Source organism: Labeo rohita, chromosome 7 (genome assembly GCF_022985175.1).
Source record: "Labeo rohita strain BAU-BD-2019 chromosome 7, IGBB_LRoh.1.0, whole genome shotgun sequence".
Taxonomy (NCBI): domain Eukaryota; kingdom Metazoa; phylum Chordata; class Actinopteri; order Cypriniformes; family Cyprinidae; genus Labeo; species Labeo rohita.
This window is the reverse complement of record NC_066875.1, coordinates 15728978-15801066: the sequence shown is the minus strand read 5'-3', so window position 1 is coordinate 15801066 and position 72089 is coordinate 15728978. Positions and strand designations below refer to the sequence as shown.

The window sequence follows — 72089 nt, the reverse complement described above, 5'->3', positions numbered from 1 at the left end:
CTGGGTGTCCCGAGAGGATGTACTCGACCCTACCTTACTGCTGGAATTCCATCACAGCCACCCGGATCGCCCTGCCCCTCGCAGTTGCGGTCGTCCTCGGCGTCGTGTTAGGGCATCAGGAGCCGCCTCTGGAGGTAGGGGTAATGTCAGGCATTTACCACAGCCACCTCCACCTGCCACCTCACCAGTAGCCCCACCCACCCATTCCTCATCACTAGAGTATATATTATGTCCACCTGTATACAATCTAGCCACGCCCTATATAAGACTCTCTCCCTCAGTCCTTCATTGTCTGGTCTACCGTTCACATCCCCTACGCTAGCTCCAGACCCCATGCTGTTCGTTATTGGACTCAATGGTGCTACTGGCTACTACACTGCTCACCCCTTTGACTTTACTCATCTACTCAAGGACAGTCAGATAAGATTCCGTAGACATCGTTACATATTGCCTTCTGTTGTTAATCAATCTGTTAATAAAGATCCCACTTGTTTGCACTTAGCACTGCTTCTGGTCTCATCCCTGTTTGTGCGTGACAATAAAATCCCATGTTGGTTTTGATCTGGATGAAATCATCAGTTTGTTTTCTTCAAAACTTTTTAGTAGGATTTGGATACTTTTGTTCCAAAAAAAAAGATTATACTGATCCCAGTTGAAGGGTCGATTTCAGGAACGAAAATGTTAAAAAAAACTTTAAAACTGGTCCAAAAATGCAACATTTGTAATATGTAATATACACACCCCCACCCCCCTCTCTCTCTCTCTCTCTCTCTCTCTCTCTCTATATATATATATATATATATATATATATATATTAGTGGTGTCACAGGTGTTAATTTTTTTTTTTTTTTTTTTTTTTCATTTTAACACGTTTAAAATATGTAATGCAATTAACGCAGGGGCGGGGCTAGGTTCCATCCCACCTACGACCACTAAAGAATTGCATTTATTTAGACGCAGAACGTAAGTAAACTTTTTTTCAGACACGCGCTTCAACATCACTTCAGCACCAGGTGCGAGTCAAATGAGCTTGGAAACAGTACCGGTGACAAGGAGCTTCAGTAGAACATCAGTGAACCGCGGTCAGATGAGATGTTGTTAGTCAGGTCATATGTCAGTAAAAACAAATCTTCTTCTCCTGTCAGCTGCTATACTGTGCTCGTAGCGAGTGTTCTTCAAGTGCACACACAAATATAAATGTAGCCTATTAAAGCACTGTATCATATTCAAACCAACCAACATGAAACTATAAGTATGTAGTTAGTCGTAGTTATGCGTCAGTTAAGTCATGAAGCTATTAAAGCTTAAAGCTCATGAAGCTATTAAAGGTGAATAAAGCTGCCCTAAAACTGTGCATGTAAGTGTTTATTATTTGAAGGGGTCATCGGATACTGAGTTCACTTTTTCATGTTGTTCGAACACTAATGTGTGTTGGCAGTGTATGTACAAATCTACCCTATAATGATAAAAATCCATGCAGTGGTGCCGTCACACCAACAGAGGCCGCTCCCACGATAGTTGACTGACATGAGCGTCTTACCTTAGACCAGCTGTCCCAGTCCAGTAACTTTCCTTGTTTTGATGCCAGAGCAGGGATGTAAGTTAGACAAGAATATCTCAGATTGAGCGATTGAGGTGTTGTGTTGCTGGATGTAATAATGAACATAGTGGTCATCATTTACTCCCGACATCTGAGCCGCTGAAGATGCAGTAGATTACGTTTGTTTGTGAATGGAATGCGCCTCCCGATCAACATATATCCATCTATGTTTGCGCGAATCATTCATGATCCAGCTTCACTTACAGCAGAAGTGTGTATAAGCGTTTTTTTATGAATCTTTGTGATCGCCTTTCCTTATAACGTGGTAGTTAGGAAGTTTAGCGGCTAAACGCGGCTAAATGCGGCTAAAGTAAACAAGATCGTCTTTCCACAGAGAGAAGAGAGGGGCGGGGTGAGCAGAGCTCATTTGCATTTAAAGGAACAACCCCTTAGAATGAGATGATTTTTGCAGAGCTCATTTTGACAAGGTAAAAAGGGTGTTGTTTTACAGAACCATTGAGAATTTTTAATCAAAGTATGTTAGAGACTTTTCATTAAGACCCTAAAGAATCATATCAATTTGTGGAAAATGGGCATCCGATGACCCCTTTAAGAGTCACATTTAAAGCAGTATCAGATCCGCCTCAAGCTCAGCAGCGGCAGCTTTTAAAGTAACAGCAGCCGAAATATCCTAATTACCAGCTGCTGTGATGTGTTAATCGCTTAAAGGCACAGGTTATTATAATGGGTTTATGTGAAGATTGTTTTAAGTTCACTTAAATTGCTAGTCTAGTAAATGTAAAAGTCTAATAAATGTTAAATTAAAAGCTCTCAATTATACTGTAATGTTGAATGGCTATAGACAATGGTTAAATATTAGGAAAAAATTCATAGACATCAGTTGGTATCAGTGATACTTGCCTTCTGTCATAAAAAAAGATGGCATTAAACAAATATCAAAAATATACTTCCTTTATGTTGTTTCTACATCAATTTGAAGATTGAAGTGAAATTATTGCATTATAAAAGCATAATTAAAAACTGTAATGTTAGGTGGAATTAATCACGATTAATTTAGGAAAAAATGTGCGATTAATTAGTTTTTTTTTTTTTTTTGGCACCACTTTACAATAGGGAACACTTATACACTATTAACTACAACTTTTCTCTTAATAAATTTCTAATTTGCTGCTTATTAATAGTTAGTAAGGTAGTCGTTAAGTTTACGTATTGGGTAGGATTAGGGATGTAGAATAAGGTCATGTAGAATAAGGCATTAATATGTGCTTAATTAGTACTAATAAATGGCTTATATTCTAGTAATATGGGTGCTAATAAGCAACTAGTTAAGAAACCGTAAAATAAAGTGTAACCTTTTTTTTAATCGATTGACACCACTAATAGAGAGAGAGAGAGAGAGAGAGAGAGAGAGAGACATCAGACCAATATTAGTAAATTGGTTTAAAAAAAAAAAGAGAGAGAGAGAGAGAGAGATTTTGATGCTATAAATCCCCCAAAAGCACAATCATCAGAGATAAACCAGTCCAAAGTAGTTATTTGTTAATCACTGAGAGAATGCAAAAGTATTAACAACTGGCCCCTGGAGACCAGACTTCAGTGATTACACACTGTTTTTGATTCACTAAAGCAAATCTACTCAGAACAGTCACTCACTCAAGAAAAAAGCTGAAATGGACTTCACTCTGTGTTGTTAGTAATTCACTAAAAATAACTAGCTCACTAGAGTCATTTGCTTTAGATTCAGACTTCACTCGTCACACAGTATGGTTTTTGTTCTGTAAAAGTAATCAGCTCAGAAATAATTAGCTCAGGACCACACTTCTCTGGTTGCGCTGTATTTTTTTTGATGCACTAAAAAAACAACTCACAAGAGTCATTAGGACAGGAATATGACTTTTATGGTTGCACTGTATGTTTGGTGCTGCATGGTAATGAACTTGTATTCCCGCATAGGTAGAGGAATGCAATTAACATCTGTTAATAATCATTATTTTCTTTTTAATTAACAAAAAAATCTAGTTAAAATTCTAACATATCACATTAAAAGGCTGTGCATTACAAAATTAAAGCCTGTGCAAAATGCAGTAGTCTAGTTTTATTCAAAAAGTTGTGGTGCAGTAGTAGCACATGTTTGCAACATATTACTGATGTAGTGCTCCTGGGGATTCAGGTTCAAGGCTTAAAGGTGCTGTCTCTCACCAAAACTTCATGTCTCTCTATACAAAACAAGTCCATGAATAAATAATACATAAATAAAGTTCATACAAGTGTGAATAATACAGTGGGATGAATGAGGCCCAAACACAGACTTAATTATTTATTACCTTGGAGGTGCATTTATTTTTAAATAGAAAAAGGTGCAAGTGAAAGTGCGCAATGGCAAGGGTGGCATTTATTGCAGGGTTATGAGTACCGTGCAGCAAGCTGTAAAGTCACATTGCGGCCTGGTCTAGTGTGGAAGAGAAAGGAGAAGCAGATGTTAGAATCGTCCTTCGCTCGTTCCTCAGCTGATTGGGATGCCAAAACTTCTTTTGTGCTCAGTGCTGATGAGCTTAAGGTGACTCTCATGCAGCTTATTTGTGCTGCTAATCGTGGAGCTGTAGACCAAGTGACAAGGGACATATTCACAGAGGATTCGTTCGGAAGCACACGCAGAAATAAAACCGAATGTCCTCGATTGTTCACTAATGAATAATACACCTCAGTCTAGTTTACTTTTTCCGACTACCTCTATTTCTCTCACGCAAACGTATGCAAACGGCATCCTCATATCTGGGGCAGCTTGTTTAGCAGAGTGGAGTGTTGTGGCTCATTTCTTGTGAGGCTTTATCTCTCTGACAAACACATGCCGCAACATTTCACTGATGAAATAAAGCGTATCAGAATAAACAACAAAGAATAAACGTCTCTACCCAGGTTTGTTCTATAGCGCACTCAGTCAAGCCAAAGAAATGCAGACGTACATTTGTGTAGATGAATAGTGTGGTTTGACAAAGAAGAGCAGTGAAAGAATAAATAAATGAATGAGGGGAAAACAGGAAGATGAGAGAAGCGGCTGGCAGCAGAGCTCGATGTTTTCAGATTGTGCACGTATTGAAAATAAACCCCACAGTCTAATTTCCACACAGGCTTCATTCTTTTAGCCACAATGAAACATGTGAAAAGCTTCCACTAGGCCATTGAAATTAAGAGGTTAAGATTTCTATTTGTTTAATTTAGAGCGCATGAATTAATTCCCATTAACTACACTTCCTAGTCTCATCATGCCCACCATTGTGGTGACCAGAGATATCAGCTTGGCCTCCGCTGTCTAACACAGCGCTGTGTCATCAAGAGATTGCCCAGGTGTTCTGAGGTCTCTATAGTATATGCTGACAGTGACAGATCAGCTCTGGGTCTTTGCACGGCCTTCCTCCCTCAGCTAGCTGGTTCCCAACCCCAATAGAGAACATATTTCATCCGTTTGCATTCAAACCTATCTAGGTCACAGGCATATTCTGCATATGGGCCTGATGAATGGGCTGTGTCTAGGGCATTTATGCAAGTAACACATCACACCCACTTTTCCATATTGGAGCAAACCTCCATTACCGTTTACAGGTTTTAATTTTTCTCCTCCGTAATTGTGAACATACATATTTTGCATGTTAGAGGTCACGGGGGCAGTTTAGAATTAATTACTATAATGTGTTTGTGTAGAACAGTAACTGGTAAAATGCAAAGGACAGTGAGTTGTACATGTGTTCCAGAGGGTCCTTCCCTTCCACTTCCGTCTCAGAAACCCCAAGGTCACGTTCTTACTCCCAACTCATCACATATTGAAGCTTGGTCAGGATCCTATTTGATGCTTTTTGATGCTCAAGGTACCCCCTTTAGCGTCACTTTTATACGTGCAGGGTCCTCCGTTGATTTCAGTTGTTTGCCTTAATTGAATGGTTTGCATGCAAACTTACCCATTTCTGAACAATATAAAACACGTAACAGGCAAATATAAGTACAGTCACAGGTATTTATTTACAGTAGACATGGTGAATGGTAACAGGGATTTGGCAACTGCCATATTCCAGTTAGTTTTTATTGTATTTTAGTTTATTTTCCCTTTTAGTAATTAGTATAAATCCAGTGTGTTCAGTGCATTCCACTGTGTCCACTAATTTAATGTGTCTAAAAGTTATATTTTGTGATATTTGATTCAGTGTCATATTCAAAGTTACTGTGCACCATGTGTAACTGGTAACACCTTTCTATAGAAGTCGGTTTCCGCCACTGAAAAAACAAAAAAAACAATTCTGACTTTTTTTCTCAGAATTGTGAAAAAAAGTTATATTTGCGAGTTTATATCTCACAATTCTAAGAAAAAATTAGAAACTCACAATTGCCAGACAGAAAGCAACTTTATATCTTACAATTCTTGACTTTAGTAATAAAAAAATATTTAGTTTAGTTAGAGAACAGACAGTACAATTATAACAGAACACAGCTGCTCACTGCAGTGTGATGAACGACAGTCGCATTACTGATCATATTTCATTTATCACCTGAAGAGAGTGAGTCGAGCTGACTGACAAGAAGAGAGAGGTGAGAAAGACAAGACTATGGCGGAAATGTTTTAAAACGAAATGCAAAAGCGCCTGTTTTAAAAATATTTGGATTTGGAAAGCATGTTACATTCTGCCATGTATCTAAGGTGATAGTGAAGTTTTTATATTAATTTGGTTTCACAGGGTTTGCTGATTTTTATTTATTTAAACTGTGTAATTTTTTATTTATTTATTTTTTTAGTATATATTACATTAAGGTGTTGTAATGCCAAGCCAGCAGAGGGAGCCATCACCCGAATACTGACTGCACGCTCCCTCTGCTGCTTCTACACTCACTTCCTGTTTGGGACTACTTAAGCGGTGACCATGTGCTCGTTCACTGCGAAGTATTGCCAGTTTACCTGCCTTACCAAGCGTTTTCTGATTATTCTGATTTGTTTGCACGTGTATGATTCTGCCTCGTATTCTGACTACCGATTTCTTGGATTTCCCTATTTGGATTGTTTGCCTGTGTGGACTGTTATCAAGGTTTGACCTTATTGCCTGGTTTCTCACTACGATTTACGGATTACCCTTGGACTGTCGAAAGAGCGGACTGCTTTCTGGTTATCGACCCACTGCCTGGTTACACGTGTATGTTTTCTGTTGTTTGCAATAAACTTCCGCATATGGATTCTAACGCCGCCTCAGCGTCCTCATTACAGAATACTTCGCCTACCTTGAATCCAGCGGAGGTTTCCAACTTGCAAGCAGCATTCGCTTACCAGAGCGAACTACTAAAGAGTTATCAAGAACAGCTCACGAAGTTACAATCAGTCAATGAACACCTGACGCACTACGTACGATCTCTTCCTCCTCCCATGCCTTCAACGGTAAGCTTCGCTCTTCCTAACAAGTTTGACGGTACGGCTGAGCAATGCAAAGGGTTTGTTCGTCAGGTAAAGCTTTATTTTGAGTACCAGCAAGACCGATTTGAATCGGAGGAGAAGAGGTGTGTGTTTCTCATGACTCTGCTCACAGGGAGGGCTCTCGATTGGGCTTCAGCCGTATGGGACGCTGACCCTCAACTCAAAAAATCTGTTGAATATTTTCTGCTACAAATTCACGAAGTGTTCGAATATCCCGCAGGGGGCAGGGATATTTCGACTCAAATTATTCACGCCAAACAAGGTAACCGTACAGCAGCGGAGTACGTGATTGAGTTCCGTACTCTGGCAGCCCAGAGTGGATGGAATGATGTTTCTCTTAAAGCTATATTCTACAACAGTTTAAACATCGATCTGCAAACTAAGCTTGCCTGCCGACGAGAGAATTCATCATTTTCTGAACTCATTAACCTCACTATCAAGATCGACAATCTCATGAGGCAGTCACCCAAGCAACGCACAAGCAAAGGCAATCGTCACATTTCCCCAATCTGTGATCCAGCAACAGAACAAACACAGGCCGAACCTATGCAACTTAACGCTTCACGATTGACTGAGGAAGAATGGGTTAGACGTCGTCTAAACCATCTGTGTTTTTACTGCGGTGGACCAGGCCACCGTAGCATCGGATGTCCACTCAAGTCCAAGACTTCCTCAGGGGTAAATATCCAAAACTTCTCAATACTACAGTACAAATCTCTGACATTGCCGGTTACCATAAGAACTGATACTCCCTCTCTTGACCTTACAGCGATGACTGACTCCGGGGCCGCATTGAATCTCATCAATAAAGACATCGTCAAGAAATATAACATCCCCACTCAACCATGCATACCTCCCATCCAGATCAAAGCTATCAACGACACTCTCATCGACCACGGCATCCATTATCAAACCAAAACAGTGACACTACAGATCGGTCTGCTTCACCAAGAGAGCATTACCTTGTATGTGGTCGATTCACCAAGTACGAAGTAATCCTCGGATTTCCCTGGCTCTCCATCCATGATCCTGCCATCTCTTGGTTTCAAGGGGAATTGACTCACTGGTCACAATTCTGCATGGAGAACTGTCTCCTCGTTCAGCCACAACCATGTCTCACCACAAGCATTGAGAGTCCGGACACTAAGGTAAAGATTACCATTCCCAGTCCCTATCAAGATTTATCTGAAGTTTTCAGTAAGACAAAAGCCACACAACTCCCCCCACACCGCCCCTGGGACTGTGCCATTGATTTACTGCCCAACGCCATGCCACCCAAGAGTAAAGTTTACCCGTTCTTACCAGTCCTTCATAAATGAGATCCTCAAGGACTTCATGAACAAGTTTGTAATCGCCTATATCGACAACATTTTGATCTATTCCAAGACAGAAGCAGAACATGTTGCTCATGTACATGCAGTATTGTCTCGTCTACTGGACCACCAATTGTATGTCAAGGCAGAAAAGTGTGAGTTTCACGTCCACCAGACATCCTTCCTAGGATATCAAGTCAGCCACCAGGGGGTCAAGATGGACTCCAGTAAAATCCAGGCAGTCACGGAGTGGCCTCAACCGTCAACCATCAAGGAGCTCCAAAGATTCCTGGGCTTCGCTAACTTCTACCGCCGATTCATCCGTAACTATAGTACCATTGCTGCTCCATTGACCTCACTGCTTAAGAACAAACCCAAGAAACTCTGTTGGACCGAAGACGCAGATCGAGCATTCACCACACTCAAGGCAAGTTTTACCTCAGCCCCTATTCTGAAACACCCCAATCCTGAATTACCATTTGTTGTGGAGGTGGATGCATCGGACTGTGGAATCGGAGCTATCCTGTCGCAACGTCACGGTCAGCCAGGCAAACTTCATCCATGCGCCTTTTACTCCAGAAAACTCACCAGTGCTGAACGAAATTACAACGTGGGAAATAAAGAATTATCCATGAAAGCCACTATTGAGGAGTGGCAACACTGGTTAGAGGGCGCCCGACATCCGTTTCAAGTTATCACTGACCACAAGAATCTTGAATACATTAAAGGTGCTAAGAGGCTAAATCCTCGCCAGGCTCGTTGGGCCCTCTTCTTCACTCGCTTTAACTTTACAGTCACTTATCGACCTGGAAGCAAGAACAGTAAGCCAGACGCTCTCTCCCGGCAACATGATCCTCACATGGATCTTCTCCCACCGGAACCCATCCTTCCACCCACTGTCATTCTGGCTCCCATTTCATGGGACATCATGGATGAGATTCAGCGCAGGCACGAGCAAGACCCCCCACCGCCACAATGTCCACTCAATAAACACTATGTACCTCAAGACATGCGTCAACAAGTGCTCCAATGGGTCCACACATCTCTCAGTGCAGGACATCCAGGTATATCACGCACCTTACATCTATTGAAGAATTCATTCTGGTGGCCATCAATGACTGCTGACACCTCTACATTTGTCAAATCATGTCAGACCTGTGCCCAGTCTAAGACCCCCAAGGAACTGCCTTCAGGCCTACTTCAACCATTACCCATTCCACAACGACCCTGGTCTCATCTGTCCATAGATTTCGTCACAGATCTGCCACCCTCCCATGAGTTCACAACCATTCTGGTAATCATTGACCGTTTCTCCAAATCCTGCCGTCTCATCCCATTGAAAGGTCTACCCACTGCCATGGAAACAGCCCTAGCCCTTTTCAACCATGTCTTCCGTGTCTATGGTTTACCTGAGGATATCGTAAGTGACAGAGGAACTCAATTCACTTCTCAAGTCTGGAAAGCCTTCTGCAAGCAGCTAGACATCAATGTCAGCCTCACCTCAGGTTACCATCCGCAAAGTAATGGGCAGGTGGAGAGATTGAATCAGGAAATCGGTCGATACCTGCGTACTTACTGCAGCAGAGAACAGCACAGATGGTCAGAGTTTCTCCCCTGGGCCGAATATGCCCAAAACTCACTCAACCATTCCTCTACAGGCCTCACCCCCTTTCAGTGTGTCCTGGGGTTTCAGCCCCCCATGTTCCCGTGGTCTGGTGAACCTTCCTCGGTACCGGCTGTTGATGATTGGATTAAGCGTAGTGAGAGGGTGTGAGACAGTGCCCATGTGCGTCTCCAGCGGGCTGTAAGGAATCAGGAGATCCAGGCCAACAGATGCCGCCTTCCACACCCTCCCTACCAACCTGGACAGCGGGTCTGGCTCTCTACAAGGGACATCAAGCTGCGGCTGCCCAGCAGGAAGCTCAGCCCAAGGTATGTAGGTCCATTTAAAATTCTCAAAAGAATTAATGAAGTAACCTACCAGCTTGAGCTTCCTCCTAACTACCGTATCTCTCCCTCCTTCCATGTGTCTCTTCTCAAACCGGTCCACCCGGAGGCTGACCCCGGCCAGATGGCCCCAGAACCGCCGCCACCCCTGGAAGTGGACGGCTTGCCCGCCTATCAGGTGAGGGAGTTGCTGGACTCTCGGCGTAGAGGGGGTCAGCTCCAATATTTGGTGGACTGGGAGGGCTATGGGCCTGAGGAGAGGTCATGGGTAGCATGTGACATTCTGGATCCGTCCCTCACGGAGGAGTTCCACTGAGCCAGACCCGACCGTCCAGCACCACGACCACGGGGACGTCCTCGCCGAGCTCCAGGAGTCGCTCCTAGAGGGAGGGGTTCTGTAATGCCAAGCCAGCAGAGGGAGCCATCACCCGAATACTGACTGCACGCTCCCTCTGCTGCTTCTACACTCACTTCCTGTTTGGGACTACTTAAGCGGTGACCATGTGCTCGTTCACTGCGAAGTATTGCCAGTTTACCTGCATTACCAAGCGTTTTCTGATTATTCTGATTTGTTTGCACGTGTATGATTCTGCCTCGTATTCTGACTACCGATTTCTTGGATTTCCCTATTTGGATAGTTTGCCTGTGTGGACTGTTATCAAGGTTTGACCTTATTGCCTGGTTTCTCACTACGATTTACGGATTACCCTTGGACTGTCGAAAGAGTGGACTGCTTTCTGGTTATCAACCCACTGCCTGGTTACACGTGTATGTTTTCTGTTGTTTGCAATAAACTTCCGCATATGGATTCTAACGCCGCCTCAGCGTCCTCGTTACAGGTGTATGCTGTGCTTCCAAGATTTCTTTTTTGTTTTGCTAATAAACATTCTACATTTCTTATTTATTTGGTTACACAGTGTTTATTGATTTTCAGTTTTGTATACCCATTTAATTTTTATTTGTTTTGTTAATAAAAGTTTATGGTAATGCTGCTAATTTAAAAGTGAAAGTAAAATGTGCACGACGTTTTTACAAGCTCCGTAAAACCGAAGGAAAGTGAAGAAGAGAAAACTCAAACTAACTAAAAACACACAACTGCCTCACACCGAATTGCTGCTAATTTGAAAGTGAAAGTAAAACTCGAACTATACTTAAAGATCATATTGCTATATTGTTTTCCTTAGATTTATTTTTTTCCTTTTTTCTTTAAAAAGGTCTTTTAAAAAGTCTTAAATTTACCCTCATAAAACCTGCAGAAACTCTGTCATAGTTCACCGGTTACACAAATAAGCTGATAGTTATTATGATGTTAAGTCCAAAAACTGATTCTGTATTATCTGTACTAAAAACACTAGAAATCAAATGTTACAAGTAAAACTGTGCATCAAAATACATTATAAAAATAGATTTTTACTGTGAAATTTGGTAAAGCTTACATTTAATAGTGTGTTTTTTCTTTTTTTCTAAATGAAAAAAAAAAAAAAAATGTTGGAAATGAGTGTGAAATGTATGGAAGCCCATTTCTGTCACTGAATAAAAAACGTAAAAAGTTAGTTGTGACTTTTTATCTCACAGTTCTGACTTTTTCTTATAATTCTGACTTTTTTCTCAGAACTGTGAGAGATAAACTCAATTCTGAGAAATAAAGTCAGAATTGTGAGCACATATCAGTCTTTTTCCCCTCAACATTGGACGTTATAACTTGCAACTGCAAGTTAATATCTCACAATTCTGAGAAAAAATAAATAAATAAAAAAATTCCAGCAATTCTGACTTTATTTCTTGCAATTGTGAGTTTATATCACACAATTCTGAGAAAAAAATACCAATCAGGCCAATACTGATTTATAAAAAAATCTTTATCTGAACTTTATCTGACCCTCTGTTAATGTCAAAAGCATCAATATAACCACTACACGGCTTTTAGCTGAGCAATAGCAAATTGTTAAAGCACAGAGAACCTTATCTGAGTTTTTCCACAACAATACAGCCATTTTACAGCTGTCAAGTTCAAAGTAACATCCAGACGCTTTTTTGAGAATTGTTACTGACAGGTGACAACAGCGTTCTCATAACTAGTGTTTTTTTTTTTTTTTCCATTTGTCTTTTCTTGAGAGAGATTTTCACCTCCAGTGTCACCTTTTAACTGCCATACAAACCTCCGGCACCTCTACTGCGCCTCTTTAAAACACACAAAAGTCAGTAAACATTTGTCTGTCTGTGTGAAGGCATTCTGACTGAAAAAGTATACACTATTCAGGGTGCCTTGGGGGGAAACATGCTGAGCTTGATTGGCAAATAAGAAAAGCTTTTTCTACTCGCAAACAAGAATGCAATAGAATCGTGTTTATGAGAACCCCATCTGTTTAATGTCCCCTCGTGTGTATTTCGTGGTTGCAATGGAAGGAGGGAATGTTTGGTAAACCACGTTCGCTTATCATTTTGGCAAAGCATTTTGAGTGATTTGCAGTGTGGCCTTACACCGCTTTGTGTAAATGTTTTCACAAAGTTATAAAGAAACTTTATTCCAATGACCTTGCTTTACTAATTCATTCTCCCTAACATTTAAGCTAATCTGGATCCGTTTTTCCACGCTGTTAACTCGTTTATGTGGTTCATTTGCTTTGTTTAATTTGATTCAAAAAGGAGGAGACTTAACTCTTCGAACAACTGTGCAGGCAGTTATGTAACTGCAGGGAGCATTTGTTGTTTACGTCTGGCTCAATTTCAGTTTCTCGATAGCAGTATCCCATTTTCTGACAAAAACACTACAACCAAACATTGTAACATAGAAATAAAACCCCTGCTTCTCTAGTAAACAACAACATTTCATAATTAGAGTCATGCTAGGCTCTAGGCCTACTTATTTTGTGGAGGTCAGTTCGCAAAACAGAAACTGTGGTACGTCTGGGGAGAATATCAGATTAATAGTGCTAATCAGTGTGATCTCACCTAATATGTTGTCTGTGTTGCTAGATAAAATCATACCATGCAAACCAGAGTTCTCACACTTAAACAAATCATGGCCCTCTAAAAATGCTGCCAACCCCCACTGAGACTGAGACCAGCAGTAGCATATTATCTTTAATCATATTAATCATTTCCCTTAATAAATGCGGGTCATTGGGAATTTTAATGCTGTACATATTAAACTTTAAATGTTAAAATTTAAATGTCCATCATTTTCATGCAGCTGCTATAATAGACCAAGCAGAAACTGAGAGCAGTCGAGCAGGCAGAAAAAAAATGTCACAGTAGCACATATACAGCTTCAAAAGGCATTACTTTGGTTAAAAACAAAGAACATTTTTAAATATGTCAGTTTTAATCTATGTATCAGTATGTTCCTTTATTTTATGGAATATGAATGAAGATATTTTGAGAAATGGCTCAGTGTTTTACTGTTTTGACAATTTAGTTACCAACATTATTCAAAATATCTTCTTTTGTGTTCTGCAGAGGAAAGTCAGTCATACAGGTTTGAAACGACATGATGGTGAGTAAATGATGACAGATTTTTTCATTTGGAGGTGAACTGTCTCTAAGGCGAGACACTGCAGGTAAATAAGGTAAAAAAACAAACAAACAAAGAAAAACTAATAGTTATCACTTTACTCACCCAGCTGATTGATTACATCAGGGGTGCCCAACCCTGTTCCTGGAGATGTACCTTCCTGCAGAGTTTAGTTCCAACCCTGATCAAACACACCTGTATGTAATTATCAAGTGCTCCTTCGGGTCCCAATTAGTTGGTTCAGGTGTGTTTGATCAGGGTTGGAGCTGAACTCCGCAGGATGGTAGATCTCCAGGAGCAGGGTTGAACACCCCTGGATTACACTGATAATTGTAAAAATGTTTTGTTTTACGAGTTTTCTAAAATGTTAAGTTTAAATATGCAAATGAAGCATTATTTAATGAAATACGTGGTAATGCATTCTTGATTAATTTTTTGACATATTAGAGTCAAAAGTTTTTACAGAGGGAGTTTTGGGTATCTCATTTTTGTCACTCCATAATTCAGAAAATACTTATAACAGACAGAAAACACTATATTTTAACAATTTTGGGGGGAATAAAATGTTGTATATAATCAAGCAAATTATATATCCCTCTGCAAAAACCTTCAGGATATAGAAAGGAATAAAAATGTAAAGTTTGGTGTGTGTAAGTGCTACTGAAGTGGAGATTTATGGCTCAGTGCAGAAGAATAAACTCATTTTGAGAAAGCAGCCTTTAAAATATGTATTGTAATTGAAATCTATTGACACAAATAGATGAAGTGCTATAAAAGAATCACTTTTATACAACAGTGTATTTTGGATGTTTTCTTTCCACTAGTCTAAAAAAAATAAAAACAAAAAAAACATATGAAAAACTTTTAAGTATTAAAAGTCTGTTTAAAAAGTTTAGAGGCAGATGTTGAAATTTTAATACAACACCAAAGTGAATACCTTATAATACACTTTACCAGTCAACATATCTGAGAACTGTCACAAATATAACATCATAATGTCTTGATTTGATCATACATCCCACAGCACATCATGAGGCCTAACCTAGCCCTTTACTTCATATTATATCCTGATGTAATGCATTGCTTTCTAATGATTACATACACTCTAGGATCAAAACATAATCTAAACATAGAGCGTTTGTATAAGAACACGGACATGCCGACAGTCACGTCAAAGCCACACAGATCTGCACATAAATTAAGAACATCTTCCCACTTCATATTTCTCCTTCATAATTAAAAACCAGTCATTTGTTGAAGATTTGAAGTTTATTAATTATTTATCATTTCAAAGACTTTTGATTCAAACGTTTTTCATTTCTCAGACATTACTGTGGCAAGTCATTTGAAAAAAACTAGACTTTCCAAATTTGTTTATTAAAGAAAAATATATTTGACAACTTTGAATAGTTTTCTTGGCAGAATAGATTGGCAGCAGTGGATGAAACGTTTTTCTACGTTCCTCTACAACATGCTCCTGTGAGAATGTCTGAAGTACTTGTAATAACAATGATACCCATATATGTATATGTAATAACCCCATATAGCATACCCCCTACAGGTGGAGCTGGGGAAGGTGGAGGGTTTCTGAAGCACACTGCAAACTGCTACAGCAAGCACTAGCCATATCTTTGACTGTTGAGCAGCAAGCTCAACTGGCTCCCGATAGAAGAGAGAACCAATCAGCAGTGCCATGTGATGATGTCGTTATGTCAGATTGAGGTAGACCTATCAGACTGCGCCATATAAAATTTCACGCCAGAACTTTGTTGTATAATTTAACAAAAAATGGACAGGCACAGACACACATTACAGATCATAGTATAACTTTATTTTTATCAGCTTCATTTGCTGCTCTGAAACATCATCATTATGATGAAAACAACAAATTTTCTGTCAGTGTATCACATTGTTTCTGAAGGCTGACATAGAATACTACATATTTGATTCAACATACATGTTAGATCGAAAATATTTGGTAAATATGAATATTTTAGATACTAAAAAGCTATTGTTTAGATGGCCACTTAAAATTAGACTATATACTTCTAATATAAAAATGTATAGTTTTAATAAAATGATATATAAAACAGGCACATAGAACGTGTTATTGATTTAACGGCTTTTGTATATTTTTAAGCACATTTCATTATCAGACATGCCTGTTTTCTTATGCCAAACTTCAAAAAATTCAATCACACAGCCAACCTAAATATTCCACTTCCTCTTCTGCCAGCAAATTATTGAGATAATGAATTTTGAACTCCAGGCATTTGCAACAAAGCAATTCTCATGCCCCCTCATGAAATCCTGCAATCCACTGTAGCAGGGGTCAGCCCACTCACAATCAAGTCCCATCATTATTCCTAGTTAGGCCTTTGGAAACCTCTTTGCGGTGGGCAGAGCAGCTGTGAATGTTTATGATATACGTGTATATTTTGCAGGTGCCTGCAATGTTTCACCCTGGCTACAAACAGGAGAAAGTGGGTTTAGAGTAAAAAGAGTGAAGGTTGTGCAGAAGAGAGCCTGATCCCTACTGCGAGGGGTCGTGGTGGACCTGTGAAGTTGTGAGGCTTTTTATCTTCCAAAGGCCCTGGTGATCTGGCAGGGATGCTGAGTACCACAGACATAGATTTAAGATCCAAATCAGTCTGTGTCTGCATGAAGGTTTAGATTTGGTTGTGACAGGACCATATCCAGTGCATACCTCCAAATCCTCCTATACAAATGCCTTACTGACCATAAAACCAAGATTTTGCCACATCTATTCCTGCTTTCTGACCTAAACCCCCTTGAAAATGTGTGCTGTGGGTTTAAATACCTATAAGTGAGAACCAAGGAGAGATTTTGTTTGGTCTGATGGTCTTAGATCCCTTAATAATTGTTCTCTCTTCTCATCCATTACACTATAATATAATAGAGACTGTAATCTCAGGAAAATGAAAGGTCTAAATTCAGGATGCCATCAACTGTGACAGCAAAGACTTTTTGGCTGTTTTACCTGATTCATTACGATTCCAATTTCATTTTGACTGAAATCTGAAAAAATGTGCCTTAACTATAACAGATCACCATGGCAACAAAACTGTTGTGAATTCTAGTTCTGCAAATGTCTAATTATATACTATGTGCCACTTTTGTGATCCGTTAGCATAGATTGGTTATTGATGAACAGTGAAGCGTGAAATTGGACTATAATTAGTGAAAAATAGAATGTATCCATTAATGAGACACAGTCATTAATGAAGATTTCAGGCTATCGTTCTTCTTTCTGTGTAATACCTCTTTGGAAATGCGTTCAGGCGGTGGGGGGGAGCATTACATAAAATGTAATCTAGTATAAGCTATTATTTTTCACGAGGTTCTCTGTGTGTTTATGCGCACGGTTTCTTATGTGCGAGCGGAAAAAGCACTGGACAGACAGGAAATGGATCTGTGACAAAATGCTGCAGCTTGGAGCTAAGATTAGAAATTCATCTGTCTTCAATGAAATATTCAAGCACACATGGCCCAGTCAGTGGCGTTACTGAAATGATGGCTGTCTGAACTACACTGAACAATATTGAGCCCATACATCCAAAAGTTTAGTCCAACCACAAGTCCTAGGTAACAGTACAACTTTGCTATTAAATCCGAGCCAAGGCTAGGAAGCCTTTGCACATGTAAAAAGCTTTCTAGTATTTATGAGGATCTGGCTTGGGTCAGCGCCTACTGCACATAACAAGTGATATATGAAGGCACATATAGCCTTTCCTGACAACCACAGGATATGTTCAGGAATCAGTGGCGTCCTTTCACAGCCCTCACAAACCTAAAGAGAAAAGCAGAAAGCTAGCAGACGCTTAAGGGTCAATTTTCCAAGGCTTTAAAATCAGACGAAGGGACAGTCCAATTTGCATGCTTTAAGATAATTTAGTAGTGACCTTCAAAGTGTAGAAAAACCCTGCGCAACAAATATGGAATGTGAAATGTCAGAGTGATTAGAGAAGATGGCTCCTTAGTTGCACACAAAGCTGGTGCTGTTCCCAAAAATTAGACCACTTTTAGCAGCTCCTGTGCTCTATAATGCCTGAAATCAGCTGCCATGGCCCCAGACTAAACAATAACTCTAGAGAAGGATGGAAATAAAAAGAAAAGAAGTCAACTTGAACTGTAGGAATGACTCCAAACTTTAAAAGTTTGAAATGTCACTGAGTTTTTTACAGGTTATGGAATATGCGGGGATGGAAGTTTAATAGCTGGGGTTGAACTTGTGGTGTAATATGTACACATCATTACATGGACAAAAGGCCAGCTACAGAGGCGATACCACAATATTATTATCCATGGGATTTAAAGGAGAACTCCACTTTCAGAACAGTCGTGAAGAAATTATGGTTTTTGAGGAAGGCATTTCAGTATTTTTCTCCATATAATGGACTTCATTGGTGCTCCGATTTTGTACTTCCAAAATGCAGCTTTAAAGGGCTCTAAATGATCCCAGCCGAGGAAGAAGGGTCTTATCAAGTGAAACGATATGTAATTTTTATTTTTTATTTTTTGGAAACTACTTTTTAAGCACAAAAGCTTGTGTAGTACAGGCTCTGGGATGCGCATTCATGACACTACATACTATTGAATCACGTCGAAAGATCACACAGACCTGCAGACCCAGTGTTTACAAAGTGAACGTGCAAAGACTACAAAGTGCAAGTAAGTCAAAGGCTGTTTACAAACAAAAAGGTACAACAATGTCAGATGGAGTTTTTTTGCAATACTCTACTTTTTGAGCTGGAGTACACAGACGATGAACTTGTGTCACAGACATGATTCGTAGTGTCGTGGATGCGCATACCAGAGCCTGTGCTATACGAGTTTTTGTGCTTAAAAAGTATACAATTTTTTATTTAAAAAAAAAAAAAAAAATGACTGATCGTTCCTTTAAAGAGAAGTACACTTCCAGAACAAAAATGTACAGATAATTTACTCACCTGTTTGTCATCCAAGATGTTTCGTATAGTGGACTTCTATGGTGCCCCCAAGTTTAAACTTCCAAAATGCAGTTTAAATGCAGATTCGAATGGCTCTAAATGATTCCAGCCAAGGAAGAAGGGTCATCTAGCAAATGATCATTTTCGAAACAAATTGACAATTTATATACTTTTTAAACTCAAATGCTCGTCTTGTCTCGTCTCTGCGATGCGCATGCGTAGTCTGTGTAATCTGGGTCAATACAGTTAGGGTATGTCGAAAAACTCCTGTCACAAACAAAAAAGAAAGACACAAACATCCTAGATGACAAAGGGGCGAGTAAATTATCTGTAAATGTTTATTCTGGAAGTAAACTTCTCCTTTAACATATTGTTATTTCTGTAAGAGAGCCTTTTAAAAAATGTTCGCATACTGTACATGTCATGTTCTAATTACAAGGGGGCTACAGGGAGCACATACTTCATTAGTTTTAGTCAAAGACCCACTGAAAATCAGGCCTAGGCAATGGGTGGCCACTTATCACACATTGGAGTGTTATTTAATTTTTTATTTTTTTTTACAGCTGGAGGTGATCTTGGACTGAAATTTAGCTAAAAGGAATATTAACATTGACTATCAAAACAGCCACTTGCAATGCTTTACACAGACAGCTGCTTTCGGTTAAAAAGAAGAGAAACCTCCAATAGAGTTGGGTATTGTTTTTATATAAAGAAAAACATTCCTAAAGATTGTTGTTTATACACACACATATATAAGAATGCTGTGAAATTGCAGTTCAGATTACAGGTAAAATAAAAGTCAATTCAATCTGATACTGTATAAACAGAAGCTGTTTTCTCTGTATTAAGTTTGAACACTGCAGCTGTCTTGAACACAGATTCTTTATTGATGCACACCTTCCATGCAAATCCCCCCTCACACCCCACCTCTACAGAAACACAACCCCACCACAGCAGAGAAAACACAACAGCATAACCCAATCACAGACTGCTTTCTGATCCAACTTTCACAGTAAATAACATTATTAAGGACTTTAAATAGACATTCGTGATCTTGTTAGAGTTAATTCACAGAGACAAATATGTCACAAACAGATTGGTTAGACCGTTAATTACTTTGATTTTAAGATGACACAATTTGACATAGCTGAAACTAACAAATGCCTTTTTTTCTTTTTACAAATTTGAGATGTCTATTTTTAAAACATCCTCTTTTGTCAGATTTTTTTTTTTTTCTTGCAATTAGTTTCTCTCACACACTGAAATAATGCAATTAGGGTTATTTGGTGTGATGGATCACATATATAGTTGTCAGGATGAACAATTATCTTAGTGTGATAAAGTGAGATAAATAAATTACAGCAGTCTAATTAGGAAGTTTGTATTTGAGCTAAGAAAGAAAGCAGTGAGTTTTGTGTTAGTTAGTTAGTTAGTTAGTTAGTTAGTTAGTTAGTTAGTTAGAGTCAGGTTATCTTGATTAAAACAAGGCAGGAGTTAAGATAAGGAAAGAGAAAAGAATTTTCATGTCACATAGTTCTCATCTTAACCATATCTTAGCTTTTTTGAGTTTAGTGTCAAGTTGTGCCCAAACTATAATGGCCAATGAAACAGGGCCGTAACCACCATAGAAATTGAGGCAGACAAGTCCTCCCCAATAATTAGAAATGGGTGGGGTAGGGTGTTTATAGAAACTAGTAGGGCTGGCAAACAATGAATTGCGATTAATCGCATACAAAATAAAAGTTTGAGTTTGCCTAATATATGTGTGTGTACTGTGTGTAATTATTATGTATATATAAATATAAGCACATTCATGTATATATTTAAGAAATATTTACAAGTATACATATTTATTATCATTTTTATAGAATTTATATTATATATAAATTAAAATATTTTGTACATAACATATTTCTCTTAAATATATACATGAATGTGCTTGTATTTATATATACATAATAATTACACATTATTACAATGCTAATTACATTATTTTGTATGCGATTAATCGCGATTAATCATTTGCCAGCCCTAGAAATGAGTTTTTTGCATTTTGTGCATTGAGTTGTATTCTTGCCGTAAGTGTTGCACTATTTCTGCCTGTAGAAAGCAGGTGGTAGACAGAATTTTGTGTATTTCTGTATTTTAAAGAGCTGATTCTAACGTCTGGAGTGCAGTGGGGTAGTGATGCTCTACAGTCCCAATAAAGTACGGCAAATCACAGTAGTCTGCTGTATTCTCCACAACCAAGCATTTAGAAATAGTCCACAAGTTAGGGAATTGTTAACTGCATTTAAACTGCGAATTCCCCATTCCATTATTTGCATAATCCCTTCAGTTGCTAAAACAATGCAAACAAAAAAGCGCTATCAGTGGGTGCCATTCATTTTTAGTGAACCTCCCTCAGTGACACATAAAACCAAAAACAAATAAAACTAAAATAAATGTGCTTCCGAACAATGTTAGCAAAAAAGCGCCACCTCTATCCAGCTCACAGCACGTCCAGCTGGGTATGAAGCGCTTCCATTTCATAAATCATAACACCGAACATATGCCCGAGCTGCGTGAGTGTGTGCTTTCATCTTCTTCAGCCACTTTTCTTCAACACTTCTTATCCAAAATAAACGCGTGGCAGAGAGAGGTAGTCACATCTCATACTTGTTCACTTCCAAACAGAGGGCTTAAGGTTGCATGGAGCCGGAGTCGGATGGGAAGTTGGCTAGCGGAACGATAACTGTGTGAGCGTGTTTACGCGTGTATCAGCGTGGGTGGGGGCAGGTCACTCGGTCACGTCCGAACTCAAAGGAAGTTGATCACTGCCGGCTTATCGCAGGCCGAGCCAGGCCACCCCTCGCGAATTAAAGGAGAAATAGTATCTTGCTCACTCATTTTTCAACCTCCCCGAGAAGCGGGAGAGCCCCGTATCCTTTCTTTCTCATCCGCTGCTGTTCAGCAGAGATAATCCAGGGCCCATTCTAGGCTGCTGAATCCATCTTACTCCAGGAGGTGGACCAGAGTCCTTGGCTCCAGCGAGGTCATTGCTTTTACGAACCTGCCTGAGCGCACACATACCGTACACACTTGCTTTCTTTCACATTTTTATTTTTTTAGACATTTAGGCTTGTTTTGTTTATTATCTTTGCATTATACATCAGAAAGTATGCACTGATTGCTTTGAGTTAATAAAAAATGAAATACCAAGAGGCAAAAGTGTGTGCACTACTCATCCTCGCCACACATACTATACTTTGATCTGCACATGGAAGACAAATACCAGGTGTTGTTAGGTTGCAGGGTATCTCATTTGATTGTGTTCCTCACAGTGCCGGGTGTTCATTTAGGGATCTTTCTCGGGAATAAACTCCAGTGTCTCATTATAGAGCTTTGAATCATAGAACATGACGCTCACAGAAAATGAAAAAGTGTAATGTCTAAGCTGTCTCAGCTGTCTCAGTCTCAGCTGCATATATATGAAACATGAATATTATATCCGTGTCTGCATGCATACATTGAACAATATATAGTTTTAAAAAAAAGACTAATGAAAAATACATGGGAACATTCAATATGAAAAATAATTATTTGAATTCAATAATTAGAAAGAGCACTTTTTGTACACAATGATAAGATTTTGCAACTTCTTTAATTACCAGAGATTTGGCATTTGTATATAATAATTATTGGAAAAGAAATGGAAATTATCTACTTGATTATCAGATAGGTTAAATATAAACTGGAAGTAAACATAAAAATACTCTTTTGTGTACACGTGGCTTTTCTATTTAAGCATGACTTGCTCATCTTGACCAAAAAAAAAAAATAAAAAATCTAGAACAAAACTACCTAGCACAAAGCTGTGCTGAAAAGACCAATGCAAAGACTACAGATGTAATACTTGTAGCTAACATGTGTAACTTTTATTTCATTTTATGTATTACTGTATATTTATTTATCCTAAACTTTGCTGTAAAATCGATCACACTTAATTTTAAGGTCCAATTGTTACTATTAACAAACAATTAACCATGACTTTTGCATCAATAAACTCCTGATTCGCTGCTTATTAATAGTAAGTAAGCTAGTTGTTAAGTTTATGTATTGGATGTTTAGGGATATGTGCTTTACAAGTACTAATAAACAGCCAATATGTTATTAATAGGCATGCTAATAAGCAACTATTTTTTTTGTTTTTATTATTGACCAAAGTGAAACACATAGATTGACAGCAACATCTTGACAGTGACTTATACATAGGATGAAATCAGTCACAAATATATACACACACGTATACACAAATGAGACAGAAAAAAAAACAAAAGGAGAGCAAAGAAAGGAAAAAACAAACAAACAAAAAAACAACAACAACAAAGACCAAGCTGTAAATGTATGGATGTGGTAGTTTAAATAGGTACAGAGATAAGTTAAATCTATAGTTTCATGATTTTTAATAGTAGTTATTATTAATTCAATTTCTGTGTGTTATTTGGTGAGGAAAAAATAGAAAATAAAAAAGAGAGATTATAGCTATAACTGCACTAAGTATTAAATATACATCTATACGATTTACAATAACAATAACAACAACATTATAACATAATATAATACTAGACAGCAGAAAGAGCCACAGATATAATCATCAATATAATGAGCATTTAAGTATATCCTGTTAAAGCTTATTCACTTCTTGGTTGAGTGACTTCAAAACATTGCGCCATGTACAATCACTAATGCAGGAACAAATCTTTCATAGTCAATATATAGATGGAGACAAATCAAATGACACTGACAGATGATAGCCTACTTTTAAAACATACACACATACATAACAGATACATATACATACACATTAACACATACATCCACACACATATACATACATATAAACATACACACATGGATATACACACACACACACACACACACACACACACACACACATCAATACTACAACGACCACCACCTCCACCTCTATTAATAATAATAGTAATAATAATAATAATAATAGAAATAATAGTAATAATAGTATTGAAAATAGTAATAATATGCAGAATTTATAAGTATTGTACAAAAAGAAATAGGACATCATCATAGTCAGTTATCATATAGCTATCATATAATTACAGTATAAACATACCGTCAATTACATACACATATATACACATACATACACAATGTATTCATCTAGAAGCAATTGTTGAACAGTATAGTAAATAACACTCATGTTTTATTCTTCTATTGTAAAGGCATTTTGTTTTTATATATCATGAGACTTAATTAGGACATCAGCTCACCAGCTAAATTTATTCAATATTTAATGGTCGGAACAGAGGGCTGAAGGTTGCATTGAATTTGAATAACTGGTTTTGTGTTTTTGATGTATGTTGTTCTTGAATGATAGGTACCCTTAACGGATGTAGCCACTGTGTAACTGATATTTGGCATTTATTTTTCCAGTTAAGCAATATTGTTTTCTTTGGCGATAGCTAGAGACATGAGTAAAGGTATGAGATGTTTAAAATACGGGTTAATTTGAGAGGTATCGCCGAGGAGGTAGAGCACGGGGAGCGTTGGGATTATAGTTTTGAAAATTTCTGTAAATTTGTTTGTAACATCTGTCCAGAATTGAAGAACTGGTGGGCATAACCAAAATGCATGAAGGCAGGAGTCTTGTGTATTTTAATTGCAGTTCCTAAGCCCATTTTGAACATCTTTTGTCGTGTAATGTGTATTCTATGTACAACTTTATATTGAATTAATTGGATATTTGTGTTTGTGCTAAAAATGAAAGTATTTCTACAAACTGTTTTCTGTAGTTCCACATCTGTGTTGATATTGAGGTCTTTCTTCCATTGTTTAACTGGTGCTGCAGTGTTTGTGTCTATAGATGATATTAAAGTATATAATTTTGTATGCGTCTATGCTGAATTGCTAATTGTGCTAATATGCTTTAAAATTGGAGGAGTTTGTGCAGTATCTTTGATTCCATTTGTAGTTTTAATGGAATTTCTAATTTGTAGATATGATGTTGTTGAGTGATGAGTGAGTGATGGGAGATCAGATATAATAATGTCTTTACATTCTGCTTGTTCTAACTCTAGCCACGGGTTTTGGATGGTGTCGTATCTTATCCATTTGCAAAGCTATTGTAGATGAGATGCTAAGTAATAGTGTAGAAAATCTGGTGCTGCTAAACCACCTTGAGCTTTATTTTTTTGTAGCTTTGTAAGCTTTTGTAAGGAACTAGTTATTAGTAAGAATTGGTCCCTATACTAAAGTGTTACCATAAATTCCCCACATTCATCAAGTTAAATTTATTTTGAAATCCACAGCTTTGTGTACATGTGGACAGCATTTGCCCTTCACAAGAAACCAATGTTCCAACCAGATTCGTGACAACCAAATGCTACAATATTTTGTACTTTTCAGATAATTAATCATCAGTTCTCAGGAAACATTGCAAGTCTGTTGATAGTGGAAGGCACAGTAGTGCAGTTTTAACAGCTCAGACCATTTAGTGTTTTAAGTAATTTTAAGTTAATTTAGAACGTGGTCATTGGAATGTGACAAAAAGTGATAATGGTGATGATGTCTGAGTGGCTGAGTTGTTTACTTTGTAATAAGTCCATCAGTTTCTACCGGTTTGATGCACTCAGGCCAATTTGCACACCTGTTTTGAACACAACTGTCTAACATTTTCGTAATAAAATGCTTAAAAATAAATGGAAGACGTTGATGAGGACTCGTCTAAAAATCATTTTCAACCACATTTGATTACCAAAATAAAGTCATGTACAAAATCTCAACAGAGGGGTAGGTTATAGGAACAGGACAGTTTAGGAATAATCAGTGCATTTCAAAACAAATCTAACTTGTAGCAGATAAATGTGGGGAATTTACAGGAAATTTTGTGATTAAAAGTTCAATGTGACAGACATTAAACCTAAGAGTGCTACATCTAGTCTTTTTATTGCTCTTTTTAGCACTATTTTTTAGGTGGTTAAAATAGATTGTTTTTGTCAATATAAGCTAGTCATGCTTAAACAGAAAAGCAGAAAACTAAAAGTAGAAGTGATAAGCTTTTTTTTTTTTTCTGGAGGGTGAAAAGCTGTGCTTAATTTTTCTTCAGAGACTCATGTACGTTTAAGTTGTTTAAGCATCTAAAACATTTGTACTCAGTAATTGATTGCATTTTAGCAAGTGAGCCACAGCATTTACTCATCAAAAGAACACTTTTTGTTCTTAATTTTGAACCTACTTGAGGATTTTGTAAGCTCTCTGTAGTGCTGTTAAAAGCTGCACGCAACTGAAATTAATTCCTTCAGTGCTCTACAAACACTTCAGTGTTGTGCAAAATAAAGTCCTCTAAAGCCGGAGCCAGAGTTTTTGCTTGGCTCGGTCCTGGCATCAGGCTGATTCTTGAACAGGACATCAATCCACACAATGTTCCACACAGCCTCCGTCTCATCACAGTGACAAATTAGGAGAGCTGCTAATATCAGACTCAGAGGAAGTGCTCTTGCCAAGCTCCATTGGGAGAGAGCCTGACCGATATTAACAGAGCATCTCCCTGTTCCCTTGCACCATGACGGATGAAAAGCATTCCAAGGGGTGGCACACCATGCGTGTCCCGTTCCATCCTGCCTTCTGGCAGCAAATATCACTTAACCAGGCATCCAGAAATCTCTGATGTCGGAGCATTACACCTTAGGCCAGGTTATGCATCTTTGTGTTGGCCTTGGATACGAATGGCTTGCGAGTGAAGGCCCTGTTGTTTCCAGCGTTTGTGAATCTGACGATATACAGAACTTGGTTAAGATTCTGATCATGGTCATTTTTCAGGCTATACAGCATTTAGGCTATCAAGCTCTCATTGTACGTTTGAGTCCAAACTGTTGTAGGTTTGCATCATCGGTGTATGCACCTCAATGAGCCAGTTGTTTCAGGAACAAGTCAGGAAGAGAAGAGGACATTACACTGTAGTATTAAAGTACTTGTCTCTTTTGTATTTAACAGGATTTTTTAAAATCATATTTAGGACTTTTTATGATCTTTTCAAAGGCCTCCACAAACAAAATAGGAGCATATGTCCAAACTGAATAACCTATACAATCTCAAAATAAAATCATAGATTGCAATTTTAAAATATTCAGAACATTTTATTCAATATATTGGTTTGTGTTGAAATTGGTTTGTGTAAAACAATATCAATACAATGCCAAAACTAGTAGTCTAGGGCATGGGTAATATACACTGACCAAAATTATAAACGCAACACTTTTGTTTTTGCCCCCATTTTCATGAGCTGAACTCAAAGATCTAAGACTTTTTCTATATACACAAAAGGCCTATTTCTCTCAAATATTGTTCACAAATCTGTCTAAATCTGTGTTAGTGAGCACTTCTCGTTTGCCGAGATAATCCATCCACCTCACAGGTGTGGTATATCAAGATGCTAATTAGACAGCATGATTATTGCACAGGTCTGCCTTAGGCTGGCCACAATAAAAGGCCACTCTATAGACCAATTTCGAGTGGACGTCACAGTGACGTCATCTGCAGCTGCGCACGCATAGTGGTTGCAGAAAAACACTGGTAGCAAGTGGAGGTAAACAGGTAAACTCCATGGAATAAGAGGGAAAAAAATATTTTTGTGCCTTTTGATGTCAAAATCGGAATGCAAATAATTTTTATACAATACTGTAGTCAAAGACGCCACTTGAAGCTAAACGCAGACGTTTAAACGGACATACTATGGATGAAAACTGCTATGATTACTCTACTTTTAAAGCATAAATTTGATTTAAACAATAGGTCTACATAATATTCACATATGCTGTTCATAGGGGATGTACTGTATTAGCCCTACAGTTACAGCATGAAATATTATTTAAACGTATTACTATTAACTTTTTAACATAACATTTTGTCATTTGATCTCACAATTCTGATTTTTGTTTCTCACAAATGCAAGTTTATATCTCCTAATTCAGACTTTTTTTTTATCTCGATTTAACAAAACTAGGGAGTTTGTTAGTTCTGAGGGAAAAAACAACAGTAGTGTGGGATATAAACTTTGAGCCGAGGGGAAAAAGAGAGAATGACGAGTTATTTTTCCTCCAGAGTTGTGGGATATAATCTCGGAATTGCGAAAATAAAGTCAGAATTTTGAAATATAAAATCAAATTTACCTTTTTCATTCTTTTATTCAGTGGCTCCATAGATTGCCACTTGAACCGCCCATAAAAAACGTCATCCCTGTTTCGGGTCTGTAAGACTATCCCACTATCTAATGTCAATTTCGTTGAATAACATTGCTTATGGCTGGGTGACAAGCTGTTGTAATATGCGAATAACATTTTGAAAATGACATCTAATCAATATAATCTATACTCTTTTTAAATCTAAGTATTTTGTGCCGTTTCCTTGTAATTCTCTAGCTGTAAATTCGCTCTCTCCGGGTTTTCTGCAACCACGCTGCGCGCGCATCCCGAATGTTTACAAACACATAATTGGTCTATAATGTGCAGTTTTGTCACACAGCACAATGCCACAGATGTTGCAAGTTTTGAGGGAGCGTGCAATTGGCATGCTGACTGCAGGAATGTCCACCAGAGCTGTTGCCTGTGAATTGAATGTTCATTTCTCTACCATAAGCCGTCTCCAAAGGCGTTTCAGAGAATTTGGCAGTACATCTAACCGGCCTCACAACCACAGACCACATGTAACCACACCAGCCCAGGACCTCCACATCCAGCATCTTCACCTCCAAGATCGTCTGAGTCCAGCCGCCCAGACAGCTGCTGCAACAATCGGTTTGCATAACCAAAGAATTTCTGCACAAAGAAACTCTGTCCAAGAAACTGAACAGTATTTATAATTTTTTACCTCTGATCCACCGCAATGTCCAACTGTCCTGAACGCGTTCACAACAGCCGGCATGTGATGTGTCAACGTGCTCTGGCATGTATACAAGAGCAATGAGTTGGGACCCAACTCATGTGATTTCTTATGATTCCACCATCTTCTTGATTTATTAACTTGTCATGAAACAAGGTTTGGAAATTATACCATAAGTGTGAGCATGTAACAGTGCATATGAGAACATAATCAATATTATACATTATTGAGTTATATACATGTTATTTATATATTGTGGTACATAAATGTTATATAGTGTTTACTAAAAAAGGGATTTCAGTAAATATTCTGCTTCTCCAACATCTCTTTTTCTCAAATGCACATATATCCTGGTGCAGCACAGATATCAGATAAGAATGATTGACTTTGGATAAAAACCGATAGAGGGTGTCTGTAACTGTAATCAAATCTACTTCATATAGACTCCTACTTCTCAAACACTATAACCACACAATGCTTTTTTTTGTATATGTAACACATCAACGGCTTTGAGCACTGAAATAAATTACAAGAGCTGCCAACTGAAATAAAGCTAATATAACCTTTATAACATGCCACTCTTCCAACTGCTTACCACCTGCATATACAGACCTCACATTAAGTTGCCACAAATTACCTGTCCATCAAAGCTAGTGAAAGTTGGTGTTACAGGTTACCCAGTGTTATCTTCATATGTTAGTATCACTGGTATAGTCATTAAGTCTGTAAGAATATATTCTACAGCATTAACTGACTCTTGTTGGTTCTAATTCTTTGCTGTCAACATCAGTGTGAGACACTTTATACAAATATGACTGCAATAAATGTAGACACAACACCATGATGTCAGTCTGTCGTACCCTAACAGGGTGGAACAACCTGATCTATTTACCTCATCCCATCATTAGCATTCATGTCCGTACATTATCAGCATCAATGCCACATTCCTCCTCTCCTTTCATTTGACATGTTTGTAATTTCAGGGCACTTGCTTGCTGTAGAATGATTTCGCATTCATCATCTTTCAATGCGAGCTCACATATTCAGCTTCTAAGATGCATTAGTGCAATAGGGAGAGAGAGATTTGCATGTCGATTAGGGGAATAGCATACAGAGCAAATTCTTGAATTCTGCATTAAATGGATTTGGTTTGAAATCATAAAAACATAAGAACAGAGAGATGAAAGACCCAAGATGAATGGGTTTTGTGAATGGGTGGTCATTTGGAAAACTTCCTTCCATTCCTCTCTGCTCTGGGTCTGTCACATCTTTACCAAAGTGTCACTGGTACATTGTAGGACATCCGGCAGAACACTCACTGTACAGTGTGTCAGCTATAGAAAAGCTAAAGATAATTACTAAATTATTAATGTGTCTAAAGTGGTCCTGCTTTGATGTGCTGTATCTGATGGAGGAGATGGAGGAACAGAGAGGAATCCCCTCTTGTGAAATGAAAAAGTTTCAAAGTGTATATACTGTGTATAATTACAAATAGATTATATTTTAAACCGGTGTTTCACTCTATGGTGGTCCTCCATGTCTTTCAGGCCAAACTCCTCCTCTGCATGGACGAGTCTGGTCCTGACCCGGTTGCATTCAAATAACTGTGCAGCGCAACCGACTTGGCTCTATGTGCCACCAAGACCACGGCTCAGGCAATTGGCAGGTCGCTGCGCTGAAGTCATCCCAAGCGATCCAACACTTCCTGCCAAAAAGCTTCAGCTCAGCAGCTGCTTCCAGTCGCCTGAAGTCTGATCTTAGAAGAACTTAACAGCACCCGAAGCCTGTGTCTCCAGCAGCCCAGCCAGCTCCCAACCCTGAGCCCCAACAACGCTCCCACTCGGGTAAATGCTACCTGTTCCCTAAGTGCCAGGGACCCCCAATTAAGATCAGGCGTCCTTCTGATTGGCAGGACAGGAAGAGGAGGGGGCAAAATCTCACTGTTGCTGGGCCTCCCCCCAAGCAGCCTCGGCTATGCCTCCAAACACCCAGGATGCCGAAGGCACTGTGTTTGTTAGAAATTCTGGTCGTATTCAAGCACCCATACAACTAGCCGCTGTAATAGCAAGCAAAATAAAAATAAAACAAATTTTCCTCTCCCGCTTAACACGAGTGTTGGGTCTCACAGCAACCTATCACTCAAATCTATCCAACCCCTTGTCACGTGGGCCAAGGCCTGGCAGGCCATCCCCAGAGTGTCAGACTGTGTTTTGGGGATAATAAAACAAGGTTACTTCAATTGGCTCAAAAACCCCTGCATTTTAGCAGTGTGATTTCCACCCCAAGACTGAGCAAAGATGCACAAGTCCTGCACTCTGACGTGATGAATTTACTGACAAAAGGAGCTGTAGAGATGGTTTCTCCAGCTCAGAGCAAGTCAGACTTTTACAGCCGTTACTTCAGTTCAGGTGTTCAGGATGATCACATTGAAGCAGATCCTTTTGTAGGACCAGTCAAAGTAACCTGTGGATCCTTTGCCAGAATGGCCACTTATATAGCCATATTGGCCATATTGGCAGGCTCTGGCAGGCTTTGTGGCCATAGGCTCGTGCAGCTCTGCTGCTTCGCCATTGCTTCGTTTTCATTTCATTGCACGAACCAATGGCCTTGCAGTTGCACTACGTTAGCGAAAGCAGCTTTAGTAATCGGAGAAAAAAGACTTTTCCCATAGCGTTGAGCGGCGCAGTACTCATACCCGTATCTCAGGGAACTAAGGTTACATTCAGCATGCATTCTGTGATTGCATGCAGTTGCTGACTGTTGCATGCAATTGCTTTTTTTATGCACGCTGTTTTATCGGTTTCACTTTCGCTTTTGAAATCGATCACGTTCAGCAAGGAGGGGAGGGGAGAGGATGTAAAGGGGGGCACAGCCCATGAATGCACCCCTTGGCAACAGCCCTGTTGTTACAGCCACACCAGTTCATTTGTGTGTGTATGCGTGTGTGTGTGTGTGTGTGTGTCTGTTTTGTACTCTTGATGTTTTAGTGTGTAACCTCTTCCTTGGTGTCCATGTTTTTATTGCTTTTTGGCTGATTTATTCATTTTATTTCATGCATTTGCAAAAACATGCTTTGGGTTACAGTCACACTCATAGCAATGGATTCTATTTACACTGTTAAAATAACAAGACTTTCCGCTATTATTCCTATTCCTATTCCTACCATTCCTATTTATACTACTTATTGCAAATAGTGGAAATTATCTGCACCTCAATATTGTAGTACATTATAAAACAGTATGCAGTAACTTTTTGGATTATTTCCTTAATTTTTATTGAAAATAAATGCCTTTCCCAAAGTGATATGAGATTTGAAAAGGGATATAAAAAAAAATTCGGCAAAAGGCGGATTCAAACTCGGGTCTATTGCGTCAAAAAGACTTGATGTGTTTTGCCATCCACTCCACTAGAGCGGATGTTCAGCAATCATCTTTAGTAGTGTTGACTACCCCAGTCACAAATTGATGGGCGGAGTAAATAGCCTCTGCCAACAAGGCAGGCTATTTGCACTTAGTGTAAATAGACACTCCGTTATTTTAAAGACCAATTCATACTAATAACTAGCATGCATATTACGAGCATATTGGCTGTTTATTAGCTTTACTTATAAAGTATCAAGGCAAAAGTCATAGATCATAGTTTGTAAATAGTGAAAAATGGACCTTAAAATAAAATGTGACCAATATCCATTCACTGTTCTGGATTCTATGCATTTGTTAAAATCATACAGAACAGAAAAGAAAATTGTAATGTGAAAAAAAAAGGTTAACTGTCTAAAAAAACTGAAGGCAAATTCAATTTGTTAATGCATTAACTGACAGTCCAAGTAAAGCCCCTTTCTTCTCTCTGTCTTTTTTTAAAATTGGTCACTGTAAAATATAGACTGGGGCAGAAGAAGTTATAGAAGTTATTTACAGTTTGTTACTGTCGTCCTCCACCCTTGCGGCTTTTCCGGACCTTGGCTCCTGTTTATCTAGGGGCATTGTTTTATTACCTTCAAAACTCTACTGGGAGGATCTTTGCGATGGAGTTGCCTAGCAACAGGAACTGGCTGATGATCCGCTGGATCTGAGCTTGCTGAAGGAGCGAGAGAGGAAGACAGGGTCTGCTGAAAATGCAGCTCTACCAATATAAAGATTAAAAACTCGAAAGGTAACATAATAAAGTGAATAATAAAGAGACATTTTCAATAAATGTTAACATTGTCAATTTGTCGATTGTTGTTTTCTTGCATTGAGTATTGAACCACTGAGCTAGAAGAGGAGTTGTGCAATCAGAAGAAAAGAAAAGAAGAAAGAGACGGGGAGACGAGGGAGAGGAGAATAAAATGGATGAAGCTTTGCTGCTGTGGTCACCTTGTTTTATTGCTGGCTTTGCTTATAAAGAAGGTCAATCGCAGGGGAGACCACTTTCAAAAAGTGCCTGACAAGACATTTAGCCGCAAGCTTTCCTCTCATGCCTCTCATGATTTGCAATTCCTTTGAGAGGAGTTCTCCTTGCTTCTCTTTATCCTCTGAATTGAAACACCACTGTTTCTCACTCTCTTTCTCACACACACAGGTATGTTTGATAAGCACTTGGCATCGAATCAAAATCATAGCCTTACTTTCAGACAAAGGTCGAAAGAAAGAATAAAGATAGAATGAAGTAGTATTCCTTGAGTATTCTTATCCAGAACAAAGTGTATATGGGTGCACAACATAACAAAATTGGACAACAGCTATCTCGAGTTGAGTGAAAGTGATATTTACACTGTATTTTCTACGATCTTACAAGAAACAGGAATAAACGATGTTACAGAGAGAACAGGGACCCCTTCAGCATCTCTTGTAGATAACAGAAAATAAAGATGCTCCATGGCACAGGAGAGTGCTTCTCTGGCACACCACCAAATGCGTCATCATAATTACAACAACAATTACAAGATAATTGTTATTGGTGAGTCTACAACAACACAATAGAGGAAATGTCAGGTCTCTTAGTAAGATACTTTTTATTCCTTTAATTTTAAACTTTTTTCCTTTTTTTACCATTTTAAATCAAAATAAACCCAAAAAACCATCATCATTAACCATTTGCATTCTCCCAATGTAGCAAATGTTCCACAAAATCAAGAAGCACAACTGTTTTTTTATTATTATTATTATTATTATTAAGCACTAAATTAGCATATCAGAATAGAATATAGAATAGCATAATTCAGAATAATCATTTCTAAACAATCATCTGACACTGCTTTGTCATCACAGAAATAAATTACCTCTTAAATATATTCAAATACACTCAAAAAAAATTCACTCAACTCCAAAAACATTTTTGATTGGGCAGTTTTGACCCAACAGTTTGGTTAAACTTTTTAACCCAACCTTCAGGGTAGTTTTATTTAACTCAAACATTGCTTAATTAATATATTTCTTGTTTAAAATTAATCCAAAAAAGGGGTGGAAATTAACATTTATTAATATGTTCAATAAATGAACATTTATTTATACGTTAAATAAATAATAATCAAATAATTAAAAACAATATTTTCGGGTGCTGTTAAGATTTTAAATGTTACTTAATAATAAATGTTTAGATTATTGCTGATACCTCCAGAAATTATGTGTCTGATTTTTAATTTTAATCTGATCAGGTTAATTTTAAACCAGGCATATATAGTAACTTTCAAACAATATTAGAAGTAAATACAATTTGGGATAAAACAACCCTGGGTTTGTCCAAAAAAATAAAAAATAAAAAATAAACTGGGTTTGTCCAAATTTTACCCAGCATTTTTACCCAGGTTGTATTTAACCCAGCATTTCTTAGAGACTTGGTGAGCATCAGAGACTTTCAAAAACATTGAGAGAAAAACATTTTAAAATATCTAAGCTCTTGACTCTAAGCTTTTGAAATGCTTATGTATAGTATATATAAAACTTTCATAGACTTTTTGTTTCTTCTTAAACTTGCTTACATGCACATCCGCACACAGTTAGAAGAAAACTTTAGTAATTAGCAAAGGGCTAATGATGTGCATTGAAGCCTAAAGGAATGGACGCCAAATCCAGCAAGAAAGCAGAGACTGAAACAAATGATTTCTCTAGAGGGGATCTGTGGGACAGCTCTCCACGCCCACACAACAGCAGCAGAGAGACATCGCAACCTTCCATAAATCACAACCGCTTCCTGTCATAGAGGGACTAGACAGGAAAGACAGGATGAGAGATCCAAGTGTATCATGTCCAGATAATCTAACAGTTTACAATGTCTGACATAAGCAAAACTGTCACTTACAGAACAGTCCTTGGCGACCCACGGTTCTTGCGGATACTTGTCAACTTGTAGCTCAAGACCATAAAAGTCAGTTTGGTCCATTGACGCAGTTGTGGAGAAGTTTATACTGTGTGAAAAGTGAAATATACAGGGGATGTCACTTCATTTGTACTTGAGCAAATGTGTACATATATGTTACAAGTCACCAGTCAAACTCTTCAAAGACGATATAGTTAGTGGAGTTTGCTTGTTGTAGCTTTGTTTCCAAGTCACACAACCCCAGCTGCATTTTAGGAGAAGAAAAAAAAAAAAAAAAAAAAAGGTACAAAAGCTGTCACTTTAGGTAGTAATATGTCCCTTTAAGGTACCAATATTCACCCTTTAGAGGTATAAAGGTGTACCTTTTGAAAACGCACCACCACAGTGACAGCTCTTGTACCATTTTTTCTAAGAGTGAGCTAAAGGTCACAATAAACTCTAAAGATAGCAAAAACCTTCACTCTTTCTGAGGTCATGTGTCCACCAGCATTTTTTAGCCAGCTCTTTTGAAAACAACCTGTGGGAACTAGAGAGTGCTTTGGAGGCACAGCATTTAGCTAGATCCACAGTGAACGAAATTTTCCTCCAAGCATTATTTTTCAGTTCACTACTGTTGTAGTCCAGAGATGTCATTTAATGGAAATATTGATACTCTGAGACCAGAAATATTTACTTCTTCTCTAGTGTTGTTCAGTCGTTGTACTCCACTGTGATTTGACAGCTGGGTAAAAAGTGGCATTGAGTGCTGCGTTTTACCTAAAGTTGAACATTTTTCAACTTTTTCATACAGATAAAATGGCAAGTACACAAAAAAAAACGTCTTGTCACACTATTGCCATTTTCAAAAACTACTGAAAAACATACATTAACCTCAGGACAAATGCTTTTGTGGACACATGGCCTTACATAAAAAACAAAAAATTCATGGAATATAAATTATGTTTTCAAATCTGAAAAATGAAATAACACCAGTAGAGCTGTCACGATTCCTCGATTCAATTCGAGTACTTCGGGGAAAAAAAAATAAAAGTAAAAAAATTGATTGCATTTTACGCATTCTGAGTAACCGGCAAAATACCGAAGTGGCTCTTTCCACAGATGAGAATCAATAAAACATTATTAAACCATTTTCCAAGGCTGCATGATATATTAAACCCATTTAAAATCACAATAAAAAATGCTATTGTAAATTCACAAGCTGTACAATTGATTTAAATAAATGGAGACACCATTCACAGTAAATGCTGCTCCACACAAACTGTTATCATTTACATGTATAACGCTTCTCAAACTTTATCTCTGTATTATTGCCATATTGCTGTGAGTTTCAGTTTATTATAACTTTCATCTGGGAACGCAACATCAGATTTGTAAGGTAAATCAATTAAACTACACAAACACAAGATCAATGTGTTTCTCAATATGCTAACTGTTCATTGTGATTTCAAAATAAAAGTTTAAACCCTCGCTCTGAGTTTACAAATTTTGATGTCCGCGTATTCAAGAAATTACAGTACACTCTTAAAAATAAAGGTGCCTCACGATGCCATAGAAGAACTTTTTCGTCTGAATGATTCCATAAAGAACCTTTAACATCTAAAGAACCTTTCTGTTTTACAAAACGTTCTTTGTGGAACCAAAAATGGTTCTTCTATGGCATCGCTGTGAAGAAACTTTTAATGCACCTTTATTTTTAAAAGTGTAGCTGTAGAATTTCTGTCGTAAAGAAGTGGCTATAAATATTAAAGATTAAGTGGATATTTGAATTACATGTTTAGTCAATACTAAAAAAGGATTAGTTTTATTTCGCATTTTGCGAAAAATTTCCCATAGGTACATTTTCGTCATGAGATCAGGTTAGTGTTTTAACAGTTTTGTTCAATAAAACCATATGATTACTTGTTTTTGATACTTCATTTGAACTAATTATTATTATCTTATTGCTATTATATATGTATTTTAAGTCATTCTAAAGCCTATTGTTCACTTAGGTCTATTTTATTACCACAAAAATTGATTATAATTATCTGATTACTCGATTAATCATCGGAATAATCAACAGATTACTTGATTACCAAAATAAACATCAGTGACAGCCCTACACACTACTATCATTAATACAATAATAATTATCATGAATATGGCATTAACAACAGTTCCCAAATGCATTCAGAGATAGCTGTTTCTCAGTGACAGTTTACTCTGTAACCTGCATTTTTCTGTATTTTAAATAGATCACATACTAGCATTATTATCTTGTATAGTGAATTGGTTATTTTGGTGAAGCAGCCCTATTTTTTTCCTTAAATGGAATCAATAAATCAGAACATATTGTGCTAGTGCTGGTTCACTGGTTCAACGCTATTTTTAGAGAATTGATTTCTTAACACGGTCAATGGGGATGTAAATAGTGTAGTCCAAGAGAATAAAGCTATTTTAAAAATACAATCAAATCAAAAAAAAAGGAGAGAAAATAAAACTGGATCACTTGGTCAACTGTCTGGAAAACCGGTCTCGCGCTGAATCTTTTGTCCCCTTCGCTTCAATAAAGAAACAAGAACAAAAGCCTCAAACTAAAAAACTGGTCACAAGTGCAAGAAAGACATTTGAGATGTTTACTGAATTGGGACAGAAATAAAGAGCATCTCAGGGAGGAGGACTACGACGTTTGCTAGATGCGTGTGATATTACCTTGTCGCAGCATCCGATTTGAACTTTCTCTCATCGTCTACCTTTCACTCAGATTTAATTAAATAGAAACATCAGTAAGATCTTTCTGTCTGTAGCCTTTTTTATCTCCTTTCAGTGCCACAGCTTATCATAACATCGTCATGCTTTTTGTGTAAACAGTTTAACCTGTTGTTTGGAGCCATTTGTGAACTGCAGTTTTAAATTGTAAATGCACCAAGTTATAATTTATTCTATGATGGTGTAAAGAAACATGACAAAACTGTTTCTTTTTATCAGTTTACCAGATGTAAAAAAAAAATGACGTTCTTACTGTTTGCAAACAACCGCAGGCCTTGGCAAAGTAAATGAGTTTTGATGTGCACAAAGTAATGGTGTTATGAATGTCATAGCTTTTTCCCCCATTCAACATGTTTTTCATTTAGAAAAATAAAGATGATTTGCATAGAATCTCAGTTACACAGTGTATTTAAATAAAGCATCACAGAAACAAAAGGAAGTCGAACTTGACAAATTATGTGTTTCTGCTTATTTATGGACTAAATCTGCACAACAACAAAAACAGTTTTTCCTCTTCATCTGACGTTTATCTTATGTGCATAGGGGGAAAAAAATCTATTGCCATAAAAAATATACTGTCATCATTGTCAACATTATAACTAATGCTTAGCTTCTTGCAGGATGACTTGAAATTATTTGATTATATTTTTTAAAAAAAAGTGAGAGAATTAGAATTCTACAAACACCAACAAATAAAATGTGAAGTAAAATCACGTCTCTGTTTCCTCCTCAGTAGCTCGTAATCTTGACTCTTATATAAGCAAAATAAATAAATAAATAAATAAATAAATAAATAGTTAAATTTAACAAAATAATACTCCCAGTTTCTATATATATATATATATATATATATATATATATACACTTATATATTTATTTATTTATTTATTAAAAAGATCTGCCGTAATTACAGTGGAAGTGCCAGAGGAAATATCTTTGCCAATACCTTAAAAAAAAAACGTAAGACTTTTATTTTAATGATGAGTATTGTTTTGGACAGTGGAGGCCTTTGAGTCAAAAAGGTTGTTTTATAAGCACATGAATTCCATGGGAATTAAACCCAAAACCTTTGTGTTGCTACTGTAGCACACTCACCAGTTGAGCTATAAAAACATATTATACATAATTAATCCATTATGTGGTTAATTTACATAGACAACAAATTATGTGGCAAAAATAATCACAATGAAATACAACACTATTTAGCATCTGGTTACACTGGATTGCAGGTGGTTAGTGAATAAGAGACAGGTTTGGCACTGAATAATACAAATGTGGTGCAACAGTTTGGTAAGTTTGGCCTGAAGCATCTATAATGTTTGGTTTGTTTGAAGTTGTGCAACTCTCCAAAGTGTAGTTTGCGCTGTAATAACACAGCGCTTTGCAAAGACATTCATCAACCAGGTTGTACACATATGTTCTTCAGACACTTAAATAATCACCATGTTGTAAATCACATATTATTTCACCACGTACCGATTTTCTGACCTCATCTCATGCCAGAAATAGAGGAGGGAGAAGGCATGGGCAGGGCAGCTGTGGAGTGCGAAAAGAACAAATCTGCGCTCGGAAATGTATAATTTAATCTTGATCATGAGTTAATACACCATATGCTCCTTGCAATTAAGCTGTCCATGGATAACCCATCTCTAATTTGTTAAGAGTTCAATGCAGCGTAAAATCTGGGGCAGGTCATTCCCCTGAGTTTAATCTAGCTAGCATGGTGGGAAGAGAGAGAGAGAAAGAGGGAGGGACAGTCAGAGGGACGGGGAGAAAGAGAGTGGGAGAAAGAGAGAGAAAGATAGTCAGGGTCTCTAATTACTAGGGCTAAATCACCAATGAGAGAGCAGTGCTTCAGAACACCTTCAGCTCTACTCCGTCTTCATTCAGTGATTTATAATTAGACAAAAGAGAGCAGGAAAAAGAGAGTAATAGAAAGAGACGAACGTACAGTCATTTCAGTGGAATGATATAGCAGCGTAACACCAGAGAATGCAAGTTTCTACCTAATGGGGAATTGACATTGCCAAGGCATTTAATCTCAAGCAAATTAAACTGGGAATAAAGCATTAAAAGCCATGCAAGATCACAGAACATTAAGTGTATTTTCACAGTTGTGCGACCACAGATCTAAAGTCAGGGGTTTAATGCAGCTATTTTTTAAGAGGACTTCAGTGGCGGGCCAGACTTGACACCTTAGGCAAGATCAGACATGAGCAAAAAAATAATAATAAATAATAAAAATAAACACTTTCTCTATTGCAGAGATTTTTACATTTTTTGATGCCCAGAACATCCAGATATGAAAAAGACTGGTCCTTTCCTAAAAAAAATAAAAATAAAAAAAAATAAAAATGGCTGTTTTCTTTCTTTTATATTAAGATAAATACATATTATACCGTTGAGGTCAACAGTTTACATCCCCCATTCAGAAACTGCAAAATGTTAATTATTTTACCAAAATAAGAGAAATCATACAAAATGTATGTTATTGTTTATTTACTGACTTGAATAAGATACTTCACATAAAAGATGTTTACATATAGTCCACAAGGAAAAATAATGACCCCCTTCAAAAGTCTACATCCCCTTGATTCTTAATACTGTGTTCTTATCTGAATTATCCACAGCTTTGTTTTTTTGGTTTTTGTTTTGTTTTTGTTTGTGATACTTGTTCATGAGTTCCTTGTTTGTCCTGAACAGTTAAACTGTCCAGTGTTCCTCAGAAAAATCCTTCAGGTTTTCCAGAATTTTTGGTGTATTTGAACCCTTTCCAACAATGACTGTATGATTTTGAGATCCATCCTTTCACACTGAGGACAAATGAGGGACTCATCTGCAACTATTACAGAAGGTTCAAATGCTCACTGATGCACCAGAAGGAAAAAACATGCATTAAGAGCCGTGGGGTGAAAACTTTTGAACAGAATGGGGATGTGTACATTTTGCCTAAATATCTTTTTTTTTTTTTTCATTTAGTACTTCCCGTTAGAGGCTACAGAAGAAGTTTCACAGAAGACAAAATAAGTTACATTTACCCTAATCTTCAAATTCAAAAAGTTTTCTTATTCAAGTCAGTACTAAGTAAACAATAACATGCATTTTGTATAATTCCTCTTATTTTGGTAAAATAATTAACATTTTACAGATTCTAAAAGGGGGATGTAAACTTTTGACTTCAAGTGTAATATATACTGTATAGTAGTATAATTTAGTACGACATGTAATATTAATATAAAAGATAAAATGTCGTTTCCAAAATGCCATCATAATGCACTGTCACGTCAATAAAATATAAATACAAATATTTACATTACATTGAAATTGTTTTGTTCTGCCCATTAAATTGTGGCATATACCTGAATAGAAATAAATTTCTTTATATAAACTTTTTATTTCCACAAAATGCACATTCACTTCTAAATAAAAAAAAAATGCACAGAGGTGAGTGTATTATTCCTATTTAGATACTTCTATTGATCACTACTCATTCAGACTGATTCGCAAATGCAGGCTTTATCACGTGAACCAGTCGCAGCTGAACATAACCAGTCATATTCAATCATATCGCAATGGAGGCATTGCCCCCAACCAAACTCAATGCATGCTTTGGGGGGGTCTGTTAAAACTCAGTGAGCTCAGGGGAGGTGAGATAGATATGGACTCTCCCTGTAACTTTACCTGCTGGTGTCACTGTTGGACAGAGTTTCTTTAGAAAAACAAGTGAATTATACACTTTTTAATATTATGTTTTGTAATACTGGCATTGTTTTATATTTGTACTACAGTTTTTTTCTCATCCAATATTTTGAGGAGACACTACCTCCCTTGCCTCCTCAGAACAAAACGTCCCTGATCTTAATTTTAATGTCAACTTTAACTTGTTTTTTTCCCCTCTCAGTTTTTTTTTGGAGTAATCCCAACTACTCTTTTGTGGTAAAAATGTCATGCAAGATTTGAGTGACAAGAAGATGAGCAGATGATGGCATAATTTTCAGTTTTCATTTTTTTTCAAATGATTTTCAGAAGACACAGAAGATTTAGACATGAATCTGTCATTTCTGCCACGGCGTTTAAGGCAACACCTTTTCAACCCACAATAACTGCACTTCATTTACAAATTATGTTCAACTTGGCAAAAAAAAAAAATCCACTTGGCCAGGTTTAAATGGATATGACCCCACTACTCTCTTCTAAACACCACAGATATTGCTGTAGCACTGAAATGTTCCCTATAGAGTAAAAAATACCACAGTAAGAGGCAGATGAGGATGATTCATTTTTCATCCAGATCATCACAGATGCCTAACTACAATGACATGTAATTTGCTGTTGCAAATCTGTGATGCTGTTCCATGACTAAGCTATGAAAACAGAGGAGGAGGCTGAAGCCGGACTGAGCTGCGAGGAGGCAGTAAGTCTGAAAGGTAAATCACGGCTTGCTCCATAACATAAGCCTCCATAGGGAGAACTGTGTTTTAAAGCCCTGTCTGACTTATCGATCCAGAGCCAAAATTGCACACGGGCCCCTAAATACACACACAAATACTTGACACTCACTGTTGACTCATTTAATTAGTTACGGTCACAGGGGAAGCTCAGATCTCTGAACCAAGCCTCCACCATTTTGTATATAAGGACGTGCCGTCACCTCATCTAACAAACACCAAGAGACATACACAACATTTTTATTAATTAGATGACTTGCATTATTACTGCGAGTTGGGAAACAATGACAGGACCCACTCGTGGAAAAAGTGTGTAACACAGCACCCATCCTGCATACTGATGTTGCGGCTGGGTGAGCTTTAAATCCAAACAGGTCTTACGGAATATTAACTGATTAATTAGCATTCACATCACTTGCACAAAACAGGCTTAATTGAATCGGGCACAGCAGTTTTGAGTGCTGGAGTCTCGGTGATGTTAATTGTGACGTTTGGAAAATTGAGTCTCTAATTAATGGCTGATGAAAATATCGTGTGAGAGTGAGGAAAGTCAAATTAGTACTTCTATAATTTTATCTACAGAGCTAATATGGCAAAATGAGTCTTTTTCACTTTAAAACGCTTGTACTTGAGAGATATTCTACATTAGCAAATAACTGTGGACATTTTTGCATGTACTTCTGTTTTTTTCTCTCCTAGAGCATTAGAAAAACCCTGTTTGAAGTGAACTGCCAGGTCAATGCTCATCTGGTAGCTTAAATGATTTGTCCAAATGCATGCTGGCTGACAGCATCAAGCATCATTTGCTGAACAGCTCTGCTAGGCTGCAAACTGAACTGATTGAATAAGCAGCCGTGTCGTGACATATACAGTACATGCACACTATACCGGTATCAGTCAATTCCCACAGGCCTCCTTCAGTGATGTCAGAGCAGAAGCTTTGACTGATTCATGAGCAAAAATATGTCTGCTCTCTGCAAAACTGACACAACTCTCTTGAGGATTGAAAGCTAAACCGTAAAAGAGGGATATATTTATGTGATTAATTTGCTTTTTGGATGTATTCATTATTACATTTTTATGTCTTGGACATTTTATGTTGCTCCAGTTCTATATTTAACTTTCACCAGTCACCTCTGTCCTTCTCAAAGCAATTTTTCCTCAGTCCCTACCACATCTCTTTAATAATTTTTACCCGCATATCGTTCAATACCTGCATGACTACTGTGAAACACAAAATGAGATATTTTGAACAATGTTCAAACGTCCATACAATCAGTCAGTTGCATCTAAAACAACAGTGGACCACATTTACTTTCAATGTATGGCCAAAAGACACTTTAAAATCTTCTTTTATGTTCAGGTTTGGAGCAATGTGAGAATGGGTATAAACAACAATTCATCTTTCACGAATTTCCCTTTAAGAGAGACGTGGGAGAGACAGGCCTTTGGAGAAAAAGGTGGAAGTTAAAAATGGAAGTGGAGCAACTTAAAACCACATGAAGGTGAGTATGACGACAGAAGCAAATTTCTGTGTTTGTATGATGACATGAAGGAATTGTCATTCGAACACGTTTTATCACAGTTGAGTCATGCAAATTTTCTTTCATAGACGTCACCCTGAGAAGCAATTATAGTCCGAACAGTGTTAATGACTTAATTTAAATACTCACAGCACCACAGCGTCACTTGAATACATTTGTTGTCTGGTACCTGGTAACTGCATTGTAGATTGTTAGTGAATAAAATACGGGTTTTGCGTACCATACTCTTTAAAATAAAAATTCCAAAAGGGGGTTTTCAAACAGTGAACTCTTAAAGAATTAGTTAAATTCCTGACAATACTTACTTACTCACGCCATATCATCCAATATGTTCATGTCTTTCTTTCTTCAGAAAGAAACTTTATTTTTAAGAGTGTACGTACTACTGTTTAATAAATTTGCCTCTATAGATACTGGCCCTCTGTTGCTGAATTGGACAAAGGATTACACAGAAGATGGAGAAGTGTGCTGACATCAACCCCATCCGAGTACAAGAGGGAGATGAAGGTTTGTGTCCAACTGCCAGAATCAATAGGTACATCAAAACTATCGCTGATACTTCACTCTCCCTTTCCTCTGTTTTATTTATCTCTTGTTTATCTCCGTCAGCACACAATGCCAGAAAGCAAAAACGCTGACAAACATATATATCTTAAGCAACTACAGCATTTTCATTTTTCTCTCAAATAAGATAGCCAGTGCGTAGCTGCAGAAGTCTAGCTGAAAGAAGTGTTTCCTGACCTCCCCTCAGGCCCGACACACTCAATCTTACATGGCTTGATGTAGAAGTGAAACATCATGACCTCCTCTCTGTCAGACAGAGAAGTATTTGTTTCAGCTTCATCTGAAGAGGAATCGAAGCGAGGTGCCCTTGACAGGGTCACGGAAGAGTTGATTTGCCATTTTGGGAGCCTTTTAAACCTAAAGTGACCTAGTTGTAGCCATGGGAACCTCAGTACAGCCGCAATGCAGCCTGGCAAAGACAAGGTGAGATTTATGGTCAAAAATAAAAAAGCAGCATCGACAGCATCTGCTAAAATCTTCCTAAAACTGCCTCAGACTCTACTGATTTTTATCACTTGAAGACCGCATGAAATGGATTTACCCTTACCCTGCCTATATTCTAAATGCATAATATTGATTTTATTGCGAATGATTCATCCATGGAATAGTTTAAGGTGTTAAAGCTTGTCTCTGGTGGCGTACACCAAACTTTTCCGATCATTTCATCCTTAAAAACACCATCCCTTTTGTACAATCTACTGCAAAATCATATTTACTGTAGATATGCCTCTATCCTATCAACAACCAAACAACTGAACCACCTGACCCTTTGCAGCGAGTTTGATTGACAGGCGATCTGATCAGTCATAACGCAGAATCTGCCATTTTAGCCTGACAAACAAACCAGACAGGAGAGTAGATTAACGTCAGTGGACTTGAACTTGAAAAATTGTGTGTATTGACGTCTTTCCGCAGTTGAAACAAGACACCTTCTGATGTTCATTCATGTTTATTTAATGCTAAAACTACACTCTAAAAATGCTGGGTTAAATACAACCCAGTAAAAAAATTGGTAAAATATGGACAAACCCAGTGACTGGGTTGTTTTGACCTAGTGGTTGGGTTAAATGTTTATATGGCTGGCTTAAAATGAACCAAAAATAGGTTGTAAAATAAAAATCAGAAAGATATTTACTAGACGCATCAGAAATAATCAAAAGATAATTTATTTAAAATGTTTATTATTTAATTTTTCAGCTTGTTGAATTATTTTAATGGGTTGTTTTTAAGGTTTTTACCCAGGTGCTAGGTAGTTGAACTATTGTTTTTTTTGTTGTTGTTGTTGTTGTTGTTGTTGTTTGTTACCCAAATGCTGGGTTCAGCTTGTTGGGTCATTTTATTGAGTATTTTTTTTTTTTTTTTTTTTTTTAATTCCGGTGCTGGGTAGTTTTTCTGTAACTAAGCTGCTGGGTTATTTTTAATGCTGGGTTATTGTTTTTTCTACCCAACCGCTGGGTTGAGCCCGTCTTCGACAGAACAACTCAGCTGCTGAGTTACAGGCTTTTTGCATCCTCTACACGAGGAGCGCATCTCAGTTCCACCGTGCACTTCTTCAGCGAAATACAGGTTGTATACATTTTAATATAAATATAAAGCCTTTACTGCGCTGTAAATTATATTACTTTACACAATGCAACATACAAGTCAGCTGCGTCAGCAGCAGTCATTTTTTTCACATAATGGAAACGTCTTTTGCCTTGCAAACATGAATGGATTTTGGCGACACACCGGCAAGATAATTAGCACAATTTCTGTGAAAAGTGATTATAGAAAATGGTTGAATACCCTTAAATTAAAATGCTTCTCTTAAATGTTATTTTTTTCTAAAATTATTGTTAAATGGGTTTAATAGTATGCAGTATTGTATGCTGTTGTATTGTATGCTATGCTTTTTTTGCCCAATTAAATTCAATTTATCTTATATATTTTTTGTCCATGGGTTTTCTTGCTTAATAATAAATTGATTATTTCTGTTGCCTCTATAATTCTGTGTGTGATTTTCAATTTCCATTTTAGCCAGAACATTTTTTAACATTTTTTATACGAAAGTTGACTTAAATAAAAACATTTAACCCAACCAGCTGGGTCAAAATAACCCAGCATGTGTTCTGTCCAATATTTATCCAGCACTGGATTGCCAGATGTTTTCAACCCAGCATTTTTTAGAATGTATTTATTTAATTTATTAATAAATGTTCATTAATTGAACATATTAATAAATCTTAATTTCCATCCAATTTTGGGTTCATTTTAGCAAAAAATTAGTAATTAACCAATAAGTTAAGTTAAGTTCCCAGAAAGCTAGGTTAAACATTTAACCCAAAATCCATCGCTGGGTTTGTTCACATTCGACCCAGCGTTGGGTTGTTTTTAACCCAGCATTTTGATGACCCAGCAGATGATCGGTTTTGTCACGACACATAAAGGGTCACAAAATGATAATGTTTGAATTTCTTACAAAATGTCAAAATTTGAAATCTGAGAATTAGTTTAACACCTAAAGTAACCTCTGTCTTGTCTGTCGACACGTTGTTAGTGTCCTCTTTGCTCCGCAATATATTTTTTACTGAGTGAGAACATGATGTGTGGCTTGAGAGCGCCATGGCTTGTCGGACATACAGTAGCAACAATAACAAAGGAGGATGGGTCTTTGCGAAGGGTCCCCACCCTATTTTTTTTTTTACTTTTTCAATAATTGGTTTACTTGTATGTACGTCTCAGTACAGAAGAAACCGTCATTAGTTTTTTACATCACGACTTTAAAATCTATTTCACCACAGGTCAGATGTGTAGTTATTTTGTTTTATCTATACTGAATCAATTCTTTCTTTATGATGTTTCTACTAATGCAAACCATTAGTACAGACAACTGCTTTTAATGCAGTCACAGCCAGGTGCCACCAGGCTAAATGATCTTGTTCCAGCTGTGGGATTACATTATTTTTTTTCCAGGTCATCATCTCAATTTAGGTCTAGGGTCACTTTCATTTAAACTCTGCTGTTGCTTTGAGTCGTGAAATGAACCCATGACGTTAAAAAAAAAATTGTTCTTTTTTCAGCGTGTAAGCTGACATTTAGCCCCTCCTGAAAATATTACCATCAAATTAGAGGACTCTAATGGAATCTTTGCTATGGCACCTCGATACAGTATAGCCACACAATCCTGCAGGCGCCACAGTGTATTTGCATTCTGATTTTATTCCCTTCAGCAAATTTTAGTGAATAATAATCACACACGTTCTAAACGATGCACCAGTAAGAATCACATGCCCATTGTGCTTCCTGAGTCCCTGCAATCATCCTTCCTGCCGGAATCGAAGCCACATAAATCACATCACATTAACTCGCAATTAAGGAGACCTTTGAAATTCCTCTCTCATTTCATAAAGGCTTCTGCTAAAAGAAAACCAATCATTTTGCTTTCTGCCACTATGACCTCCCTCCCTCCCTCCTACTCTCCCCTCATTGAGTACAGAAAAAAAAAAAAGATTCTTCCATCGACACCCTTGAGTCACTGATAACATCGAGAGCATGGCTGGTCAAAAGCCAATTAGGCCCCAGTCAACACACGTTTGTTTTCAATACGGTTCCTTTTCTAACATTTCGAACACAAATTGGTGGCATTAATGTTCTTGCTGCAGGATAACAGCATTTTTTTAATAAGGAATTCATGTCCAACACAGCTAACAGCAAAAGAGCTGATTTCTTCATTATAAATTGCCTAGGAGGTGTGCGGGGAACTTCAAAGTGTTGAAAAATTGCATTCAAATGTTCTATTTGTTCATTTAGAGAAAAAAAAATACTTGGATAAAAATAAAGGCAGGAAGCTGGGCTTTATTACAAAGTTTTGAGCCTATTTATATCAAAAGCGTCTCAAGTGTCACCAAGTGCACTATTGATTTAAGCAGTCGAATCAAATAATTTATCAGTTTGCTGTTGAGTTGATCCTTCCGAACACACTGCTGTGAGCCCTTAAAGGTACTCTGTCTGGGTTTTCTTTTAATTGTTGTGTTTCAAGAAGTGACGGTGACACATTTGGTGACAAGTTTCCTTCCATAAGAGTGAAATTAGCATTTCACAGAAAAATACCACATTTCTTATTATTAACGAGGCAGCCAAGTGATTTGGGTAGATCAGAGGTTAATTGACTTATCATCTGTGTTAGAATGTGCCTTTGAAAAGTTTCTTTTTTCCTATGAATCCAGGGTAATTATTTCTGCTACTGTATGTCAGAGAACAAATAATTTGGAAAATTTGAGTTGGGAAATATGAAATCTTACCAAGAAGCTATAAAAAATGTTCTAATTAAAATAAACTATAAAAATTAAAATGACAACCATGGAAAATGAGAAGAGAAATAATTCAGAGAAACAGAGGAGAAATACAGCAGAGAACAACAGAGAAATAATTCTATTAAATGTATTAATTTTGTGGCGTAGCTTTCGTTTGAGCACAGATGCATCACTCTCATCAGGATTTCATCTGTAAAATGTTAATTGCAGTAATGATAATGATGATATTTGTTTTTAATGTGAACATGCTGAGATAGACTACAGAGTGTTCCTGAATATACAAAGCAGATGGCTTTATGGTAATATTTAATCATGTTAACTGACATGGCATGAAAATGGGTGAGAGTTAAAGGCAAAGTTTACCCAAAAATAAAAATTCTGTCATTAATTATTCACCCTCATGCCGTTCCAAACCCGTGAGACCTTAATTCATCTTTGGAACACAAATTAAGATATTTTTGATGAAATCAGAGCACTTTCTGAAACTACATAGACAGCAACGCAACTGACACATTCAAGGCCCAGAAAGGTAGTAAGGACAAAATAGGATAAAATAGTCCACACTCCTAAAAATAAAGGTGCCTCACGACGTCTAAATGATTCCATAAAGAACCTTTAACATCTGAAGAACCTTGTGAACCGGAAAGGTTCTTCAGATTATAAAAAGATGGTTCTTTAAAGAACCTTCGACTGAATGGTTCTTTGTGGAACCAAAAATGGTTCTTCTATGGCATTGCTGTGAAGAGCCTTTTAAATCTCCTTTATTTTTAAGAGTGCTTGTGACATCAGTGGTTCAACCTTTATTTTTATGAAGCTACTTGTGTGCAAATAAAACAAAAATAACTTATTCAGTTTTTTAAATTCAACTTTATTCAGTTCCTTCTCTTCCATGTCAGTCTTTGACATAAGTCTACAATGACACATGTGTGTGCATTTCTCTGCTTGCAAACAAGGCACAGCACATCCGGGTTCTATGTCAGAATGCCAGCTCCTTTGTCAGCAGGACCACATAGTACTGTCCTGAATGCGCATAGAAGACTGACAGTTTTCTTTGGGTTAATAAAATTAAGGTCTAACCACTAATGTCACATGGACTATTTTATCAATGTCCTAACTAGCTTTCTGGGCCTTAAACGTGGTAGTTGTGTTGCGTCTACGCAGGACCAGAAAGCTCTCAGACTTAATCAAAAACATCTTTATTTGTGTTGTGAAGGTGAACAAAGGTCTTACGGGTTTGGAACGACATGATGGCAAGTAATTAATAACAGAATTTTCTTTTTTGGGTGAACTTTTCTTTTAATGACTTTATACATCTATTTATTTACATATATAAACAGCCATTGTTATGATGTTTTAATGATGGCTTCAATGCCTTTGAAAGAAATGCTCACCACCTTAATTTGATCAAAAATATTGATTTTGATACATTAAAACAGTTTTACAATTTAGTTATACTGTTTTCTATTTTAATTTATTTAATTAAAATATAATTTATTCCTTTGGTGGCCAAGCTGAATTTTAAGGATAGTTGTAAGTTTCATATAATCCTTCAAAAAAGACTTTAATATGCTAATTTATTGCTCAAGGAACCTTTCTTTATTGTAATCATAATTAAAACCCCTTTTTTTAGAATTTTTGGATGAATAAAATGTTCAAAAGAACAGCATTTATTTGAAATTGAAATCTTTTTGTAAAAGTAAATCATTTTGTAACAGTATAAATGTCTTAACAGTCACTTTTGATCTGTTTAATGTGCCCTTGCTCCATAATAGTACTATTTATTTCATTAAACACAGCATGGCCCTGGACAAACCTTCATATACCATAAACGAGAGAACTCTAGGTACTAAACAATCCACTTACATACAGAGAAGTAGTTCACGTACAGAGACATTTTCAAAGAATTCAAAGAGATATTCCAAGAAAGCATTTGAACCCTGAGTGTGGGGCATCTGAGAGGGATGGTTTATAGAGGATGCTCCCTCGGCTGTTGGGTGGGTGTAGCTGCTCATTTCAGCAGCCCGTGACCCTCGATCTGATTACATCTGCCATTCTGTCTCTCAAGCCCCGCTGAAGCTGACTCGAACTGATGAACTCGGCCCCAGAGCAGTCAAACCGCTCTGCAAAAGCTGAGGCCAGCCGTAAAGAGCCTTGGTCGAAGATGGCCTCTACTGCTATGACCAGCTTTGTGCTTTCTTTTAAAATGGTTTGGGGGTAGTTCGAACAACAAAATATAGACTTCTGCCTCACCCTGTCAGGGGCCCTATTTTTCTTTCGCTGACATGTTGAGCCAAGGTCTCTGAGCTGCCACCTCCTCTTGTTCTTCTCAACCTGGCCACAAGGCCTCCAGACTACAGATAGGGGTTTTGGGGGAGCGCTGAGCTGTCTGCTCAGTGGCCCGACCAGACCCGATGACCACCAGAGGCCTCTGAAAACGTCATCTTCTCTGAAGTAGAAATCTGGTGGATGTGCGGGTTGGATGAGTTGAGCTCACAGCGAAGACTTCTGGAGATTGTGATGTGGATATGAGAGAGATTTGGGGTCATCAAGGTCTCTTCCTTAGATAAATGTTGTCAAAATGTGTCTCGGTTATTTTTAGTCGATTTGCTGGAATAGCCGCATGCACGAGAAACAATAAAGAGCTGCGTAAGAGTGCTGGAAAGATCAAAACACTTCAAAATCAATAAGAGAGATGCTTTCTCCTAGTAAGGAGAAGTCTACAGCGACCTTTTCATAACAAGAGAGATTTTGTCATGCAAAGCACAAAATTGTGACTGACTTACCTATGAATTCCCCTGATGGCCATGAACTCGACTGCCACATCAAGCAAATTGTAGCATTCTTAGACAAAACTGGCTCTGAAAGGGATTTATGCTTGGAAAAGAAAATGGAACAATAAGGAAAAGCACACGAGAGAAATTGAAGAAGAGGAAGAGAAATGAAAAAAAAAATCTGTGCTTTTGAGTTCTGCAGCGCGGAGTGTCACATTCTTCACCTCAGGACTGGCGAACACTTAACTCGACGCTGTCGCGATTCCTCCAATTACTCCTGACAGCCTCCCCGCTCGTGTGGGAGGTGGCTCGCCCCTGAAGTGCTCGGCGGAATACCAAGGCGCCACAACATCAATTATTTAGTCCGTCTTCCCATTCGCATGCTGCCTTAACAGCCTCAGTTTTGTCCCATTAGAAATAAAGGGGCTGACTAGATTTTTGCCCATGATGTAGTATGGGCATATTTAAATAATCATTTTGGATATGATCTGTGTGGGGTTCAAATGTGGTTTAGCAATGAATACAGAAGTGGTGTGAGTTTGATACATACAAATCAGGTGGAAATTGCATCTCCACGCAGGGTCTGTGGGATTAGCGTGTTGGGGGAGACTGACTGAAGAGAGAATAGACTGTTATAGAGACAGCAGGTCTTACTCATCGCATGGAGTCAGTGCTAAATACAGGCCAGTGCTAAATACAGCCCAAACTTGCTAAAACTACATCCGGAGCACTGTAGCATTTGTTGTGTAAAAGATAACGTGTCCTGAGGTGTTCCAGACAACAGTGAAAGATCACCTGCGTTAATCAGTCATTGCATTAAAACTTCAGTCATTGCTGTTTTAAACTTCACAAGTTATGTGATCTTTCAAATTTACATTATGACACGACAGCTGTGATTTGAAAATAATTAAGTTTTAAAAAAAAAAAAAATCATTTTTCTTCAACAATGAAAATAGTTCAAAAGACACCAAAGTATCTAACAAAAAGGAAATATTTGAAAGAAATTAATACTTTTAATTAACAATGATGCATTAAACTAATCAAAAGTGACATTAAAAGGCATTTATGTTTTAAAAGACTTCTGTTTCACTAAAGCTATTCTTTTGAACTTTGTTCATCAAAGAATCTTAAAAACAAATAAACAAAAAAATGCACCATAGTTTCCACAAAATATTAAGCAGTGACACTGAAGACTAGAGTAAAGGCAGCTTTGCCATCACAGGGATAAATGATACTTTTATATACATATAACTTGAAAACAGTTATTTTAAAGAAAAAGCTTTTGAAAAATAGTGCAAATATGGACATAACTGAGTATATATATACTGCTGTATGCAATGGTATGGATAATTTACACTGCATAAAAGTGTCTGCTAAGTCAGTGAATAAAGAACGTGTGAAGCGCATGCATCCAAAGCTCATATAACACATAACATACGACTAACATATGAAAGCCTTTTTTGTTTGTTTTTTTTTTAATGTATTTTTTGCCCCGTTTCAATTTTTCTTGACTCTGTTTTAATGGTTAAATTTAAAAAAAATTAACAAAAAGCATGCCTAATTTAACAGCAATTTATTAAAAGTTTAACAAAAATTATATATTTTAAGGCCAGGTTTTTTTCTTCTCAAATTCAGTTTTATTTTCTACCAAATACTGTGTTTTCCATTAGTTTTGTGGATTCCATTTTAATTGGTTTTATTAAATTTTACTAATCAAAAGCATCTCTAATTAACTAGCTGCTCTATATTTTAAAAATAGTATTTTATTTAGTATTACTTTTTCAGAAATACTGTTTTACATTTTTCAGGTAAATACATTGTAGTAAATACTTTCTTCTGGTAAATATTTCTTAAAAATGTTATTTTTATTTATTTATTTTTTTTGTCACCATTTTTTTAAGTTAAACCAAACTTTTATTTTGATGGGTAGGCTTACTTCCACGCTGAAGAAAAAGGTGAATCTGAGGATAGTTTTTCTCAAAGAAAATGGAAAAATGTTCATTAAGTGACTCTCAGGGCAGTTCTAGAGATTATCCCTGCATCCCAAAGTTCACACTATTCATCCCAAATAGTGTGTGAGATTACAATAAGCGTGTCCCAAAGCATAGTATGCTGAAAAGAGTATGCCAAAAGTCCTCAGATGGTCTACTATTTCAGGTCCATCTGAAAAATCCATCTGACGTATTTCTTTAAAATTGGCTTTTCTTTCTGTATACTTCGTATAGGTTTCTATGCAAGTACTGGTACTTCTGATTGGGATGAGGCTGGAATTTAGCGAGTTTGAAGTAAAAGTATTTGATGGATGTGTACTATGTGTCAGGAGCATTCACTTAGTATCATTATCTCATTTTTGACCAAGATGGCTTTTAGCTGGCTTGCATCTGAACTCTTCATCTGTTTGGTCGTTAACTTTTAAATGCTTCATTATGCTTCATATATACTAAATATATAAGTTACAAATCGAATTAAAATTCAAGCAGCAAATACCTGAGAGCAACAGTTTCAGAGTTTTTAGATGCTTTTTTTCTTGTAAGCAGTCACAAAATCACAAACCCTCTCATTGCAGAAAAAACAAGTGGTCAGAGGAGATGCATTCATACCAGGTATAACTGGTAAGTGTCTCACCTGACCACTCACCCGAGACAGTTAGACCAAAGCTATGGCTCTTACTAAGTGCATTACAGCTGATAATTAACTCATATCAGTGAGAAAGAGTTATGGGAGGTGAGTTTAGCATCAGTACTTTTGTTAACTTATCATCGCTCCCGAGGTAAAACAAAACATGCAATGAAAAGCCCTTGAGTACAACAAATATAGGTAGTTCAAGGTGTAGAGGATATTGCAGGAGAGAGGTGAGAGAAATAAAAAAAATTAATTATAAAAAATAATGCCATAGCTACAGCTGTTAATTGAGATTGCTAAATAAAATGCATGGTCCTTGATGTTTTAACACTGCTACACACAGAAAAAAAATGGTGCCTCAGCGGTTCTTTGGTGTGATTGTGGTGCTATATAGCACCGTTAGTGTATAAAGAACCGGTCAAGCCCCTGTCTGGTTCTTCAGCGGTTCTTCAGTGGTTCTTTGGGGTCGTTAAGGTGCTATATAGCACCACTGCCATACAAAGAACCTGTTAAGCCTCTGAATAAGGATCTCTAACTCTCTCTTAAACTCTTCAGTTGGGGAAAGGATTAAAAACAACATTAACATACAGTGTATTTCCTGAAGATCTTTTTGCCCCTAAGGCCCCCATAAGGAAATATTTCCCACATAAGACCTTTTGACCTTAGAAAAGCATAAAAGTGATTCAAGATATTTTGCCATTGTAGTAAATATATTTACTACTATTGTAGTAATACAAGCCCCTATGATTGTTTCTATTGAGCACCATTTTTGTTGAAGTAATAAAATGCTATGGTACATCTGATGGTTCTACATAGAAATAAGTTGTTGTGAATTAAGTTAAAAATCCTGCATTAAAAAAAACATTTAGTTCTAAGTAGTCTGAATCTGGTAATTGGGCATAAATGTTAAAAAAGACAAACATGCATCGATTGGTCTCAGACGGTGGTTCACACAGCAGATAGCAGAAGTTAAAAATCAGTGCTTTCACAAAAGTTGTGGGCTTTTATCTGGTTAAAAAAGGTATAATAGTGACCTTTCAACCTCAAATTGGATAAAAACTAAAAGATATAGAAATCGTATAGTGGAGGAAGTAGTCAAAAGTCAAAAATCATTTAAGATTGTAAAGTTGGTATCAACAGAAGCCACACTCAGATACTGGATTTTAATAACACGATTCTTCAAAGGTGCACAGCAGATCTAGACACATTTACATTTCAAAAGGATAAAGATTGCTTTCATTTCTGATGTTTTCCACAAAGGTGACTTTATATATATATATTTTTTAAAAGCATTTTAAAGAGTTTATATATCAATGTGTTTGACACTTTGTGTTGTCATTCCATTTAATGTCTTTCTGTTCTGTTTTTTAACTTTTTAATTCCTTTTTTCTACCTGGTAGGGGGCAATTTTATGGCATTGCTTTTAAGCCTGAAAATGTGGTTCTTCACAGATTTGCGCAGAATAATCTCAAATTGCTGTCAATATAAGACTGACAAAAATTCTGTAATTCAGAAAGTTTTTTTTTTGTTTGTTTGTTTGTTTTAAATCACAGACATATCTCATGAATCTTTTCATAAATGAAGTGTAGACAGGGTATAAATAAGAGATTCACTGTGCATTGTAGGGAGCTTCGTTGATTAAAATGGAACTTTGTGAGATGAACACTTCAAAGATGAGTGACAGCTTTTAATGATTATTGAGGGAGTTTGTAAATGTGATATTGGTTTAATACAACAGTTCAATTTACAAGAAGTTAATATTAAGTGACTTACATTGCTGACTAAAACAGTATTGCCTGATTTTTCTCCGTTTCTTCAACAAAAATAGTTTGAAACAGAGTAACAGCTGAGCCGCTGTGCATTTCCATTCAAACACAGCGGTGTTTAGTTTAGGAATGAAGGTGTGTTTTAAATTTATTTATTTATTTTTTTTTTTTTTTTTTTTTTTTATTATTTATTATTTATTTATTGATTTATGTAGTCAATAAATCAATAACCCGTTCATTCCTTGCTTCATTCCTGATGAAATCAGCCGTTCGATCGAATCAAATGAATGAATGATTCAGTGATAAAATCAATGACTTGCCACCACATACTGGCAGTTTTAGTTTGATTTTTAAAGTATCTTTTCAGTTATTTAAAATAAATAATTTCATATTTCACTATTTACATTTTTTTATTTAAAACAATCTCAACATGAATTATGAATTTAATTGCACTCATGCCACCTCTGAGCCTCATTAAATGTCTACAAATACACTTTCAAGTTATTCTGTGCCACCTTTATTTGACATAAAAGATAACGTACTTTTAAAAGAGAAGTCCACTTCCAGAACGATAATTTACAGATAATGTACTCACCCCCTGTCATCCAAGATGTTTGTGTCTTTCTTTCTTCAGTCATAAAGGAAAACATTTCAGGATTTTTCTCCATATAATGGACTGCTATGGTGCCCTGAGTTTGAACTTCCAAAATGCAGTTTAAATGTGGCTTCAAACAATCCCAAATGCGGTTGTAAACGATCCCAGCCGAGGAAGAAGGGTCTTATCTAGCGAACAATTGGTTATTTTCATTTAAAAAAAAAAATCATTTAAATACATTTTAATCTCAAACACTCATCTCGTCTTGCTCTCCCTGAACTCTGTGTATTCTGGTTCAAGACAGTTAGGGTATGTCCAAAAACTCCCATCTTATTTTCTCCCTCAACTTCAAAAATCATTTCAAAATCATCCTACATCGCTGCAGAAGTACTGACCCAGTCTTTGCAAAGTGAACATGCAAAGAAGATCAAACACCCTTAACAAAAAAGGTAAAACAGCAATATAGGACGATTTTGAAGTTGAGGGAGAACATGAGATGGGAGTTTTTCAACATACCCTAACTGTCATGAACCGGAAAAAAAAAAAGTTCAGGCAAAGTAAGACAAGACGAGCATTTGACATAAAAAAATATATTTTGTATAACTTGTATTATTTTTATGAAAACATCCGATCGTTTCGTTAGATAAGACCCTTATTCCTCAACTGGGATCATTTACAACCGCATTTAGGATCATTTGAAGCAGCAGTTCAAACTCTGGGCATGATAGAAGTGCTGAAATGTTTTCCTCAAAACACATAATTTCTTTACGACTGAAGAAAGAAAAACATGAACATCTTGGATGACAAGGGGGTGAGCACATTATCTGTAAATTTTGGTTCTGGAAGTGGACTTCTCCTTTAATAAAGTTAGAAAAATGGCATTACAAAGGCAAAAAATTCCCCCAGTAAATAACTTTGTAATATATCACCTTGTAATGAAAAGGCTCATCTTTGATCATCATCATTTTGATTATTGATTTGAAGGTGCTCCTAAAATTTTTGACTGTGCTACTAAATTGCTAAATGCTCTTAAATGCTCTTAAAAATAAAAGTAAGCGTGAGAGTGGTTATGTTCTTTAAAATAGCATTGCAATGTTCATCCTACCAGCACTGATCATACAAACCAACCTGTCAGAAATCTGGATTAACTCTCTGTAACTGTTAGACAAATGTCTGCATGGACAAGAAGACTTAGAAAGATAGACGGACAGAATAGACTGTAATATATATATATATATATATATATATGCATAGTAACACAAGCCAGGACTAGCAAGTTCCCATTAGCTGAATCACCTGAGGTTCTCAGTGGGATTTTGGGGAGAATTAATTTGCATAGGTTAATATCCAGCAACTCTGGAAATTACACTTGAAAGGATAATTACTTAATTTCCCTCATCCATCCCTCCTCGAATCTTTTTTCCGCTCATCACAGGTTATGTAAATCAAGCCATCAACTGGTGCCGCAGTAGTGAGTGTTTAGACAGTGTGTAACATAGGCTTGCCTTAACTCTTTACTCGACGGCTCGCTCAGTCACTGAACAACCATATTGATTTACATTTACTTTAATTCCCCTTTCCCGCACCCTTTGTGTCATTAGCATAGGGAGAGCAATTCAGTTCAACTCCAGGTAATTTCCGCAATAACAGGAGTCATTAAATATGCCTTGGCCAAGCACGCACTTCATTTTTATTCAATTGTGAACAGAATTAATCTAAAGACCTCTCATAAGTCTTAAACACAGAATTTAAAATGCCTATTTCCAGCCTTTGGAAATGATTAATTAAAAGAAGCTGAAAGACAAAACACAGACACACAGACAATTTCACAAGAATAACAACATTAAGAAAAAGATGTCAGATGTCAGTTACAAATTAGCACCTTATGCTTCATAAACACATACGTTTGCAGGCCTTTTACTTCTGCTATATGCTAAACGTCTTAGATGTTTCTCCACATACACTCCCACACACACACAAAGATAGCTTTGGACCAAACTCAATGTATGTCAGCTTTGAAATAGTGTTCGACCCATGGGGCATCATTAGACATTTGGAAGTAAACAATGTACACTTTTTGCTGCTTGTTTTGTGTTAAGGCAATGTACAAATGCACAGTAGGTTTTTATGTGAATGTGAGCATTTTTACAGGTGAGGGGAGCTATTCAGCTTGATTGTTAAAAAATAAATAAATAAAACTGAAAAATTGTCACACAAAACCAATCAATATGAAGTACTTCATAATGCGCCAAAGTGTTAGCATTTATAGTGTCATGCTCTAAATAAGAAGTGGGTGTACCTTTCATACAACTTTTGATTACTGGCTATATAAAGCCATACATTGTAGGTGTTAGTGGGGATAAAGTTTGTAAAAAAAAAAATTGAAACTGAAAATAAAAATCATACACTCTCAGATCTTCTTTCTTCAATTTCAAAATTACTCCTCCATTCAAGAAAATGTAACAAAGACATTCTGCCACTGTGATTTTTCCGAGTGCAGCCGTTTCCCCTCAATGATGGTGTAATTTTGAAAATAACAAGAGAAAAAGATCTGAGAATTTAGCTTTCAGTTTTATGAGTATGAACTTTATCCTGAGTCTAGTAAAAAAAAAGACTGTGCAATACATCATCATACTATCATATGCATAAACAGACACATATAAACACAAATGTTCACGATATCACGTGTTGTGTAAATATTGGACGTGACCACCTGCAGCCGCAGTCCTCACTCTGTCATTACACAGGAAAAGCATCACCCTCCCTCAGATTCCCGTCCTCACAACATCTTTCAAAACAGCTTTCACGTACTTGATGCCAAATCCAACAAAAACATTGTAAACACAACCCCGTTCATTATCGTTCACTGCTATACTTTAAGTTTTTCTCATCTAGCACATTGTTTGGGGTGCATATATTCTCCGGCTGAGGACGCCCCACGGTGTATTGGGTCACAGCGTGTCTTTAGCTCAGCAGGGGGGTGTAGGTAATGAACACAGATGCTGTCAGTTCACTGTAATTAGCTGTATGAGCAGGAATTGGAGAGCTGCAAGCAGGTGGCACCACCCAAAGAGCTCATCAGAAATCAACACTGAGAGTTTTGCTGAAGTTGAAATTTAAAATGCTTCAAGGTTACATGTTTAGGATGAAGTTCTGATGAAGATGGCTTATCGTGAAAGACTGTCTAGGTTTGGAGCATTTCTCAAGTTTTGATCAATGGCACTTTTTAGTTTTGCTAAAACGCAGAATACACAGTTGGATTGTTGCATAAATTGTTATCAAATGTGGGCCCGTATTCACAAAACATCTTAGGGCTAAAAGTAGTTCATAACTTGCCGACTTAAGAAAATCTTAAGAAAATCTGTCAATCCTAAATTTAGGACTCCAAAATTTTTGCTCTAAGAGTATTTCACAAAGCGTTAGGAGTAGTGAAGAGGACTCCTAAGTCACTAAGACCAAATCACAAAATATTCTCCCTGCTGAAAAAACAATACAAACCTTCACAAAAATATTAATGGTTTCCACTACAAATACCATTACAAACATTACAAACTATCAACTTTTAACCATTAAAGGAGTAGTTCACTTCCAGAACAAAAATGTACACATAATGTACTCAACCTATTGTCATCCAAGATATCCATGCCTTTTTTTTCTTCAATCGTGAAGAAATTATGTTTACTGAGGAAACCATTTCAGGAATTATCTCCATATAGTGGACTTCCTTGGTGCCCGCGAGTTTGAACTTCCAAAACGCAGTTTAAATGCAGCTTCAAAGGGCTCTAAACCATAGGTATTCAAACTAAACAAATAAATACTGTACTTTACTTTGAAATACTTCTAAATAATTGTTTTAGAAAACATGAATAATGTAATTTAACAGAAACTAAATATTTTCCAATTCCAACTTGCTTATAATATTCATTTTTTACAGGGTATTTACAAAAGGAACTATATAAACGTCTTTTATATATTAGAATGGGGGTCCCTCGCACAATGATTATTATATTTAGGGATCTTTTTCTTAGATTATATTTTTAAAGATCTTTTTCAAAAAAAAAAAAAGGTAAACTTTTTAACCTCAAATGCTTGTCTTGTCTATCTTCCATGCACATGCATACTCTGTGTAATCCGGGTCAGTACAGCTGGGCTATGTCGAAAAACTCCCATCTCATTTTCTCCAAGTACCGACCCAGTGTTTACAAAGTGAACATGCAAAACCCTTTACAAATAAGATAAAACAGTGATACAGGACGATTTTGAAGTTGGAGGAGAAAATGAGATGGCAGTTTTTCAACCTACCCTAACTGAATTGACCCGGATTACGCAGAGTATGCATGCGTGTCGCAGAGCTAGACAAGATGAGCATTTGAGGTGAAAAAGTATCTACATTTTTTTAATTTTTTTTAGAAAAGGAGCGACAGTTTCGCTAGATAAGACCCTTATTCCTCGGCTGGGACCGATTAGAGCCCTTTGAAGCTGCACTGAAACTACATTTTGGACATTCAAACTCATGGAAGTCCACTATATGGAGATTCTGAAATGTTTTCCTCAAAAAACAATTTCTTTACAGCTGCAGAAAGTAAGACGTACATCTTGGATGACAACGTGTAAGTACATTATCTGTAAATTTTTGCTCTGAAAGTTATTAAAAAATTAAATAAAAAAAAAATAATAATGTGTGTTTTGGGACATATTCCATTAGGATTTAGCAGTTTTAACAAGCCACCAATAGAATGTAGCGACCAATTACCAGTAGAGACCAACAGCCACCATTTCAGTTCCCATTAAAACCAGTGAAATTCCAATTATAAACAGTGAAAAAAAAATCTGTGATGGTTTTTAATTGTTTTTTTTTTTTTTTTTTTTGGCTGGCTGTTGCCAGCAATCTGCCTCGGAATGTAAACATTTTAGAAATGCGCTGCATTTATTTGTACACATTTTCCCACACATCTCCAAATATTCCTTTGATTATATCCTTGTTTTCATTAAGTTGAGCAAGAAGCTGTTCTTATGTCCAGTTTGGTTTTCTTTTACACTTGCATTTCTTACTATCAGCCATGATTATTCTATTCCGTTAATTAAAAGCTGTTTATATGCATATGCGCTAATTGTGTACAAGAAGCACACATGTAAGAGGCTGACAGTTAGCTGAACATATACTTGTTTAATTAGCGACACTTAGCCTGCATTTTAAAATCTTTATTTGAATGTGCAACATTTTTATTTCTAAAGCTTTTTTTCTTTAATATGACAACATAATATCACGTTCTACGATATTTCTATGAATAAATCTCGAACAGAGGCCCATCCCCTATCAGCCAATCATTGTGTGCATAGTTAGTACGCATGCTAACATCATTCATAGCAACGAAGTCAACCCCACCCTTACTCTTAGTTTAAGACTTCCCTCTAGTCCTTAGTAAAAGTTTGTCTCAGCAGCTTTGTGAATAAGTTTTATGTGAAATCTTTTACTGCTATTTAGGAGAACTCTTAGAGGTAAGATAACAATTGTCTTCAACAATAGATCATCTTTCACATCTTTTCACAAGCGCTTGGATATGTTTACTAACCGGTTGGCCCTCCTTTGGCAGTAATAACTTCCACCAAACATTTCTTATAATTGAGGATCAGACCTGAGGAATTGTACACAACTGTTCTACACAAAGCTGTTTTAATTCAGCATTTATCTTGATATGTCTAGCAAAAATTGTTCTCTTGAGGTCAAGCCAAAGCCATGTCAACAGAGATGCCAAAAGATTTCTGAGTCTTTACCTAACACTCTAGAGTTCTTCTGAATATCACTAAGCAGTCTGTGCTGTGCTCTCGCAGTCAACTTTGCATCTTTGATCAAAGATGGTACAAAGTTTGAGAACGACTGTGCTAAACAAATGTACAAAAATAAAGGTTCTTCATTGTAATTCCATGAAGAACTTTTAAAGGGACAGTTCACCCAAACATGAAAATTCTGTTATTAGTAACTCACTCTCATGTTGTTCCAAACCTGTAAGACTTTCATTCATCGATTTTTTTGATGAAATCCAAGAGCTTTCTGACCCTGCATTGAATTAACGCAACTACAACGTTCAAGGCCCAGAAAGGTAGCAAGAACATTGATAAAAAAGTCCATGTGACATCAGTGGTTCAATCGTAATTTTATGAAGCTACAAGGATACTTTTTGTGCACAAAGGAAAAAAATAACAGCTTTTTTCAATTTATTTTCCGTGTCAGTCTTTGACGCACATTCACAAGAGTAGCATGATGTATGCGTCAACCTGTGTTGAATAAAGTTCCCTCTTCTTTGTGCACAAGAACTATTCTTGCGTTGCCGTCTATCCAGGTTCAGAAAACTGTCAAAATTCACAAAAAATATCTTAATTTATGTTTTGAAGATGAACAAAGGTTTTAAAGGTTTGGAACAACCTTTTGTTGGAAGAACCTTTTGTTCAATGGAAATTTTCCATGAATGTTCAAGTGGAAACAGGTTCTTTAGAAGTTTAAAATGTTCTTCACACTAAGAAATATAAATGGTTCTTTTAAGAATTGTTTACTGTAAAGTTCTTTGAGTAACCCAAAATGTTTCTTCTATGGCATCACTGACCCTCCCAAAAACTTTCAGAACCTTTATTTTGAAGAGTATAATTATTCTACAAACTTTAATGTTACAATTGAACTATTAGGGACCAATAATAAACCAGACAGATTTTCAGTACCCGCTGGGACTGTGTGTCCGGGCTGCTCTCCCATTCCATAAGTGCCATGACGTTGTTGTTGTTAAAGTGAGTGGGAAACCTGCTAACCTGAAGGGCTAATTTAGCTTTTCAACCTAATGTGTGGTAGTGAAATTTCCATTTGTACCGTTTTTTTTTTTTTTTTTTTTTTCTGTTGCTGACTGCACACTCTCTTTCTCTGCTATGATTATTTTGTCAGTGTGCACCTAATTGTGTAAATCCCACAGCTGATTTTATCCAATGCAGAGATGTTTGTTCTCGCAGCATGAGGTATAGATCTCTTGTCAAGCGGTCACATCAGCATCAGTCACCTGCCAACTGTTGTTTTGTTTCACACAGCTTCCATCTGAGTCATGTCACCTCCCTCAATACACTGATTCCTGCCCATGTATTGGCACAAGCTAAACAATTTTTTGTTTACGAAGGACATGGGGCAGGACCTGGGCCATTTGATCAATAGAAGCAAATTTATCACATCAATTCATATGCAAATAAACAGTCCTTGTTTTCTGGCTTCACAAGTGTCCATGGGAATAAAGAAGAGGAAAAGAAGCAGAAGCAGAAAACTTTAATAGTGCTGGCCAAATTGGCAGTTTACACCACAGTTTTTCTCTGCTCAGCATCAAATATGTTATGGTTCTGACAGACGAATGCACTAGTCACTATACTCAAGAGGGCTATACAGACAAACCATTGCATTGGCGCCATCAAACCAATTTCAGAAGTTTATAATTATGGTGGATATTTTAGTTGTTTAGCAAGAAAAAGGAAGGGCATTTTTGTTTCTTTTTAAGCCAGTGCTTATTGCAACGACATATTATTCTAGAACAACGGTGCATCACTCTGACTGCTTCACCACAGGGATTCCAAGCCACTTTCCATACAGTTTCTGCTAACCAAGCAGGCAAACTCTTGAATAAAACATTTTCAGGCATCAACTTACAGAATTACCTCTCTGAATGAGAGGAGAATTTTTGCTATGTTTCAGTTTGCAAGTTTGTTTTTGTTTTTTCCTTTAACTCGCTGAGTTTTGGCAATGAGGCCGTGGAGTGTGACAAGCATTATACAGGTTTTTACAGAACACCTGCTGTGTTAATGTGACAATACATACACGTGCCAGCTACTCTATATACACAGTCGGGAACCAAACCAACAGATGCCCACTTGTCATGAATATCGAAGTACTTAGTTTGTTTCCAAGCAATACCTTAGAAACAAACAAAACAATTTACCAAACTCTTTGTAGAAATAAGTTTAAGCTACTTTTTATGCATTTCAGCACACAATAAGTAGACTGTAGCCCACTTCCTGAGCCCACAGTGGTTCTGTTCGTACTGCTCATAAATAATAAGAATTTCAGTGACTCTTTCTGAAAGTTACATCATTATGCTTGCAGTTAGTGACAAGTGACTTTATTAATGAGTCATTTAATTATTTAACCAGTTCAAGTAAAACATTTATTCAGTCAGGAACACAAGAAGTGACTGTCTTTATGAGTGAGTCGCAGAATCATTCATTCAACCAATTTGTTCGAAAGCATGTACTCAAGAATGAAAAATATTTTTTGAGATGCTCAGCTTGTGTTTTGGAATTGTTTGGAAGCATAAGAAAAATACACAAACTGGGAATATTGGGCCTCATTTATGAAACGAACATATGACAGAAAATTAGGTGTACGGTCGTTTCTACGCAAAACTTGGAATTTATTATGTTTATTATTATATGGATGTGAGCGGTGGCTACGATCAAATCTTACATCAGGTCTGAGCTCACGTACGCAAGTTTTTGAGTTAGCCTGGATTTGCATGAAATACAAAATTGTGGAGAATTGTATAATGACAGCATTTTGTTCATTTAGATTATTTTCCTGACCGACAAATGAAGTTTTTATTATTTTTTTTTTTTCTTTTGGGGTTTTAGCTTTATATGCGCATATGAGGAAACCAAAACCATGAGCATTCACAGATCGTTGTATCATGCATTTGCCGCGATTCTGTGAAGAGAAAAACTGAAATTATTATTATTAGTTATTAGAAATTAATATTATTATTATTAGCATGCCTATTATAATAAATGGGGCTACATGAAATGTGTTTCTCTTAAATAATCAACAGATTAATAAAAGGAAAAAAAACATGCAACAAGTATAGGCCGCTTTTTGTTTTAGTGACACTCGTAATGCATTTGATTTGTTTTCTTTATATCTATATTTCATTAAATGCAACCGATCGCCTAGGCACCTCACGCATACACACACAACATTTTAGTGTTGCTAACTTGACATTCCAGCCATTAATCTGCAAAAAAGCAGTCAACCGAACATAAATGTTACACTGCTCAATGTAAAAGGTCCACTGTAAAATCAGAGTGCAGCGCAGAAATAAACATTTTTGCGCATGTGAAGGATATGTTTTACGTGGATATTGAAACACAAGCGAATTACAAAGATTTGTTTACATCACAGATAATAGTTTAGAAACCAAATGTTACGTGGCAAAAAATGAAAACATTTGGATGTCGAATGAGAGAGGCTTCTGAATCCAATGCGTTTAGTTTTGCTTTAATAAATTAGCTTGACATTTGTATTCTGTTTATAATGAATGCCACTATAGCCTAATTTGTGTTTTACTTTATAGTTTAATATAAAATTTTGTAGCTACTAATTTTTCATTCTTGTTCTGTAATACCATTACATTTAAAGGGTTTGTTGTGGATTACGAGAACTAAATAGGCTATATAGTGTTTATATTGTTTGTAAATGTTTTGCTATATTTACTGGTATTTAATATGCATATAAATTAATGGCATTGTTTGCAATTATAAGGTTAAAGGGTATTTTTAGAGTAATCAATTTCTTTTTCATGAGATTATTTCCTCTTTTGGGCCGAGTTATGTTTCTCCTGGTCGTAAAAACTCTAGGGGCAAGGCTTCTAAACCAGGGTGTTTTTAGGAGCATGATATTCATATGACGATTGTTTTATATCAACAAAGATCTTTCGTACGACAGGATTGGCGGCATACGAATGTTTCATAAATCACGCGTGAACTGTGTTCGTTTCTACGTTAGATTGATAAATGAGACCCACTGTGTCCAAATACTGCCTTTACAAGTTCACATGCCCATTTATTTTTGATTAATAATAATGTTAAACGTATTTGGTTTGCTGTCCTCGAAGGAGGGCTTTTCCCGAGACTCCACTGCTGTCTCACGACTAATTTTTTACGTATTTTACAAAGTGGTTAATTCGCATGAATTAGTACAACCTCACTCAACCAATTTTGTATGATTTCTGTGAGAAGTAGGATTAGATGGGTGGTTATTTGTACAAATTCATACGAATTTGCCAAAACGTAAAATGCGTACAGTTTTTCCCAAAACATACAAATTCATACAAATGGGCCATCTAGAAAAACATGGACAAAATAGCAGTGAGATCGGGTTGGAGACTCAGCTCACACACTGTGGAAACCTCATTTAATGTGATGATTGAAAGGACTGGATGATAAGGCTCCTCCCAAACTTGTGTTTAGAACTTCATTTATTTTTTATTGAACTGCTGAATAAAATTAATCACACTCACAATTGATTTGTTGGTCTGAATTTAAGTATGATTCAGATTTATTATTACCTGTGGTCCCCTGAGGCAGAAATCAATGAATATTTGCTATAATCAAATGTAATTTCTTCAATAAATATTCCTGAAATGCACATTGCTTATTTCATTTCATAGACATGCAACTGACTACTGAAACAGTGTGAGATACGAGTGTTTTGACCTAAGGAAATTTAGAAACTGAACCTCTTGGAAGTTTAATTGAACACCGCTGCTTTAGATCATTAATTCTGAAGTCCCATTGATTAGTGAAACAGTCTAATAAGTTTCCCTTAGTTAGAATCACATTGCTTACATTTATTCACTGTTATGCTTTTTATGAGAAAACCTCTGTTGCCAACTTGTTGCCTACTAACATTTTTTTTTTCTCCATAGCTCTCTGCAGCTAACAGTAAGACACCAATTAATTTTCCTAATGTTAGCCAGCTAACTAGCAAATTTCTTTCTCAAGATGTTACAGTTCACTCTAGGGCTGAGGTTTGGATTATTAATATGATTCTCAGCATGCAAATGCTTGCACACCTCATTCCACAGACTATCCAATTCATAACCATTCTAATTTTTTCCTCTAATTTCTTATAAATAAAAGTAAGATTTAGAAATGAGAAAATGTTGAACTGAAGCATACCCTTTGGGTTTTAATTGGCTTTAATCTTGATTAGAAAGAAAATGTTGTCTTTATTAGCATAAAGTATGATTTTAACAAGATAAAACATAATTTTTAATTTTCATATTTGCTTTTTTCCCTTCGTAAAGTGAATATCAGCTATATGTAATCTGAATAATACATGGAAATATTATTTACAGGTTAAGAAATGTAAGAAACAAGCAATGCATATGAGAACAAATGTAATTAAAATGAACCTTTCATAACCTCAGTGTATTTTAATGGACTTTTATTTTCTCACCACTATGTCTATTGCTATTTTAGACAAATCATGTTTTGTGTTGTATTTAATAAGAACAAAATGCATATGTGAAGTTGAGTTTCATGCATTGTTTCATTCTACTTCAGCACACCGTCCCTCCCCTGTCTCCAGTTCATAACACACACACTGACGCATCTGTCTCACCTGCTGGTCCCCTATCCCAGTCCTCTTATAGCTCTCATTCAAGTTCTGACAGCCATGGAGCACGTTTACCACATCAGTGGGACTCCAGATCACTAGGGGCTTTGCCAGCACCGCTATCTCCATAAATTACTTGGATCGTGGGGCACGTAAGCAAGCTTGTTAAAACTGCAAATGAAATAAATGGAATTGAGGGGAAATGAGAAACGGAGAGAGAGATAGAGAGAGAGCAAAAAGAGAGATGGTTTTAGGAAATGATAGAGTCAATACGAGAAAAGACTTTGAGAGGAGGCTGATGCTGTTACGCCCACATGGGAACGTCTCAAGGAAGAGAACGAGATGCTGGTGGAAAAAGAGAGAGGGAGCTATCAAACATCAAAGCTATTCAAACTGTAAAAGGGATGATTTGCAAATGAACATTTCATGGGTGGGTCCACTGGGATGGATAAAAAGCTCTCGGTCTTCCTGAGGTTATGAAGAGTGGGTGTCATGTCAACAGATGAGACAAATCCGCATGGGGCCCACTTCTTGTTGCACTTACACCACAGTTGGACTTTCTTACAATGATTGTTTCTTGGTTTTGTGTGCATTTCAGAGTGAATGCTGGCTGACTGTAGGTAAGGATTCACGGACCACCATATTTACACTGGAGAGAAATAACTTCCAACATGTAAGTATCAAATCCCTAACAAGCAAGTTCAACTGTTGTTAAAATGATATAACACTTTATATTGTTGGGATTAGCAAATATTAATGTTAAACTGTTGTCATTGTGGTTGTCATCAGTGGCAGAAAGTTACAGCTACACTTTGTCTCTACCTTGTCTCTGTCTCTATCACTTTTTCTGTGTCTTGATTCAGATTTCCTTTAATTTGTCACTTCTATGCTCCACATTAAAAAGTAATTTTGTTTCACGTCCACATCTCAGTAATTCAGGGCAAAAGTATAAAATAAATAGTGAATTAAAAAAAAATACTAATAGCTAAAATATGCAAAAATATAACTTAAAAAGTGCAGTTGTAACGATGAGAGAGTGACGAGAGGCGAGCGGATCCATATGCATGCTTTTTATTAATGGACGAGGCAGATACATGGTCAGGCAGGCAGGGTAATCACAGGTACAATCAGGAATGATGAAGACGAAACACAAAGGGAGTCAGTAAGGCAGGCGTGAGTCCAACGAGGGGCGAACAATATCCGAGAGGGGCGATCCGAGAGAGAGTAGTCCAAAAACAAGAGCGAAGGTCAGAAGGGAACGAAGAAACTAGGAAACACTTGGAACACTAGGAAATAATCACTAAACACTCAACAAACCGCGATCGGTACAAGGAAGTCCGGGGTTTTATGGGGCGCCTGATTAGTCATGGGGGCTGACGTAATCAGCGCGGTGGTGGATGGGAGATGCAGTCCAGGATGCCACGTAACGGCCAGGGAGTAAAAAGAGGTGAGAGAGACATCTGGTGGTGGGTAGTCCGTGGAGCACCGACCAGATTCGTGACATAGCCCCCCCCCAAGGAGCGGCTTCCAGACGCTCCAACAGAAACAACAGAAAAACAGTCCAGGGGAGCGGTGGGGGGCCAGGAGACTGAGGCAGCACTGGCTGGGCAAAGGCCCTCCAGGGTGGAGCCGGGGGTGGAGCGGGAGGCTTGGGAGCCCTCCAGGCAGGAGCCGGAGGCGGAGCATGGGGCACTGGCGTCCTCCAGGGCGGAGCTGGAGGTGGAGCAGTGCTCCGGGGCGGAGCAGGAGGCAGAGTAGACGTCCGGGCGGAGCAGGACTCCTCCAGGGCGGAACTGCAGGACTCCTCCAGGGCGGAACTGGAGGCGGAGCAGGACTCCTCCAGGGCGGAACTGGAGGCGGAGCAGGACTCCTCCAGGGCGGAACTGGAGGAGGAGCAGGAGGCGCAGGAGCCCTCCAAGGCAGAGCCGGAACCCGCGTCACAATCCGGGACCTGGGGAAAGCAGGGACAGAGGAGGCAGACAGAACAGGGGAAGAAGGCGCAGCAGTCCCCGGGCGGAGCAGGAGGTACCGCAGCTCTCCGGGCGGAACAGGAGGTGCCGCAGCTCTCCGGGGCGGAACAGGTGGCTCTGTCATGGACTGGGACCTGGGGAGAACAGGGACAGAGGAGGCAGACAGAAGAAGGGGAGAAGCAGAGAGTATTGAGGTGAACGCCCCCTCCATAAGAGGTTCCACAGCTGACGCTGGCACCTCTGGAGGCATTGGCGCAGCTTCTCCTACGGGGAAGGCCTCAGGGGCGGACTTGAGGTCAGACGGGACCTCTGGAGCAGACTTGGGACCAGACGGGACCTCTGGAGCAGACTTGGGACCAGACGGGACCTCTGGAGCAGACTTGGGACCAGACGGGACCTCTGGAGCAGACTTGGGACCAGACGGGACCTCTGGAGCAGGAAACCGCGTTATGGCCTGGGACCTAGGAACAGTAGAGACAGAGGAGGCAGACAGAATAAGGGGAGAAGCAGAGAGTTTGAGGTAGAACGCCGCCTCCCTAGGAGGATCTACAGCCGAAGCTGACACCTCAGGAGGCATTGGCGCGGCTTCTCCAACTGGTGAGGCCTCTGGGTCTGTCTCGTGGTCAGACAGGGCCTCCGAAGCAAACTTGAGATCAGACGGGAGCTCTGGAGTTGGCTGGCGAACAGATGAGACCTCTGGAGCTGAGTGTGCAGCCCACACACTGAGAATGGCGATTGCCAACACGCTAGGAGACATGACGTGACAAGGCTCAGGGAGGTCAGACGAGACCTCTGGCACAGACTTGACGACGGGTAGGACTTCTGGAGTCGTCGTCAAGTTCTCTGGAGCGTAGCTTGCGGCCCAGATGCTGAGGATTGCGGTTGCCATCACACTGGCAGACATGATGTGACAAGGCTCTGGGCGGTCAAACGAGACGCGACTGGACTCTGGGCCGTCAGGCGGGGCGCGACTGGACTCTGGGCCGTCAGGCGGGACGCGACTGGACTCTGGGCCGTCAGGCGGGACGCGACTGGACTCTGGGCCGTCAGGCGGGACGTGACTGGACTCTGGGCCGTCAGGCGGGACGTGACTGGACTTTGACTCTTGGAGATCAGCGGTGACTTGATTTGATACGTGAAGACCAGCGGTGGCTTGAACTGGCTTGTGAAGATCATTGACTTTACTTGACTCAGGAACCACGACTGTGACCTTGCTTGACCCGGGAGCCACGGCTGTGACCTTGCTTGGCTTGGTTTGAACGGCTGTGACGTGACTTGACTTGGTAGGAACAGCTGGAACATGACTTGACTTGGCTGTGACTTGACTTGACTTAGTAGAAACAGCAGCTGGTGCAGGTTCAGAAGAGGCAGACATGACCTTGACCGGTTGTGGCCTGGCTGACGTGACGTTAGCAGGCGCTGGCTGGGCTGACGGGGCGTTAGCAGGCGCTGGCTGGGCTGACGTGGCGTTAGCAGGCGCTGGCTGGGCTGACGTGGCGTTAGCAGGCGCTGGCTGGGCTGACGTGGCGTTAGTGGTAATCTTTGCGTCAAGCACTGGCGTGGCGGCCCTCTTGAGCAGTGCAGACTCGGGCTCAGGGATGATGGCGGAAGCTTGACTGGACTTGGAAGCTTGACTGGACTTGGAAGCTTGAGCTGTAGCCTGACTTGACTCAGGAACAACATGGCTTGACTCAGGAACAACAGCTGTAACGTGACTTGACTCAGGAACAACAGTTATAACGTGACTTGACTCGTGGGGAACAGCTGTGACTTGGCTTGACTCATGGAGAACGACAGCTTTGGCTTGACTTGACTCTGTGTCTTGACTTGACTCAGGGGTAGCCGCCGCGACAAGGAGCGCCACTTTAGCTGCCCGTACTGTCATTAGGGGTGTGTCCAGCACGTGGGCCATCATGACCACAGGTGGCGTCCGGGCCCTGACCACAGGTTCTGGAATGGCAGCCATATTGTGGAGCGGCTTGGAGACGGCGGCCATTTTGTGCAGTGGCTCTGGCATGGCAGCCATCTTGTGCAGTGGCTCTGGCGTGGCTGTAATTTGACTTGAAACAGAAGCGACAGCTGTAATTTGACTCGACACAGGAACTACAGTTCTGGCTTGATTTGAAACAGGAAGAACTGCTTTAGCTTGACTTGCCTTAGGAAGAGCAGCTCTGACTTGACCTGATGCAGGAAACACAGCCCCAGCTTGACTTGACACAGGAACAGCAGCAGTAAACTTGCTTGACTCAGGAAATACGGCTGCAACTTGGCTCGGCAAGGAAACTTGACTTGACTCAGGAAACACAGCTGCAACTTGACTTGACTTGGAAACTTGAGTTGACTCAGGAATTACAGCTGCAACTAGACTAGACTCGGAAACTTGACTTGACTCAGGAAATGTAACTGTA

General features: G+C 37.8%; 1 protein-coding gene across 1 annotated transcript; it reads right to left on the bottom strand.

Moving 5' to 3' along the window:
* Positions 1-21689: 21689 nt before the first annotated feature.
* On the bottom strand, positions 21690-71685 carry LOC127168780 (uncharacterized). Its single transcript, XM_051115852.1, has 3 exons — positions 70109-71685; positions 69747-70048; positions 21690-21810 (listed from the first exon to the last, which is right to left on the bottom strand). Exons 1-3 carry the CDS (start codon positions 71675-71677, stop codon positions 21690-21692), a joined length of 1992 nt encoding a protein of 663 aa, XP_050971809.1. The 5' UTR covers positions 71678-71685.
* Between the last annotated feature and the right edge of the window lie 404 nt (positions 71686-72089).

Excerpts from the sequence above, each read along its gene's own strand:
- LOC127168780 (XM_051115852.1), bottom strand. The coding sequence starts at position 71,677 with ATGGCCGCCGTCTCCAAGCCGCTCCACAATATGGCTGCCATTCCAGAA. Across the intron at positions 70,049-70,108 it reads CGCGGTTTCCTGCTCCAGAG|GTCCCGTCTGGTCCCAAGTC; the intron begins GTCCCGTCTGGT and ends TCTGCTCCAGAG. Across the intron at positions 21,811-69,746 it reads CCTCCTGTTCCGCCCGGAGA|GCAGGTTCGTAAAAGCAATG; the intron begins GCTGCGGTACCT and ends GTGTGCGCTCAG.